The following is a 72,089-nucleotide window of genomic DNA, read 5'->3' on the forward strand; positions in this document are numbered from 1 at the left end:
GCGTTACTGGTCCGGAGGCTATCTCCGTACCATCCACCGTAGTAATGACGTCCTTTACAGCCTTTGGACAAAGAGTCAGATTCATCCTCAAAACCATTTCATGATCCACATAATTGCCGATGGCACCGCTGTCGACGTAAGCTTCAATCGCATGTAATCGATCCGGATGTTCAGGGCTAATGAGGACCATAGGTATCACGAAATGCGAGGTCACGGAACTGGTTTTAAGGCTCGGCAAGAGGACCTCTATTCTTGTCGGGCGAGGTTGTTTCCCTGCTCAGAGTTTGTGACCCTGGTAACTGCAGCTCCTACTGCCTTCTTGGCTGGTTTCACCGGACAGTCTCGAAGAAAGTGCTCCGAGTTTCCGCAATAGAGGCATAATTGCAGCTGTTTTCTCCTTTCCCGCTCCTTTTGTGTTAGTGGTCCTTTCAGGCCCCCTATTTGCATGGGTTCCCCGGAGTCTACTCCTTTGGTAGGAGTTGGTGGTTTGGAAAATACTCGAGCATCAAACTTGGAACGATCGGCCTTCCTGTTCTGCAGTCTGTGGTCAATTTGAACGACTAAGTCAATATAGTCTGAACAGTCTTGCGGGGGATTCACTACTTGGGCTAACACATCTTTGAGCTCTCCACGTAGACCTCTATAAAACAGCGTAATCCTTTTGTCCTCAGGCCATCGAGTTTCCACTATCAGTCTGTTGAAAGACGCAATATAAGCCAAAAGGTCTTGATTACCCTGTCGCAATGAAAGGAGCTCATTGTCCAAGAACTGCCCCTGTGAATGTCTTGCAAACAGTTTTTCCATACTGAGCTGAAAAGCTTGAAAATCATGGAGAACCGGATCATCTTGATTAACTAGAGGGATCGACCAGTCTGCCGCATTGCCACTAAGGTACGAAAGCACGAAAGCTACCTTAGCTTGATCAGTTGGAAAGGCTGTTGGCCGGCATAAGAAGTGCAACCGGCACTGATTAATAAATACTGCAAACCTCTTTGGGTCACTAGAAAATCGTTCGGGCGTAGCCAGAGGTACATTCCCAGGTAGGTTGATCTGCACTGGGTTCGTAGAGGATGTTGAAGGAAGATTTGCCCCTGATGCGGGTAACGGAGTTTGTCAGGCTTGTGACTGTAGCAATTGTCTAGCGAGATGGTCTGTTCGCTCCTTGGAAATAATCAGTTCCCTTCTTAGAGCATTCGTTTCCTGACGGGCTGCATGCACTTCTGCTCTTAGTTCCCCAAGTAACTGGGCTAGCTGGTCGGTATCCGAGGTTTCCATAGCGCCTGGGTGGGAGTTTTGCGGTAGGCTTTGTGTTCTGTAACGCTCACCTGATTCCCGCAGAGGCGCCGGTCTTGACTGGGTGAATGCCGTATCTTCAAAGGTGATGTGTAACACACGGTTGGCTCTTTGGGCTGGACCTCTGTGCGCTGTATGTCTGACTCGAAGAGTAAGATGTCTTAGGTAAGTGAACGCCGAGCTCTCCATCTGCCTCGGGGCAGGGTGCCGTAACCAGTTTCTTCACTGGATAAGGGTGCAGGCCTCTTGACCTCAGAGGACTGCTGTCCGTCGTTAACTGCACGAACGGTAAGTTCTGGGCACTTCAAATGTCTTAAAAGTCTTTTGTAATGATATCTCTTGTTTTGCAGGGTTCCGGCTATGGCGGATGGCGGGCTGATGAGAGTTGAGGATCGAACCCGCGTGAGGAATAGAAGCGCCTGGAAGCACGTAAGTAAGCGCTTGTAGCCTGCTTCACGATGCGCACTAACTGTCCCTTTTATCTTGCAGGTACAAGTTCGGAGCTTTAGAGAAGCTGAAGGGTGCTGGAATACCCACTGGATTCGGCGTGGGAAGGAGTAATGGCACGCGAGTAATAAAGTTGCCCAATGTCTTTAAACGCACCTTCTTTTGTCTTTCAGATGCGGGATGCAGCGCCGAAGGCCTCCGGAGCGTGCGAAGAGCTGGTAAGCTTTTGTCTTTCAGATGCCGGAATGCAGTGCGAAGACCTCCGGAGCATGCGAAGAGTAGGTAAGCCTTTGTCTTTCAGATGCCGGAATGCAGCGTGAGGCGTTGGTGACAGCCGATGGACCAGGTAAGAGATGCGCTGCCACTGAAGACCGTAGTGCTAACCTGTTCTTTCTTTGTCTTTACAGGTGCTGCTGAAGACTGGATTCCAGGATGGTAAGCCTTTGTTCCCTTAGGCCCAGGATCAGAAGCAGAAGACACGATGAGCGTTCTGCTGCAGAGAATGCAGAATAACACAAAGCAAGATTCATCCATCGGGTGTGGTTTAAATAGCCTCCTGTAGTGCTTAGGTGTCTCCTTCCACAGCCACGCCTAGGTAAGAAAAGAGTTCCTGCTTTCCAGAAGAGTTCCAGTGTTCTGAACCTAGGGAGTGGCTCCTGCCCCACCCAACAGGAAAAGTAGTCCCAAACAGAAGAGGATCAGGGGTTCAACTGGCAGGTAAGTAAGCAGCATGGTCTGCTGCAGGTAAGTCCACCCAAGCATTATGAGCCCGGCGCTTCCAGCGCTGGGACTGGGCATCTTTATGAGCCTGGTGCCACTGGCGCCAGGACAGGGTCCAAAAGGTCCCAATTGGGACTGGCTGGCACTCGGAACCGGGGTTATGGGTCTGCTTCCAAGGGAGTCGGGCAAGTCCTGATCTTTTGGAAGCAGAGATCATGACAGCCAGGTGGGCTTTAGCCACAAAGAGATAATCAATCCTGGTGTATAGGCCGTGTGGAGAGGAGAAATAAGAGTAACCTCTGTCATTAGGGTGCAATTCTCTCTTCACGTCCACCAAATCTAGGCTCTTGAGCAGCAAGTTTAGCGCTCCTGTTGCAGTCTCAGATCGGGTTGCTGGCAGGCTGGATCTATCCAGGTCCAAATCCCTCACACAGTTAAAGTCGCCACCCCAGATGATAAAGCATTCCCGGTGTGGGGTTATTTTAGCACAAAGTGTGTTGAGGTGTGTAGGGATTCTGTGGTTGGGAAAGCAGGAGTTGACTATGCATATTTCTATCTGTTCTATGTAGCCCTTCAATATCAGATACCTCCCTTCCGGGTCTTCCTCCATCCCCATTAGTCGGAAAGGGACCGTAGCACTCATCCATGTGAAAACGCCATGTGCGTATTTAGAGTAAGCCGCTCCGTATCCCTGCCCTCCCCATGTTTTTTGACCGTGACCAAAGTACTTTGTGTTAAATGGGTTTCTTGTAATAGTGCAATAGACACCTTCTTCCTATTGAGGAAGGATTTTACGCGGTTCCTGCGCAGGTATGTGCCTTGTCCCCGAACGTTCCATGTCAGTACCTTGATGTCAGCAGACATGGTAGTATTGGGTTGTACTACAGTGTCCTCCCACATTCACCCCTTGTTCCCCCAACATGCATCCTTCCACCTTCCTTCCATTCCTGGGCAACCTCCTCCCCCTGCCATGCCCCCGTTGCCTCAAGTGCACACATTGCCCCATATGACATTTTCGTGAAGAATTCAGAACGTTCCAAACAACAAATTGAACCCAAACAGTAACAAAAACTAAACATTTGCTCCCAGCTGCTGCTTCCATCTCGCAGAGCTCAGGTGCCCCTGCACCGTCTTGACCCATCCCGGCCTTCTTGTGTGAGTCGAATTGCATCGGCAACTGGCCGATGCTAACCTTAGGGTGGGTTAGACCTGTGAGCCCTAGGCCAGTGGCCAGTCATCACCCCCGTCAAATATTGATGTTCAACAATACTTTGGGCATGTGCCCCTATAACTTTAGCACATAGTAACAAGCATAAATCAAATAATGTATTTCCCTTACTTCCGCCACCCCTCGAGTGCTTAATACCGTTCACATGGCAGGTTCTTCTCCGCCGTCCAGGTGGTTGTGTTCCAACCACATGGTGGCCGCTGCTGGGGTTTCTAGAAAAATAGATCGACCCTCATGGATCACTTTTAATCTGGATGGGTACATTAGCATATATTTCATGTTTAACTGTCTAAGTCTGGCTTTAATTGGTACGAAGGAGTTCCTGGCTCTTTGGACAGCAGGCATGTAGTCGGAATAGATGACTATTGTGGAGTTATCTCTCCGTATCACACCCCCTTCTCTCAAGTACTTCAGTATGACTTCCCTTTCCTAGAAGTTCAGGATCCTTACGATCATAGGCCGAGGGTGTGACCCCGGTGGAGGCCGTTTCTGCAGGGAACTGTGTGCCCTTTCCACCACGAAGCCCTGTGTAAGTTTGCCAACCCCGATTTCCTGTTGTAGCAGAGTCTCCACGAATACGGTAGGGTTTGGGCCTTCAAGTCCTTCAGGAATTCGTAGCAGCCGTACGTTGTTGCATCAGGCCCTCCCTTCTGCATCCTCGGCTCGCGACTCCAGCTGGGCATTCATCCTTTCCAGCTCATTCATCCTCTTCTCCAGGTCCTGTGTTGTGTTGCTGGTTTCTTTCAGGTCAGACTCTATTGACGTTATTCTCTCCGTCAGGTCCCGCACGCCTTGCCTCATCAGCTGCATATCCTCCTTGACCTCGTCTATTTTTGTGTCAATAAATGACTGCAGTGCCGCAATAGTGCCTAGCACCTGACCGTCTCTGCTGCTTTTGTTAGGCGCTTTCGTTGTATCTGATCCCGTGGCACGCCACTGTGCCATCTTGTGGGATTTGGCAGCGTTGTTGAAAAAATCCATGATCGTTGAGTTCTTCCCCTTGGGTGGGGACATGCCCTTGTGTTTGCTGCTTATCTCTTTCCCTTTGCCGCCTTTGTGGAGACGCAGCAGTGTGGCTGTGCATCTGGTGGTGCTGTTGGCAGTTGTGGGACAGCCTCTCATCTCTGGCACTGAGGGCACAGATCCAGATGTTGGTCTTAGGCCGCTCGCAGTCTGCCCTTCTCTCAGTGCCAAGTATGTTCAGCGTCACGTTTCTCTTGAGCTATAGGTGCGCTTGTCTCGTCTGTATTCCCTCAGTGGGCCTCCGGTTTATTCAGCTGCTCAAGTGTTTTTTTTTACTGTGCAGCTTGTGCTGGGGAACCTCACTGGGTGATTGATTAGTGTCTTTGATGATTATTCACCCCCCCATGGTGTTGGAGGGCTTGTGTAGCATCGTATGTAGTGTCCCCCCGAGCCTGTGCTTACTTGCCAGCAGGGTATCTTGCATTAGTGCATATTGCTGGTGTTAGGGGTGCACGTACGGCTGTACAGCGAAGGCCCAACCACTTCACTTCGCCAGCTGTGATGCATGTGTCCCAATATGCTCTGCTCTGTTCTCCGGATACTCCCACCTGCCACGTTCTTTCTGCCGCATAGTGTGTTGGTTCACAGCCTAGCTTGCTGTGGTCCTGCGCTTCCCCGGCAGGTGTTTGTGGGCGCTCGCTATTGTGGATCACTGTGTCGGTGGCCTATTGTGCCTCTGTCGTTACCTCCTGCAGCTTCCCTGTAGGCGCCAGCTCTCAGTCTATGCTGTTTTGCAGTCCCAGCAGTCCCAGCAGGGCCAGGGCCAGCGGTCCCAATTGCCGTTACCTGAACCGGGGAGGGAGGTAACAATCATTGATAGCGCAACTCTTTCCTTGCTGGCTATCTTAGTGTGGTGAATGGCGCTGCGCATCTGTTCTTGATCATGTCGCCCACACTAGAGCGTCCCTGTTTCCTTGCCTCTGCAGCTCAGGTTGCGTAGCCGGTGCGTTTTAGCTCAATTGGCTTCTCTGCATGCTCCACGTTTAACGACCTCAGGGTTTCTTAGTGTCCTCGAGCTTCCTGGTCAACGTCGTTAGGAGCCCCTCAGTACGGCTCGCTTCAGAGTTGTACGCGCGGGACCATCCCTGTTTGCTTCTGCGGTAACGGATCTGCCTCCCGCTCATAAACTTCCCCGCGCTGGGTCTCTGTTTAAAGGCACTGGTGGGTGCCCATCTCGAGTGGAGTCACTTTATCACCCTATTCCCTCCGGGAATGCATGCGGGGCACAGTGATGGGTTCCTGCACCTCTGACCGCAGCTCTATCGCACTTCTTCCTGTTGCAGCACCGCGCCACTCCGTTCAGTTTTCGGGCAGTGCGTGTCAGTCCGGTGTTCCTCTCACAATGCCACAATCATGCGCTAGTAAGGGCGCCCCTCGGTTCAGAGACTTCCGCACCCTCCGCTCGCCCGCTGATGCCATTATTCTCTGCCGCCATTTTGCCGTCGCAGGAGGTCCAGTTCAAAACCGCTGTATCCAGCTCAGGGAGCTCCGATTTTCAGCAGAGTTTTTGTGCGGGGCTCGGGAAACATTTCCCTCGTTTGAATATGTGCACTGTTAATCCCAATTCAGGGCGAAAAGTTGTGTTCTAGGATCATATAGAGGATCTTGACGGGAGCTCAGTTCAGGCACTCCCTCACTACATGGGTTCAGGCCAGGCCCCCCCCCCGAGCCACCCTCTAAATGTTCTGCAGGGAGACCACCCGGGCATCCTCCCAGGATGTCTGGTCATGCCTCTGGTCGACCGACCCGCAGAGGAAGTGACACCCCCTCCACCTTGTATGCTATGCAGATAATTTTTCTAAACCAGCGACTGATGGGAACCTCCGTGGCCACATAAGTGATGAACAAATTGTCCGCCTTCCAAAAACCAGCAGTCTGTGCAATGTATTGAAGCACTACCCTGCAGACATGCAGAGCATGCCGCCTCTTCTTCAGGATTCGACTGAGAAACCGTCAGCACAGTGTCCTGAGACCTGTGAATTTTTGATACCCTTTTTGATAGAAATCCAGGATCACATCGAAGAACAAATACGATGGGGAGAATTCTCAATAATGTCTCTTTCCATTAATATTGCGCCAATCGCTCCCAACCTGCCTGCCGAGCCATAAGAAAATAGTCTTGCAATAACAGTTTCAAGTCAATGGGCCTCATTACAAGAGTGGCGGAATGGGTTAACGGGTGCCACAAAAGGATGCAGACCCGTTAACACCATTCCACCACATTACGAGGTCCTCTTGCGGGACACGCTCTGCCCGTCTGGTTTCACCAGACGGGCAGAGCGGGTCCCGTGAGGGGAAGATGTAGCTTGCAACGGGCCGGTCGTAATCGGCCCGTTGTTAGCTCCCTCCCCCATTCCCATTTCAGCCGTATGGGGGCTGAAATGGGAATGGGGAAGGTCTGGGCCCAGGTTCCTGGAGGGAGGAATTACCGGGCCCTCCGAACAAGCAATGGCCCGGTAATTCCCCATTCTGGGAACCCGGACCTGATTTTGACGGCTGCCATGCCGCCAATAGCGGCATGGCTACCACCAAAATCGTAATGAGGCCCAATATCTTCCACTGGCTCAAAACGGGGATACTAGAGAAATTTCAAAACCAGTGTAGGATCCTAAGGAGGAGCCTCTGAGTAATCCATAGGCCTGGAAAGGGACTAGCGCTTCAACATATGCCCCAGAAGAGACTCCTCTTCAGACATGGCCCCAAGGCTCTTGAAATGCCTTCCCTGCTGCCTATTGAGCTATGCAAGTAGACACAGCAAGGCCCTTCTTAAAACCCACAGACATGAATTGCAGTATAGATGTAATGCTACAGAACAAGGCCTGAATCCCATTCTGAACACACCAGGAGACAAAATGGCTGCAGTGCCCATGTAGCACTTCAGAGTCGCTGGCCTCTGCAGGGAACAATCCACTTGCAGAGAAAATCTTAGATCTTGCCAGCCCCTCCTCTCAATTTCCATAGCAACAATCTCATCAGAGACATTCCCTGCCTGCCACTCGACATCAATGGGGATGGGTACAGTGGCAGCACCCACACCAGAGCTACCGCCAGACTCATCAGCAGAAGAAACCATGATCGAAATGTTCAAAAGGGAATCACAAAGATTACCTCCGCCTTGCAGTCTCGAAGTCTGCCCAACATCCCAAGAATCACAGGTTGGGAGGAAATGCATATAGAAGTCCCTCCAGCCACTGCAAGACCATTGCATCCACTCCCAAGGCCCCCTTGTTCGGAAACCTGGAGCAGAACATTGGAAGCAGAGCATTTTCTGTAGCGATAAAGGGGTCCAGATTGGGAAACACAAACCATGCTCCAATCTACCAGAACAGTGCGTCTCCTGGGAGCCAGACTCTGCCCAGGTACATCCGAAATTGTGCCACAATGAACGTCAATTCTTTTGACACTCTAGATGGGATTTACCCCAATTGATCCAGAATCCCAGACAAGCCAACCAGATGCGAGCGTATAGTCTGCACCCCTTCCTCCAACATAGCCCTCAAAGGGAGCCTTCACCATCCAGTCGTCCAGGTAGGGTAATACCTGACACACCTCCCGAAGCAGAACAGCCACCACCATAGCCATATCCTTGGTGAACATCTTCTGGGCCGATTGCAGAGCAAATGGGATAGCCCGGAACTGGAAATTATGTCTTGCCACAGCAAATTGCAAGTACTGCTGATGCCACTTCAGTATAAGGGTGGAAGTATGAATCCTTCTGGTCTATGGAGGCCAAGAAGTCCCCTCTCCTCAGGGATAATTCTTTGAATTGTCTCCATCTAGAAAGGAAGCTTGGACACAAACTTCTTGAGCCTCCTCAGATCCATCACAAGCAGAATCTTGCAGAACTTTCAGGACCAGAAAAATATTCCAGTAGAATCCTTGGCTCATACAGGAATTGAGCACCCCTGGTTGGCCGTTCTAACAATTCATGGCTCCCTTCCTGCAATGCCAGTCTCTTGGGTCCGTGCCAAGGCCAGGGCATAAGAACAGACCCTGAGTGCTGGGGAGGGCCCATAAAGTCGATTTTGTAGCCCAGTCTCACCACACGATTGACCCAGACTTCAGACAACCATATTTCCCATATGCCGCAGAAATAACCCAGCAACCCCATACAGGCCTATGCTCACTGTCAGCCCTTCTTGCGGAGGGTAGAACTTGGAGGACCACTGATAAACTTTCCCCTTCCTTTTCCACCGCTGGAAGGAAGACCCCAGCCTAACAGAACTGCAAAAACCGGGCCTTTGGGAACGTCATGGCTTGATTTTATGCCTGACCTTATTGGTTTTATTAAACCCCCTGTGAATCTTCTCTTCCACCCAAACAACTTACCCCCTTCCAAAAGAAGTTTTAAAGCTGTTGCTTTCTCTGAACCCTCCGAGTGCCAGTCTCTGTGGTGTAGGTGGCATCAGCCAGATGTAGCAGCCCAGAGATTCCGACCTCCAAAGTCAAAGTCCGACAAGAATTGAACCTCAAAAATGGGTGCACAATCAGCCCCCTTCATAATTTCCGAGCCATTCTCTCAACAACAAAAAAACCACACTAGGCAGTATAGGAAGCATATGTATTGGTACTTAGAGCCAGATGCACACTAGCATAGTTTTTTTTAAAGCTGCATTCGCCTTCTCATCAACTGGATCATGCACTGCAGCCTTAGAGGATCGACACACCAATCGGGCCATAATGGGATTAAAAAATATATATATTTTTATTTGTGGTTTGGTTTGTGCAAACCCTTCACAGTTATTGCATACAAGACAATCCATACAACAACAATATATTATAATTAAGGCTTCCGGTTTTATGGTATTTATTTGTCAGCCATTTCCGTCTGTATTTATCCATATTTATTTTTGTGCCTTTTCTTCTATATGTATCCACATTTATTTTTTGTCATATAAAAAGATAATTCACAACCAGTATTTTTCTGCATTCATTCTAATAAAAAAGAATTTATTAAAGCACACATGCAGCCACACAGGAAAGAAATGCTAGTCCCATTTTTTGCCATAACAACAAACGGTTGCTCCTGTGACTGCTGCTTCCTTAAGATATATGCTGTCAGCATAATGAAGAACTTTAATGCTATTTTTATACAAACTTTACACTCTCCATGATGCCCACCTGCAATGTGTTTGTCCTGCGGTGTATGAGTGGCATCATAGAGAACCAGAAAGAAAGACCTGTTTTTCGTTTTTTTCCATTTTTATAAATAAATACAGACAGAAATCAGATTGATTTCTGTTTGTTTGTATGTGTAAAAATCAGTCAAAACGGAAACATTGAATCCTTAATTATATTATACTACAAACAAAATGTAAAATACAAGTTTAAACAAGAATTGATTTTACAAATGCTAAAAGAAGATATTGACAGAAAAGTCTGGTGAGCCCCAAGGATTCTATACCAGAACTGATGGTTTACAAGCTTGTCTCATTATATACAAATGTGCTCAGCAGAGCTTCCGTGTTGGCAGTAAAACATCACACTCTATAAGTAAACGTCTTAGGGTCTCAATGTACAGTTTAGAAAATAGAAATAATCGATCCTTTCTTGCAATCTTATTTCTAGCACTGGTAATTTCATTTGTTAAAAATAAATTCAGTATTAATCTAATAAATTAATTTCTAAAATCACAAGATGTATATCGAAGATGTTATGTTATTTTAAAGGTATTTGTACCGTGCACCGTCACCACCGGTAGTGGTCCCCAGGCGCTCTGGCGGATCTGAAAAAGGAGGAGTGAGGGTTAATAGGGTGTAGTGGGAGTAGGATAGTGAGAGCTGTGATGTCCTGTTGGCAGCTTCAGTTCGGTTTTCACTGTGGGTTGAGCTTGAGTGCTGTTATCGGATCAGTAAGAGTTCCCATGTGCTGTTGAAACGGGTTATGTGTTGTTTGTCTGTTGAGGAGTGGTGAAATACATGTGGATTGCTGTGCCGAGAAGTGGTTTTGTGGGTTTCCGTGTTAGAAGTATATGGGGAAAGTTGAGGTTTTTCTAGTTTTGGATTAGATAGTTTTTATTTTTAATTACCTCATTAATCTTTGCGTTTCAGTTCTTTTTACCACATGTAACGTATGATGGGCGGTAGTTTTCCTCTGTGTTGCTTTATTGGTTTGTGTACCTGGTACACAAAGCCGGCATGTTCCCACAATCTGGTTTTGGGATGTATATTTTACAGGATTCAGCTCCAGTCCTGTCTATTTCTGTGTTGGTGGTCCTTACCTGCCTATGATTCCTGTAGACTAGCGGTATGTGGATATGCCATACTCTCTCTGCCCTCAGGTCCCTCCTTACCTGTTCCCAAGCGGGATCCTAGCCTACCTATGTTTCTGCTTTGACATAATGGTATGCGTTAGTTGCACCCCCCCCACCCGCCCTCTGGTTAGGGAAGATAAGTTAGCAGGTTATAGATGATGGGTTCCCTCTCTGGGGTTCTTGTTTCCCGGTGCATATGTGCTTTCTAATTGTTTCTTCTTGTTCCGGGTTAAAGAAACAAGTTTTGAGTAGTTTTCTGAATTGAAGATGATCTCTTGTGTAAAGTATGTTTTTTGGTAGCTCATTCGAGGTTATTGGTGCCAGGTGAGAGAAAGACGGCCCTCCAAATGTTCTTTTATTGTATGGTTTTGGATCTAGGCGGATGTCATTGCTTGATCTGAGTGGTCTTGTTGGGTGGTAGATGGTTATTTTCTCTCTTAGGAACTCTGCTCCTTGACCATGGATTGCTCTATGCATTACGCAAATTGATTTGAACTTTATTAGTTGTTTTATTGATAGCCATTGTAGTATTTTCAGTGCTGGTGTAATGTGTTCTCTTCGTGGTAGTTTGAGCAGGAGTCTGGTCGCAGCGTTTTGGATGCGTTCTAACATTCCTAGGTGTAAGCTGTTGGCGTAGTCTACTCTGGACATGATGAGAGCGATGATGGTGAGCGTTTTGTGGGTGAAAGAGAGGAATGGTAGGATCCTTTTTACTGTGCATTTGAGGAAGAATCATTTCTTAATTACAGCATTTACTTGTGGCTCTAGCGTTAGTTCGTTGTCCATCAAAACCCCCAGGTTCTTTACTATCGTCAATGGAGCTGCCGCTGTACCAAGTTCCATTGGCCATGGGATGTAATAATAATAATAATAATTTTACATTTATATAGCGCTATGAACCCTCAGGTATCTGAGCGCTGCTTATTATTACCCACGGTGTATCGCTGCTTATTATTACCCACGGTGTGTGGTGCTCATTTATCGACCTCGGAAGGATGTAAGGCTGAGTTTGGACCTGCTGGGATTCAAACCTGTGTTAGCAAGCTCTGCACGGATGTCAAAGCGAGCGCTCTACTCGCTGTGCCACTTGACCGACTTTGTAGCAAACATCAATGTAGTGATTGTTTTCTCCGCTTTTAGATATGTTCATTATTTCTGTTTTGCCCGTGTTGAGTTTGAGGTTGTTTGAGTTAATCCATTCGTAGAGCTCTTTGAGGCAGCCCTCCAGTGTTGTGTTTTCTTCCTGTGTGTCTTGTATTTTGTAGACTGTGGGGGTCATTCCGAGCATGGAGGTAAGCTAAAAACCATGCCGGTAATGATTTACCGGCATTGTTTACCGCTACATGCTATTCTGACCCCTCAGACCGCTAATTACGGCACCGTAAACTACAATGCCATAATTATCGGTCTTGGGTCTTGCCCACGCCCTACCATGCCGAAATTAGCGGCATGGCGTAAACCGGAGCTGATCGCAAGTAAGGAGCACACATAAATAACGGCCTCCTCAAGCCCGTAAAGTACCTTACCGTCATGGAGTACATACAGGCATCTCAGAGAAGGAGAAAAGAACCCTGAGCCGTGGTTCCCAGAGCCACAGGTGCACACAATCAGCACAGGTGGAGGCAATGGAGTCTGCCACAGCAGAAAAGGAACACACCCACACACCACACCCCCTCCCACACCAAGATGACACCAATAGAACCAGCAAGGGCAAAGCCACAAAAACATCAGCAACAACACCAGGCCCCCCCTTTGAGGAGACGCAGTGGGAGAAGGAGGGGGAGACAGGCCCTGCATGCAGCACCAGTGCAGCCTCTGACACCACCCCAGCAGCCCCCATGCACACGCAGCATGTCCGGCCACTCAAGGAAAACCCTTAGCAGATAGACACCCCTGACCACCTTGACTGTGACACCGTCACCACCATATTTGGCCTGAGACATAACGAGATAAGCGAGCAGCATACAAATATACACTGCTAACCTGGCACAAGTGACAGTGTTGCCTGTGACCCACATCCATGCCACAGGCACCTACCAGCACACAGTGGTGCCCATGCATGGCATGTCACAACCGTCCATTACACGGACACATAAACAAGTGCTATTTCACCTCCCCAACCACACAAGGGCCTACCAATCCCTAACATGGACCACCCAGGAGATACACAACAGTAAAGCTGGACCTCATGCATATGGAGGCATGCCAAATGACATTGGTGCCCCTGACAGCACCCACGTGTCGTATGTGGACCAGCATGGAATGCAGGTGGCGGACAGCAACTGCAAACAATACCACTCCCCCTACGTGCAGATGGAATGCAACGCAACCAAGAACCGCACACATGGGTGGGCCCGACATCAAAGAACTACACATGACTCAAAGGGCCAGCAGTTCACCACGCTACCGTGCCACATGGTGCAACATGCAGGATGACGTGCCTGGCTGCCTGTTGAGTCGTCTGACTGTGTCATGCAAGTACATTGGTGCCATGAGGTGGGTGCCTGCATGAACCAACTGGGTTGAAATGATGAAGCCATCGTACGATGTTCACCCCAACAACCAACCTGCCACAGAACCAGTGCAACGGCACATGAGAACAGATTACCACATCGATTGAATAAGACACTCACAATACACTACATCTCCACCATCTGACAAGGACTAATCCCACTACACTTGCACCACTCATTGGCGGCCACCACAACTGTAAGCGCATATAGGAAGACACACTGCATATGCACAATGTGGCTGCCCCCAGCATGGCACCACATCGGAGACCCATCCCTGGGAGTGGATTGAACTGAGGGCAGCAGGGATATCACACCACGTCACCGGCATGGCACACCCATAGGAGTGTTGGGATTCACCATAGTATGTATCAGAGCAGGATGATGACCATGAGCCACTGACTACAGCCATCACACCCAAATATGATTCTACACAGTACACAGCACCACATGGATCTAACATCAGGACAGCAGCATGCATCAACGGAACATGTACCACGAGATGTCCATGCCATCGTTCACAGACCATCTTGAAGACGCAACCCCCCACAGCATTCCATTGTATTGGACACATATTGTGTCCATGAATGTGCGGAATGCATCCATGGACATGTGCATATGGCCATCAGTGAAACCCTGCCATGTCAGCCAAGTTCAGTTCTCCACCATGACAGTTCAAACACTCACCTTATTTGGCTAGACATGCAGCTGTTGGTGGCTGTCCCTTGACACCATGGTACATGACCCCTGTCAGTAACCCACAGAACAGGCCCAGGGCGCCCTAAAACACTGGCCATACCCGTGCATGCGTGTAGATGAAGCAGTCACCTGGCTTGCGTAAGGCACATAAGAGTTGGCGAAGCAGGACTGGTGGGTGACCCATCCACTGCTATTCTGTGTCCAAAAACCCCATGTCATATGTGTAGCTGAACAAAATGTGCATCCCTACAATTGCGTCTCTCTCCCCTGACATGGTACTGCTACTACCACATGACGATGTGGTGAAGGTGGAGGAGGAAGTGGCAAGAAAGCATCATGGAGGCAGTGCACTTGAGGGACATGTTATGCGCCAAAAAAAGAGTGGACAAGATGTCCAGAACACAAGTCAGCAGAGGGTGACATAACATGGGCACACAGGGCACTGGATGTGTGTATACTTGTACACCATGCACTGTTAGATGTCATTATACACATGCTCAATGATGAATGTCCACAACGGTTGAACTTTGCAACACCAATAGTGTATTGTGAAAAAGGTATTAGTGAGAACATTATCTGCAGCCCCCCCCCCGTCCCCTCCAACCCCACAACAAACCATCACCACCCTAAATCCCAACACCACAACAAACCCCCACCCCCACCCCTCTCCCCCCCAACTCCACAGCAGTGGTCCCATGTAGGACGTAAAGGCCACATGTGGCAGCAATGACTATTGTTTCTTGCTCCCCTGGAGGCATATCCCTGCGCCCCATGGAACTCCGAGTGCGTCTTGCTGGGCTTCCTTGTGTGGCCTCACTGGATGCAGGCGTGTCCGCCTGCTCTGGTTGGGCATTAGAATGGCCCGCCTCAAGGGCATTGTCTATCCGGCCAAGGATGTGACACAGACGGGTTGTGCTGTCAGTGACAGTGTCACACAACCGGTTGGTGCAGTTGGTGAGTGCCTGCCGCATTTCCCTTACTCCATCATGCCATTGAACTCTGGCCTGGCGGTTGTCCTCCATGAACTCTGTTATGAGGTCTGCCAGCTGTTTCACTCGACGTGTGCCAAATGATGGAAAACCATCGCTGAAACCACTTGCCCCTGCATGCTCGGGTGAGGGCTGTACCGTGGACTTGGGACATCATCATCATACCCCCGCGGGTCTATTTGAGGACTACGGACAGGTGTTGGTTCATCTCCACAGTCACTACATGAGGCCAGGGGTACAATGCAGGGCTCCGGGGGGTGGACTGTGTGTTGGCCCTCCTCCTCGGACGCCCCACAGATGGGTGACGGGCTGTCCACACACTCGTCAGGGCCGGTAGCAGCAGCCTCCCCAGAGATGCTCGAATGTGCCGATGTTGTGGTTGGCATTGTGGCTGGCGCCAATGCTGGGATGGATTGTGGTGGGGCATCCAGTGGCCTTTCCTGAGCCGGGGGGCTGTTCTATTTGGTGCAGGGATTCGCCTGACCCTGCCACTACCCATGGAGGTGCTTGGCCCGCTTGATTGTGGCTTGGCGCTGTCATGGTCAGTGCCTGGGGGGTAGAAGAGAGGGACAACATGAGTGATTGTAAGATGTCCTATTTGCATACATGGCTGCATTCACATTTCAGTCAATTGCGGTTTGTGGCCTTTTGGGTGTAGCTACGGCAGTGGTACATGTGCATGAGTATGTCATGTACGCATGTTTGGGAGTGACTCATCGTAGCCTGGTTATGTGCAGTTTGGCTGGCACAATGCCAAGCCGGCTGCACAGTGTGCATGATGGGATGTGCAAGTTAATGCACTATAGTTGATGTGCGTTATGTACTCGCACTTGGCCCTTGATTGCGTGGGACTTGCCTCTGCATTAGTTGGATGGGGGGATGAGTTGGATGGGGGGAGGGCAACACGAAAAGGTGCCTTCGATGGCCCTTGAGGCAATTTGAATCATGCAATGGACATTGGCAGTGTACACTGTGGACACTCACCTCCTTCGGCAGAAGTAATTGCCCCGCACTCCATGTTCCCCACGCCCTTGATCGATTCTGTGCCAATCAGAGTACACATATCTCCTCCCACGGCTCTAGTTGCACAGGGGTACTTGGACCGCCTCCCGTCTGCATGGCCTGACTCCGGTTGCTGGAGAGGAGGCCCCGCACCCTCAGGTCATCCCACCGCTTGCGGCAGTCTCTGCGGGTGCGGGGGGTGTTGTCTACAGCGCTCACCCTCTGGGCAAGTTCAGCCTAGATGTTCTTTTTGCGGAGGATAGACTCCCTCCACATGTCGTTGCTGAAAACAACATCTGCATGCTCAGCCAGGAAGTCCACCATGGCATGGAGTTCCTCTGGGCTGAATCTCCTCTTGCGGATGCGGTCCGCAGCCTTCTTTGGAGCTTTCGACATGTTGGTAGTCGTCTGGTCCTTTTCCGAACTTTAGTTTGCTCCCACGGGTGCTGGTGGATGAGGATGGCAATGGATTGTGTTTTTAAAGATGGCCGCCGCTCTCCTTCCCGTTCCTGTGTGATGATGTAATTTTCGGTTCCTTTTTTTGCGGTGACGGTAATTTACGGTATCCGTAAATTACGGTCACCGTTATGTACTGACGCTACTGCTTCTAAGGCGGTGTTGTTATTTACGTGTCGCAGCATGCAGGTAGGGGGTTTGCGGGTCGTTCAGCGGCAGGCCGATGGGTTCTTTTCCGGCATGGCGAAAAGCGCGTGTCCGCGAGGTCGGAATGGGCCGCAATTAGCGGTCTGACGCCAGGGCGGTGTTGTAGTTTACGCCATGCCGGAAAATACCGGTACTTACCTCCGATCTCGGAATGAGGGCCTGCGTGTTGTCAGCGTAGATGTAGCATGTGAGGCTGTGTCTTTTAATGAGCCTGAGTAGTGGAGCAAGGTATATGTTGAAGAGCTTTAATGCCTGGACACCCACCATTTGGAACTCACTTCTATTGAAGCTACGAGTATGTGACTCAATGGCCCTCATTCTGAGTTAGGCAAAGGGATACCGGGCACCGTTAAGGACATCGGTGCCGGTAATCCCTTTGCGCCCTATTCCGAGGTTCCTTAGCGGGTCCCTTCCTTAACGCAGGCTTTTACCAGGCATTATGGACGGGGCCCCTTAAGGGACTTCAGAGCTAAAAACGGTACCGCAATTTGCGGTACCGTTATTAGCGCCTTCACCCTTCCCATTGAGCCCAATGGGGGCTGAAATGGGAATGGGGAATGGCTTTTTCAATGGGGACTTACCGGTCCCCGCAAAGGTCGGAATAGACTGGTAAGTCCCCATTGAACCAGGGCGGACTCGGTATTGGTATTGGAGGTAGTCATGGCGCAAATAGCGCCATGATTACATCCAAACTCGGAATGAGGGCCAATGACTCGGTTTAAGAAACAACTAAAAACAATTGTTTGACAGGGGGATAGATTAATGTAATCACATAATTCTAATGCTCAACTTTACTTATTTCCTTCTGCTCCTCTTGTTTTTGTTTTCCGTTGTCTGTCATGTGAGCGCTCTGAGGCCTTCGGGCGTGTGGCGCGATATAAGAAAAATACAGATAGATGGAGATAGATAGCAATGGGGAGAAGGATGATCCTTGTGTTGCTCCGCATTTGTGGATTCTCTTGAGGTGGATTTGAAAAGTTCGATCCATGTGGTGTCTGTTCTGTTTGTTAGGAAGGATTTAATCCATAGTAGAGCTAGGTCGGTGATTCCTATTTCTTCCAATCTCCCGATGAGGATGTCATGGTTGACTGTGTGTATCAGCGCTGTTCTTCTGTCTGAGTCTGCATCCTCAAAGAGACTATTTCCAGGTGGAACTAAAACCTTATAAAATAATTGAATCTTTTTCCACTATACTACAGAATATATTGATAAAAGGGCAAGTTTTTGCCTTATCACAATAGTAGGCCCCCCATCTGGAGGCGCTATGGATCTCCGCCATAACACAGCCTCTAACTTTCCCTATTCTACACATGGGTGCTGAGATTCAGCGCCATAGGATAACCTAGGCAGTATCTTTAGATTATAAAATCTCAGCAATGGAAGAATAGAAATGCGCCCAACGTGCTTTTTCTTCATCTTTCATTTGGATAGCATTGGGCGATTGTAAAGATTTGTTAAATGTTTGTTTATCCCCTATCTTGGATACAAAGGTAACACTCAGATACTTAGATTTTTCAACAACTTACATTTTCTTATTCTCTAAATTCCAATTATATCTTTTGGTATCACGTAATATTATCCCCAACAAAAATATCGCTGTATATATGGTCGTCAGGAACGGCCACAGGCGATATTTTAATATATGGCGATATTTTTGTATGGCAATATTTTTGTATGACGATATTTTTGCGGGGATATTAACACATGGAACCTATCTTTTTTAGGTGACCCGGTTTCAAAATCAAGATTTTAGTTTTAGAAACATTAATCTCTAGATCCAGCCACATCATTTAAAGACCTTTGCAGCCCAATAAATGTCTGGTCAAGCCAGACCAAATTGTCATCATATGCCACGTACTGACTTCTTAATGTACCCAATTGAGCAGGGCAAGCTTTGTCTGTAGTCAATGAGCACTTCACATCGCTTATGTAAAGATTACATTAAAATGGCGCTAGAGCACAGCCTTGGCGAAGCCTCCGATATATCAGTATAAAACATGAGTAATTGCCTCGTTAATCAAATCAGACTCTCACCCTTGTGTCAGTATTAAGGGCTACTAAGATGTTCAATAGGTTACAAGGGCAACCATATTGTTGCAATGCACTCCAAAGTTTATGTCTGTTTACCCGATCGAGTGTTTGAGTTAAATCCCCAAAAGCACCATAGATTGGTTGTTTTATTAACTTTACATGGATTGAAAGCAGCGGTAGTATAAAGCAATTCAACGATGTAACCATCTTTTTTAAAAAACATGTTTTATTTAAAATTATATAGTTTAGTTTCTAAACTTTTCATTTACTCTTACAAAATTCCCAATTCACATAAGTGCACAGTTTAGTTAACATTTATATTCAAATTTTAAGAAACATTTCTCATAACATCATCCCAAAATTGGATAATGGTAAATACCATTTTCTTGTTATTACCCCGCAAGATTTGTGCCCAGCGGTCTTTCGGGTCCTTCTGTATATTATCTTTCACAAACATTTGTCTAAATAGCTTACGTTTTTCAGCTAGTGCAGAGCATTTCATTATGACATGGAATATAGTTTCTACAGATTCGGTTTGTTGACAAAATCTGCAGAACTTTAGCGAATTAGAAATATGCTTGGTATTCCCGTGTAGGAAATAGGTTCAAACGTAATCTCAAAAAGCTATCACAGATCCGTTGTTCCAGAAAAAGTACCAGGTATGTAGGCAATTGATTAATGGCTCTTATACCATATTCGCATTTGAGGTCTATTTGATACTTAGCTTTAAGATGTAAGGTAGTTATCTAATCATTTAGAAGGATTCTTTTTTTTTTTGCATGCTGTGGGCGCTGCAGCAACATTTCCGCTGACATTTCTGCTGCTTGAATTATTGATTTTATTGCATTTTTTCCAGTGATTTAGCACCTTGTCATTATGTGATTTTTCCTTATAATACAATGGGCCTCATTCCGAGGTTGGAGGTAAGTACCGGTCGTTTCCGGCATGACGTAAAGTACGACTCCGCCAAGGTTACAGACCGCTAATTGCGTCCCATTCCGACCTCTCGGACACGCGCTTTTCGCCATGCCGGAAAAGTACCTAGCGGCATGCCGCAAAACCCCCCGAAAAACCCCTACCGGCCTGCTGCGACACGTACATTACAACACCACCATGGAAGCAGCAGCGACAGTAAATAACGGGGACCGTAATTTACGGATCCCGTAAATTACGGTCACCGCAAAACAATGGAACCGGAAATTACGTCATCGCACAGGAACGGGAAGGAGCGCGGCGGCCATCTATAAAAACACAATCCATAGCCATCCTCATCAGGCAGCACCCTCGGGAGCAATCCGAAGTTGGGGAAAGCATCAGGAAGCCAGGAACTATGCCTAAAGCACCTAAGAAGTCTGCGGACCGGCTCCGCAAGAAGCGATTCTGCCCTGATGAGCTCCAGGTCATGGTGGACCACCTGGCAGAACACGCTGACGTGGTGTTCAGCCCAGACATGCGGAGGGACTCCACCATCCGCAAAAAGAACATCTGGGCAGAAACCGCCCAAAGGGTGAGCGCTGTAGGCTCCACCCCTCGCACCCCCAAGGACTGCCGCAAGCGGTGGGATGACTTGCGGGTGCGGGGACTCCTCACTGCCAACAGGAGTCAGGCCATGCAGACTGGAGGGGGCCCAAGTTCCCCTGTGCAACTTGAGGCATGGGAGGAGACATGCGCCGCAATGATTGGCACGCAATGCATAGAGGGCATCGGTGAAATGGACTGCGGGGCAACGTCGTCTGCCGATGGAGGTGAGTGTCCAAAGTCAACACTGCCAATGGCAATTGCATGATGTAGACTCCCCCAAAGGCACCTTGTCATGTAGCCACCCCCCCATCCAACTAATGCAGAGTCAACTGCAACGCAATCAAGGGCCAACTGCAAGTACATAACACACATCAGCCATAGTGCAGTAACTTGCACATTCCATCATGCACGTTGTGCATCAGGTTCGGCAGTGTGTGTGCCAGACTGCACATTACTATGGCAGGATGAGTCACTCCGACACATGCGTACACATGCGTACACATGCGTACATTCAATTCACATTCATATGTACTAGTACTGTTGCAACGCCCATAGGGCCACAAACTCCAAATTACAGAAATGTTAATGCAGCGATCTATGCAATTAGCGCATCATACAATCACTCATGTTGTCCCTTTCCTCTACCCCCACAGGCACCGATCATGACAGCGGGGATACCCAGACGACCCGTCCATCCACCTCCACGTGCAGAGGCCGGTCCCGGAGCATTCCCGCACGGAATAAGAAAACCACCCAGGCACCACAAACGCCAGTGGAGGAGGCACCACCACAATCCCTCCCTGCCTCGGCACCTGCCACATTAGACACCCCAAGGTCGGCCGAATCAAGCATTGCTGGGGAGTTGGCAGCTACGGCCACCCAGGAGAATGTGGACAGCCCCTTATCGATCTGTGGTGCCACTGAGGAGGACTTTTACCCCACAGTCCACACCCCGGAGCCCACCAATGTCCCCCTGCCATCAAGCAGTGACTCTGTGGAGCAGGAAACACCTGGACGTAGTGCTCCGGCAGATCCTGGACCTATTCCACAAGTTGAGTCCATGCCAGGGCAGGTAGGCCCAAGACCCGCCAGGAATGTACCTACATACATTGATGAACCACGTGCACATCAGCTGACGGACCTCATCAATGCCTTCATGGAGGACACCCGCCAGGGCAGGGTGGAGTGGGTGGATGAGCTAAGGCAGATGCGTCAGGCGGTCACTGACAGCAGCAATAGGTTGTGTGCGGTCCTGGGACGCATCACGGATGCCCTGGAGGCTGCACCTCCCACACGACAGCCCCAGCGGGAGGACACACCGTCACAGTGCTCCTCCACCCAGACCAGCCCGCTCCGACGCTCAATGCGTACATTGCGCCGGCCCAACATGGATCCCCCTGGCTCTGGGGGCACGCCTTGAACATGCTGGCACACACATGTGGCCTATGTTGGCCTTATGGCACTATTCTGGGGTTGTTGTGGATGAGGGGGAGGGGAATGAGGGTGTGTTTGGGAGTTGGGGGGAGGGGGAGGGGAGTGAGGGTGTGTTTGGGAGTTGGGGGGAGGGGGAGGGTGGTGGAGGTTTTGTTGTACACGTTTCTTGTCAATTATTCAATACACTGGTTGTTCATAATGTAAAACGGAGTGGACATTGATCATTGCGCAGGTGTCATTTGATGTCTCACAGTGCATGGAAGGCAACATTTGCTTCCTGGGGAGTCCGTGGTAGGTATATGTAGTCCCTTGTGTGCTTGAGGAGGGCATCCAGCTCTTGGTTCAGTATCCGGGTAAATAAGGGTTGTGATATACCATGCATGTGCCCCACTGTGTGCTGGTAGGTGCCTGTGGCAAGGAACTGGAGCACAGTCACTACCTTCAGTGGAGGGGGGATGGCAGAGCTTTATTCAATGAAACTCACTATGTCGTCATGTATCAGGTCCACTATGGTGGTGATGGTGTCATGGTCAAGCCGGTACAGGGTGTGGATCTGATGTGGTGTTAGGTTGAAGGAGGTGGCTCAGATGCGAGGGATTGGGGGCTGCCGGCGTGGTAACGGTGGATGCACTGGTGGTGCATGCTGGGCCTGTCTCACCCTCCGTCTCCTCCTGTGCGTCCTCTGTGGTTGGGGCTGTGGTTGTTGTTGTTACTGCCTTGCAAGCAAGGCCTCCTGCTCCAGTTGTGCCACTACTATTGGTATCATCTTGGTGTGGGAGAGGGTGTGGTGTGTGGGTATGCTCATTTTGTGCTTTTCCAGACTCCATTGGCTACACCTGTGCTGATTGTGTGCACCTGTGGCTGTGGAAACCACTGCTCTGTGTTCTTAACTCCTTCTCTGAGATGCCTGTATGTACTCCATGCCGGTAAGGTACTTTACGGCCTTAAGGAGACCGTTATTTACGTGTGCTCCTTACTTGCGATCAGCTCCGGTTTACGCCATGGCGTTAATTACGCCATGGTGGTGTGCGCGCGCGACCCAAGACCGTAAATTACGGCATTGTTGTTTACGGTGCAGTAATTTACGGTCTGAAGGGTCGGAATGGCATGGAGCGGAAATCCATGCCGGTAAATCATTACCGGCATGGTTTGTACCTTACCTCCAACCTCGGAATGAGGCCCATTATGTCAAATGCCAATTACTGATTTTCAATCAGTATTTTCCGATAAAGATCCACAGGGTAATTCATAGAAATTCGCACAAAAGTGGCGCACGCGACTGGCGCATAGCATGCCCGTGCGAATGTCTGCGCCAGCCGTGTGCGCTAAAATCGATTTCCGCGCACAGCGTATTCATGGATTTTCGCATCCAAAACCAGCCGTGGCGCAGCGTGGCGCAGCGACCCTGCAGCAGCGCCAGTTACGCCCCCAAGAACGCCCTCGCGCAAGGAAAAGCCTTCAAAATCCCCAAATAATCGCAAAGGGCTGCGCTAACCCTGGACCATTTCACAGGGCTGGCAAACAGCAAACGCCAAGCGGGGAACGTGTATTTCAGTGGTTCGTGGGAAGTTCCACACGCGATTGTCCTGTGTACGTGTGCATCAGGGGTGTGCGGGAAGTTCCACACCAAAATCAGCAGGGTACGTGTATTACAGGGGTGCGCGAGAAGTTCCACACGCGATTTCAGCAGGGTACGTGTATTTCTGGGGTGCGCCGGAAGTTCCACACGCGATTCCATCAGGGTACGTGTATTTCAGGGGTTCTGGGGAGTTCTACACGTGAATTGGCCGTGTGGGTGCTACCAGGTGTTCGCTCTACAACCTCCACGGCCCCTGCAGGCAGCCCACACCATGGGGGACTACCCTGCACCCCTGCTCATGTCCCGCAGGCAGCCCATCCACCATGGGCATGCCCCCCAGCCAACCCACATGTCACCTTGCACTACTGATCAACAATGCATGTCTCCCACCACCCCCACCCCCCAGCAGTGCAGGGGCAGCCTCCACCAGGCCCCCACCCATGTCTACCACCAACCCCACCCCCCAGCCACCAGGGGCAGCCTCCACCAGGCCCCCACTCATGTCTCCCACCACCCCCACCCCTCAGCAGTGCAGGGGCAGCCTCCACCAGGCCCCCAACCATGCCCCCTGCACCCCCACCCCCCAGCAGTGCAGGGGCAGCCTCCACCAGGCCCCCACCCATGTCTCCCACCACCCCCTACCCCCAGCAGTCAGGGGCACCCTCCACCAGGCCCCCACTCATGTCCCCCTGCACCCCCACCCCCCAGCAGTGCAGGGGCAGCCTCCACCAGGCCCCCACCCATGTCTCCCACCACCCCCTACCCCCCAGCAGTCAGGGGCACCCTCCACCAGGCCCCCACTCATGTCTACCACCACCCTCATCCCCCAGACACCAGGGGCAGATTCCACCAGGCCCCCACTCATGTCTCCCACCACCCCCACCCCCCAGCAGTGCAGGGGCAGCCTCCACCAGGCCCCCACTCATGTCCCCCTGCACCCCCACACCCCTGCACTGCTGGGGGGTAGGGGTGGTGGGAGACATGTGTTGGTGATCACTAGTGCAAGGTGACATGTGGGTTGGCTGGTGGGCATGGCCATGGTGGATGGGTTGCCTGTGGGACATGAGCAGGGGTGCAGGGTAGTACCCTGTGGTGTGGGCTGCCTGCAGGGGCCGTGGAGGGTGTAGAGGGAACACCTGGGGGGACCCACATGGCCAAATCACATGTAGCATTCTCCGGCACCACCGAAATACACGTACCCTGCAGAAATCGCGTGTGAATCTTCCGCGCACATCGGAATACACGTACCCAGGCCAATCGCGTGTGGAACTTCCCGCGCACCCCCACCTAGCCAGGCCAATCGCGTGTGGAACTTCCCGCGCACCCCAGTACACGTACCCAGGCCAATCGCCTCTGGAACTTCCCACGCACCCCCACCTACCCAGGCCAATCGCGTGTGGAACTTCCCGCGCACCCCGAAGTACACGTACCCAGGCTAATCGCGTGTGGAACTTCCCGCGCACCCAGGAACATGCGCACACGCTATTTTTCACACAGCGGGTGTCGGTGTTTGTCGGGCCCCTTTGCACCTCATTTGTCCTAGAGGGCCACTGTATGGGCCATTCGTCATGGCTGTATATGGGTGCTTTTTGTTAGGGCACATTTTGGCGCACATTTTTTTCAGTCGCAGCGGTGCTACCGCCTGCTTTCTTGTGGCGTACTTGTTTGGCCCTGTGCGCGTCTTTGACCGTGCGCTGGTTTGCCCTATTCGATTCCATGAATACGGGTTGTAGGCGAGCGTGTGGGCGTTCCGCGCACTTGCCTCCTGTACTTCCCCCGTGACGCCCATATTTTCACGCGTTGTTCCCCATTCCGAGTGTTACGCCCCGTGTTCCGCCTACTTTTGTGATGTGCGCCGCGCTATGTGCGATTTCGCAGTGGCCGTGGCGCACGCTGTTGGATGACCTGTGCGCCGGCGTGCACAGCGCACTTTTTCAGCGCACATCCAATGTTTTTCTCCCGCACGGACTTCCATGAATCGCTGTGCGCTGGTTTTCCTGCGATTTTCGCACTTTTCCTGCGATTTGCACGTTTTGGCACCTCTGCGCAGGAATTTTCGGCGCACATTAATTCCATGAATCGACCCACTAGTTTTTTCCAAGTCATTATGGAGTATAATGATTGGGTGGCAATTTCATATCGTATACGAGGCATCGGATACGATGGTGGTAAAGAAAGTACTTTTTGCCAAATAATTGCTTCCAGCTGTTGCCAGATATCGGGATCAAGATTAATCAGAGTCTCGCTTCCATCTAGGAGTATTGCTATCACCTTTTGCCTAAAAAAGGCTAATACAGGTTTCAAGGAGAATGTCCTGTATTTTTGGTGTACAAATGCTCCTTGTCTGGCAAGCGATAAAGCCTTTGATTTCAAATCAACTTCCCAGTCCTTCTGTGATTTCGATTGATTGATCCAAATTCCAAGATATTTAATTGTTGGTACTTGCAATAATTTTTCCTTTTGTAGGAACCAACTGGGTTTTGGAGCTCGTGTTGATCGATTCTGATGTGTTGATTTTTAATTCATTCGAGTTCATATAGAAGTCCAGTGGTTGAGACTTATCTTTAGGCCTCTTGGTGTTTTATCGAAGATGACGATGTCATCAGCATACATCATTAATGGCAATTGATCCGTGTTAAGTTTAGGGGGATTAGTTGCAGGATTTCTCATATTTTCTTCAAAGTCTGAAGTGTATAAATTGAAAAGGGTGGCTGCTAACGGACACCCTTGTTTCAGACCATTCCACGTTTTGATAGACGTCGTCACCACTCCGTCCGAGGTCATATGAATTTGAATGGATGTATTAGTGTATAATTGCTTTATGGGTTCTAAAATGTCATTAGGACATTTCCAATGCCTCAATTTGTCCCACAAAATCTGTCTGTTAACAAGATCAAAAGCAAGTTGAAGGTCAACAAATGCAGCATAGATTCAAGTTCTAGTTCTTATAGATTCTTGTTTAAGCAAGTTCAGCAAAAACAGGTTAAGATTGGTCCCGACATTTTTGATAAAACCTGTTTGGCGTACCGCTTGGTTGTTGTTATTGGCTGCCCATGTTGTTAGTTTTTTTAAAAGCTATGAAGCGAAGATTTTTCCTAACAGATCCAGCAGGGCGATAGGGCGGTAATTGCCCAGATTTTTCCTCTCCCCCTAATTGTAGATTGGTATGACGATTGCTGATTGCCAAGTCTTTGGTATTTCGTTTGTTTCGGCTATCAGGGCAAAGATCTGCACACATAGAGAGACCGTATGGCCCCGGTGCGTGGGACGTATTCAAGTTTTTAATCAGCTTCGAGACATCTTCAGTATCGAACGCCACTGTCCATTTCTGTATTTGAACAGGATGCTGAATCCTCAATGGTTTTATTCTTTCTTTATATAGTTCAATGAAGTATTTTATCCAATCATGTTCTGAAACATCAGGGTTCATTTTACTTTGCATATTTGAACGTTGATTAAGCAACGACCATACATTTCTAGAGTTTGACCATACATTTCTAGAGTTTCTGTTCTTCAAAGACTCTAGAATCATTTCCGCATCACGCTGTTTGGTTAAGTGCCTGGTAGTTTTTAACCAATTTCTATATTTCTGCTTCACTTTTTTGATCAGACTATATTTATTTTCATCTGGATTTTTCCACAATGCTGTTATCTTTTTTTGCATTTCTGTTTTCTTTTCTTTTACCGACGGATGGAATGTATGTAGATGTTGGGCCTCATTCCGAGTACGGCGCTAACCAATGGCGCTATTAACGCCTTGGTTGACGCCGTACCCGGACCGGCAGCGCCTTGGTGGATGGCGGAATTACCGCCCCATTCCAAGGTTGGCGGGGCGGTAATTCCCCAATCCCCATTTACCCTTCCCCATTCCCATTCTTGCCCCATAGGGCATAATGGGAGTGGGGAAGGCGTTAATTACGCCACCGTATATTACGGTGGCGTAATTAACATCAAGGTCCCTTAGCGCCATGGTTTTTAACACCTGCTAAAAGCAGGTGTTAAAACCTCCATGGCGCAAAGGGAACTCGGAGTATGGCGGTAAGGGATTACCGCCACCGCTCTCGTTAGCGGTGGCCGCTATCCCTTACCGCCATACTCGGAATGAGGCCCGTTGTCTTTTTTCTTTCCCATTGCTCCTTTGAGTCAAGAATAGCCTAAGATGCCATTCATAGTTCAGTTTTGCAACACCTTTCTGACTAGATTGGTCGAATTTCTTTGGTAGCAGTTATATTTGCAATTGGGTCAGACAAGGGCCTCATTACACGGAAGGCGCTAAGGGTTAACGGTCACCGGTAAGGGTACCGGCGACTGTTAACCCTTACCGCCTTACTACGAGGTCCCTTTGCGGGACCCGACCTTGACGCCTGGTGTAGACCAGGCGTTAAAGTTGGGTCCCGCAAAGGGATCTTGCTGCTAATTACGGTACCGCAATTTGCGGTACCGTAATTAGCTACTTCCCCATTTCCATTATGCCCTATGGGGCAAAAATGGGAATGGGGAAGGGCCATGGAGAAAGGGGGAATTACCGCCCCGCCAACCTTGGAATGGGGTGGTAATTCCCCTTTTCTCCATGGTGGTACCGGTATGGTACCGGCGGCAACCATGGTGCTAATAGCACCATGGTTTACCGCCTTCCGTGTAATGAGGCCCAAAGTCTGTTTAATCTGTTATTAGTTTCTAATGGTGGAAGGTAAACTTTGGGTTTCGGTAATCCCCACATAGACCATGTAATAGTCAACATATGATGGTCACTTTTATCTGAATGACTGTTTCCAGTGTCATGTAGTTTTGCTTTTATTCCGTGTGAAATATATCTATCGTAGCATCGGAGGTTCATCGTGACCATGTTGGACGGGCGTTACCAATCACCTCACTGAGGAATAGTTTGCGTTCTTCGATTTCTTTGGACCATTTTTTTGCTCTTGGGGACAAATCAGCAAGTTTGTGTTTGTTTTGCTCCTTTTGATGTATATAGATGGATGTTCAGGTCCCCACAGATTACAAGGTCCAGATGTGGGAATTGGACCGTTAGTAGATCAATCGCTGTAAAGACAGTATCAATGAAATTCTCATCGCTAATTGCAACTGGGTTTCGATATAAATTTAAAATCCCCTAAAAATATCTTATTTTGTTATTAGGTGGATTGCCCTTACGTTGTGCTGCTTCTTGGGAATAGTGTAAAATAGTCAGTTGTGCCCAGTGGTTTAAGTTTTTAGATTCCACAAATTCAAAATTTGCATCAATCTTAATCAAGGTTAAGAGGCCCGAGGAGGGTCGCCCTTTGCTATTCTGTGTTACCACATTTGCAAAAGTAAGATATCCCTCACACACTGGGGGTTGGAGCAGCCAAGTTTCCTGAAAGCACAGGATCTGAAATTTTGCAAGGTCTGAGCTAATCTGTTGGAAAATATGTTTATGTCCTTGTGTATTCCATGAGCATAATGATGTTACTGCATTTATGTACGATGTTTGTTGTTACAAATGCTCCTGGTTATATTGAGACATATGATCATCTGTATATTCTGTGTCTCTCCATATCAGATGTTTGGTATAGTTCGTTAGGGATCTATCTGGAATCCCTCATCTTCATTCCTCCTTGCCTTAGTCCATCTCTCAACATCTATGGGTTTGATTGTAAAGTTATCTGCTCCCTTGTCTCGGTTAAGCTGCTTCCTTTCGTATTTCTGTTCACTTTTCACTTTTCGATTGAAGCAAGCATTCTGTTCTTTTGGGCAATCGGCTTCTTTGCACACAAATCCTAGTTGTTCTAGATGTTTTTCATGCTTCAATATATAGTCCATGGTCGCTTTCGAATGAAGATCAATAAAAACGGAGTCTAACCTTTGATCATTTGTTAATTGTACAAGCTTCAGATCATCGGTGCGCAAAATATCGAGCTGGGGCACTACTTGCATCAAACATAAAATATGGGCTCTAGTTAGGATTAGGCCATCTTTCAGCTTCTCTTTTCATTCCAGTAGGAATCGATATACAGAACTTTGTCTTCTTGGATCAAGAAAAATTGGAAGTTTCAGTTCTGGTTTATTCGCTAAATTAGCCATTGGGCTTCATCACGACTTCGGCGGTAACCCTTAAATCCGCCGGTAGCTCTATTACCGCCGGATTTAAGGGTCTGCCAAATCAGGGCTTCGGCGGATTTCGCCCCAGCTCTGAGCTGGGGGGAAATCCGCCGAAAATTCGCGCTATTACCGCCGGCAGGAAATCCGCCGGCGGTATTAGCGGGAAGATTCCCCATTGAGCCCAATGGGGAATGGGGCATTCCCGAATGGGCTCAGTGGGGAATGGGGACTTACATTACCGCCGAATTCGTGATCCGGCGCTATTAGCGCCGGGGAGTTCAGCGGTAGGGCTAATACCGCCCGCGCTAATAGCGTTACTGTTACCGCCCAAGTCGTGATGAGGCCCATTGTCTGTGCTTTTCCAATTACTGTCTTGACTAGTGGGTTTTGTTGTAAAAGTGTTCTCATCCTCATCTTCCGAAATTAGGTCTATGATCTCCCTATCATCATAGACTGAAGAAACTAGATTGCTATCCGAAACATCCTCACAAGTCAATTCGATATCTTGGGTATCATCTACACATCCTCCATCACCCTTTTCGATAGTGATTATCAAAGTGTTGGTCTCTTTAATATTGCTGTCAATCTCCGAATCTAAATCGTCATCAGAGATATCCTCCGAGGTTAGGTCCACATATATAGTATCAACCAAACAGCCTCCATCATATTGATCGATGATGAAAAGTGAAACATCTCCTTCATTAATATCGCAGCTGATCTCCTCGTCTAGCTCCACATCAGGATATATAGACAGATGAAGTAATATTTCCATCTGTTCTTGCTCATGCCGTGGTGTTTCTTCATTCTGTTGGTTTATCATCGCATCAGCTTCATTAATAACTGTAGGAGCTTGTAATATTTTGTCTGATTTCTTCATACTATCTTTTTTATTGGAATGTTTGTCGACATCAATCTGTGGCAAAGTAACATTTCTTAAAAAGGCTCTAGAGCCTTTCCGATTTGTTTTCATTTTTTTTTGCCACCTCCAGTTTGTGTTGTGACTTATTCTTCATGTTCTTTGGCGCAAAAATGTCAAAGATTTCTTTCAAATTTTGAGGTTTCTCATTAGCCAGACTCTTTCCGTTGGTTAATGTCTGTCCTGCCTTCTGACCTGTGTTCCTGTTATTAACAGCAGAGTTTTGTTCAATAGCTGTTCTTGATGTTATTACAATGGTTTGTACTGGCAAATTGGTTTTCTGTTTATTTAGTATTGTAAGATGTAGATAATGCGAGCTCAAAACATGTTCATTATCCATCTTTCCCACCGTAGTATCCAAAGAATTTATATTGGACTTTGTGGTTGTGTTTGCCACGTGACACTAGCCCCCACCTCTGTATTGAGCCGTTCTTGAATATTATTCATAAATGCTTCTGCATAGATTTGTTTAGTGTGAATGAGCGCCAGAAGTGTCGCCTGATCTTTCATGGCTTCTATTTTGGCCTCCTGTAAATTCAAGAATGGTATCATTGCCTGTGAGGTAGTAGCAATCAACAGGTTTTGGAGATCAACCATTGTCGTAGGAATGGATACTTGTGGGGACCCACTCGCAGACTTACAATGACATTTGTTGGACAATTTTCCATCACTTCTTAGTGTCATATTGTAATGGAAGATGGATCTATCCATATTCATTGAGTCAGTTGATGCAGGTTTATCATTCTGTGATTCAACCGGTGAGTACAAGCACTTCTTGAGCTGCGCCGGTAGGTTAGTCATGGTTGGAGTTGAAGTAGTAAGCGTAGCCATATTCTTTGTGTCGCCAATCTATCCAAAAACTTGCTTCCTCTTCTCATGGCTGCTCATGAGCAGTTCTATTTCTGTAATATCTAAGGAGAGACATGACGGACGAATAAAAGGAGTCTGTTTCTTTACAGGTTTGTGTCCTTCTGAATTTTTCTTTTCTGCCTGTAGCTTTTTCCAACACTGTTTGACAAGGATGGCTTTGGGTTTTTGCGTCATCTCTTGTTTATTCATTAAAAGGAGATCACTGACTTCCATACCTTCTTCAGCCTCACAAGGGTGCTGTATAGCCACTGTTCCGTTTAATTGCAGCAGTATATTAACACGATTGTGTTGTTGCTTTTTATTAAGTTGCGGTTGAAGAAACCTGGTACTGTTTGATGTGAACTGATGCCGCAGAGGTTGATCCGATGTCAAACGTGTTCCACCCGAGGGGGGAAGCCAAACTCATTGATTGCAGCATTCCTTTTTCTGTGCCGTTGTTTATCAGCAATGGATCTTTTAAGAGGTAATGGAATGCTCTTATCGGACCCTGAGTGAATTATCTTTGGTGGGGAGGACGTAGTCTCAGCGACAAAAGGTTGATTCTTCTTGGCACTGGGGAATCGAGAGCTCCTTTTAGAAATGGAGAATTGAATTGCGGAGCTTCGGATTTCTTCGCTATCAGCATCTCCTCATTTTGGCACTCGTAGCATTCCTCCCAGCACACTGCATCTTTCTGTGTTTGTTCAGCCAAAAGACCCACAGGGACGAGCTTGTACTCCTTCACCCGCCGTGCCCCAGATAAGTCGTGTGGGGTCTCACCAATCGTCGTTAGGAGTAGAGACTGTGACAGGGTATCGTCCATTGTTAGCAATGTTTTAGAATGCTGACGGGTCAAAGGACCCGCAGAGGCTGCCATATTAATTAGTGTGCGTACACACAATCACACAGAACATTCACGGTTTATAGGGATACTGAGACAGTACTTACCCTATTTGTTTCCGACACAGAGTACAAATGCACTTTTGTCTTTACAGTGCTGGAAATAACTTTCCAAACGTCCATCCGCCATCAGAGCCCTAAGACCACAAGACTCTTCGGCCGCATCCCAGCCTATTCAGGAGAGAGAGTCAGCCTTCTCGTTTCATACTTCAGGTCGGAATGTGACTGTGAAATCGTATTCTGTAAAAAACTGAGCCCACCTCAGTTGGATGAGGAGATTGAACTTTGGCTGCTCGTAGGTATTGTAGATTGCGATGATCAGTAAGCACTGTTACTGAATTACATGCTCCAAGGAGATGATACTGCCACTCCTTAAAGGCTGCTTTGATGGCTAGTAACTCCTTGCCAGTCACAGCATAATTCAGTTCGGCCGGCGCAAACCTCTTGGACCAGAATGCCACGGGATGTAGTTGGTTGGTTTTTGGATCTCGATGAGACAATACTGCTCCCATCCTGACACTAGACGCATCGGTTTCCACCAGGAACAGGAGTTCAGGGTCTGGGTGCCGAAGTACCGGTGGTGTGGTGAACTGAGGTTTGAGCTGAGTAAAGGCTTCCCAGGAATCTGAAGTCCACGCAAAGGTAATGTTTTTGTGAAGCAGCGAAGTGATTGGATGTACTATATTCGAAAAGTCAGAAATACATTTTGATAAAAATTGGCGAAACCCAAAAAGCTTTGAACTACTTTAACAGAGGTAGGTGATGGCCACTGGAGAATTGCTTCCACCTCACGGTTGTCTATTCAAATCCCTTGTGGAGTTAGGATGAAGCCCACAAATTCTACCTCGGTCACATGAAAGGAGCACTTTTCCAATTTAGCATACAATCAATGTGGTTGCTGGACGGCCGTCATGTATTGCACATGATCCTCCAGGGTCGGAGAGTAGATTAAAATATCGTCTATATATACCATTTCACAAACGTCCAGAAGCTCCCTCAGGACATCATTCATGAAGAATTGAAAGGCTGCTGGCGCATTGCATAAGCCAAAGGGCATTACGGAATACTGGAACAACCCAAACTTCATACAGAAGGCCGTCTTCCACTCGTCACCGGCTTTTACGCGCACCAAGTGGTACGCTCCCCTAAGATCCAGCTTGGTATAGATGTTGGCGCTTTTAACTTGATCTAGGAGTCCTGGGATTAACAGCAGAGGGTACCAGTTTTTAATCGTGATCTTTAAGTCCTCTGTAGTATATACAGGTTCTGCTGTCCCCCTCCTTCTTGGGAACAAAGAAGAGGGGCGAAGGAAGATGCAGGCGACTTGGAAGGTCGAATAAACCCATTTGGTAAGTATTGGTCAAGGTAGCTGTAAAGGTGTTGGTTTTCCTTGTCTGTTAGCGTGTTAATACAACTGCATGGCACCTGGCACCATGGGATCAAGTCTATGTGACAGTCGTAGGGCCTGTGCAGTGGCAAGGTGTTGGCGTGCTCCTTCTGGAAAATATCTTGATATGCCTCATATTCATGGGGTAACCTTCCTGTGATGCCTTTTACACTGTGTTCCTTATTTTGTGTTACTGCACCTGGAGATTGGATAGCAACGGGCGTGGTTGGATAACAGATCTGAAAGCATTCGGCGGAGAAGGCCAATGTGTGGGTCCACCAAAAGACAACGGACTAACACCAGAGCCGTCTTCTAACATGTCCCAATACGAGGGTCAGGCAAAGTCAGGCAATTGACCAGAACCATGCACACCAGCGGCCCTTTCCTTTCCCCACAGGGATAAAAGGTGGAGCACAAGAGCACACTACGGGCAAGGCAGACCGCCCGAAGAGACAACTAGTCCAGCACGGCAATACAAGAGGAGGAGAAAGGCGGCGAGCACCGAAGGAGCAACAAGGAGAGAAGCGACCTTGATCTTTCTGATCCAGACCTGCGAAGCCTCCCTGAAAGGAACAGTAAGACCACAAACAATAGCTTACGTGTGTTGCGGCAGATCTACGGTACACGGAACATGCCTACGCAGATAAGCAGGACAGAGAGAGATGCCTGCTACCGTGGTACTGTCCTTGACTCCGGATGCCAAAGAAGCCAATCAGTTCATCATAGTCGGTGAGTTTAGGGGAGAGCCGATAAGAAACCAAACTGTTTTGAATGAAAGTTGCAAAGTGGCTAAAGCAGGGAAGTTCAAAGAACATTTAACGTTAAGGGAAAACCAGCTGCAGAGGGGTCTGGCACCACGTCGGTGCTCACTCGAGAGACTCTGGTGAATCCCGCATTTTTGGAACTACAGATACCAGAAGGCCTTAGGAAGGCTTTAACCAGAAGATCAAAGTGGTCATACAGTGGTCTTGCCAAAATCCTCCGTACAGTCAAAGGTCTTTGACCGAAACACTAGTGAAACACTAAGGGAAAGATATCCCACTTAGTAAGAAAGGAGGAAGACACTGTGGGGGCAAGAGTGAACCCGACGGAGGGACGTCCAATGGTGTGTTGTTTAAAAAGACATTAAGACCTGCAAAGTCCAACAGGTGAAGGTGTTTGTGGAAGGCCATAGTGAACCCAAAAGAGGGAGGTAAACAGTCAAGAGGGATCTGAGCCAGAAAGAGGGGGATCCTAGGGTGAAAAGCCATCACCCAAAGACTGGTGACTATAAAGAGGAGAAAGCATATGAACAAGAGCCATAGTGAACCCGACGGAGGCCGGCTGAGAATCGAGAGGGGTCTGTGCCCGGAAGAGGGGGACCCAGGGGTGAACCACCATCACTCTAAGTGCCAGAGGAAAGGGAACTTTCTTTTTGTTATATTGAATACATCAGGTCCTTGAGGGAAAGAGACTTTTTGCTAAAAACAGATTTAACCATCGAAGAACCTGATAGCTGAAAACAGAACTGTCAGCTCGTGCTGAGAAAACTCAAGTGTGTGCTGTGCTCAGAAGTACCACCTTATCCCGTGCTCAAAATGTAGGGAAGGGAGACCCATGGCTAACACATCCTGAATTATTATTTGTGAACACTTCTTTCTTTCTATATTAGTTGTAAGGACGGCCAATAGTTTCTTTTTTAGTATAGGCCCTTTTACTTTTACCAGAGACCACAAGGACTGCCTTATTTTTCATTTCATGGTCAAAGCTTGCTCCCATCTTAGATTTAGGTTAGATTAGGCATTTTTCCAACCTTCATATTGTTTAAATAAAAACCCTTTAATCGTGATCACTTGTGTCTGTCTTTACTGTTGTCACCATGAATTCCCTACACAATGCACGTTCATGCGGGCAGCACGGCCCGGTGAATGCCGCTAATCATATGGGACTAGTGTGGACCTGGCCCTGCCATCTCGGTCCAATCAGAGATTGGAAGTGCCCAACACCGGCCCAGTCTTTTTTAACCTCACTCAACTGGGAGTCCGGGAAGGGTCAACATCCAACCTCAACCAGGCCCCTTAACCAAACAGGGAGCTCAGGAAGTACATGCATGCTGTTTTTCTCTCCCCTCACACATATGCAGAGGAGGGGGCGCACACATTGCCACAAACTGTTGCCCCTCAAAGCTAAGCAGCAAGAGGCTTAAGGTCCCGCTCCGCAGGACAGGAAAACATTAATTGAGGGGAAATGGTAACAGGAGATATTATGTGTCCTGACGAGGGGCGGAACAATTCTAATTGGAAAAGGGCTCCTGCCAGTGGAGGCTGGGCCTCAAAAGTAAGCACTGTGACGAGGAAGAGGGGCATGGAGGCAATGTACATTTAAAACATGTAGTCATTACATGAAATGGAAATGTATGTGGATTGTGTTTCATGCATACTTGCTAACCCCACAGATTTAGGTGGTAGGCTCTGCTTTGTAAGTAGTCCTACTACCTACATATTTTAATAAGAAAGTAACATATTCTACACGTTTAAGAATAGAAAAGGTTTGCTCTGAAGTTGTTACATTTGTACTCCAGACTCTTCTTTGAATGATCTGTGGGATGTATGATTGGCATGCTGACTTGTAGGCAGATGAGAAAGGTTGATGCAGGAATTACATATTCCCTGAAAAATGCTTTACACCAATCTTCTCCCAGTTCCCTGCCTACTCTAATAGCAGTTTTCTTGATTGTCACAATACATTAGTCTACTTTCGGATTTTGATACCGACTTTGTGTTTCAGTTGCTTCTCTAAAAAAGGTTTTTCTATATTTCCTGATTCTATGTCAAGACTGGAGGCTTCTTATTATGCATTATTCTTTTTTATCTACTTGTCCAGCCGCAAATGAAAATACACTTTAAGAAAATGTTTTAAAAGAAACAAAATGCAACAGCCATCACAGATTATTACATGGCGCTTCTAATGAGCTGGGCCCATGACCCCTGTAACAGGCAGTCACAGCTGGTCATGTCATACTGCATAAAAGCCCATACAAAAATGCTTTATTATGTTCTTTTAAGTAGCTTATAGGAACTTGTGGTAAACTAGTGGGACTTTAGGACCAATAATAAGAACTTATATGACACTGAAATACTTACCGAGTTTTTCTAACATCTTATAGGTTTGAAGTAGGATTTTTGTAAGGTTTTATTAGATTCTGAAAAGATCCTTGTAAGAAAATCAATAAGAAATGGTTGAATGGGAGGCTGTGTAATACTGATTTTTCCATACTATCATTATAGAAAGTAAAGATTCTATTAAAGACACAGAGATGAAGGATTATGTTTTCTTCATTTACTTCAAACTCGAGCAGCATTATAACCATTACAATATATAAAAATGAACACAATAAAAACTACATTTCCCAAGAAATAGTCTTTTTTTGTAGTCGAATTTCTTTCATATGATAACTTGAAACATGTGACATCCTTAACCAATCTCTCTCTGCTAGTCCATAACCTCTCAATTCTCTTGTCCTTCCTCTTTCTTTGTCTGTCTCGAATGTTAAGTCATGCACACCAGCTGGGAGACGCTGAAACATAAGTGTGTCCTCCTCCTGTTTGTCTCAGGATCCGGCTGTCTTCGATTCTGTTTCTGCTAAATAATCAAATAAACAAAGCTTAGGCTAGCTACAATAGGGTGGGAAATCGTTAAAATACAATTTCTGATAACAATATTATTCCATATGCATTACATCTGAATTTCAATTAGCTCATACAATGATTGAATCGGTGGGATAATCCTTTGCCTCTGTGTCTTTAATAGATTCTTGACTTTCTATAACGATAGTATGGAAAATCAGTATTCTATATCAAGACCGGAGGCTTGGATTATGCTTGTTCAAAGCTTACTCACCACCAACGTAGACATTTGATCTATCGGTCTAAAGTAAAAACCTTTGAACGTTGACTCTTTTGACCAGTCCACTGCTTTTAAGATGTATTCTAAGCTAGCCCCTGCGTTATGTGCTTTAGACGCCATAGCTCTTCCAATTGAATGGGCCCCATAAATTCCAATGTCAGTGTCCGCTTGTAGCATACATCATTTGACCCATCTGGCTAACGTTGCCAACCCCACTGCTGTGAAAGGCTTCCTTAGTGTGATGAACAATTGGGTTACCCTTGCCAACCTAAGGGTATCTGTCATCTCCTCATAAGTCTTCAAACAACGAACCGGACATAGCTTGGGTTGGTCTGGGAAAGCTGAGTAAGTAACTGTTTTGATACCTGTCTTAGTCCTCTTGTTAACATATATAACCCCTGAAGGGTTAAAAGATTTTCAGTCCACTTCAAGTGCTTTCACGTCAGACACTCTCTTACAACATATAAGGCAAAGCAGTGTAGTGAGCTTTGCTGATAATGCTATCCTCATCAGTTGTTCTAATTCAGGACTGTATTAACATCCCATGTCTGTGAGTATGCGGGCATCGGTGGTTTCAAGTCTCAACCCTCTCAGGAGACTGCATAGTAGAGGGTGTTCACCCACTCTCACATTCTCTATATTGGGATGGCTGACTTAAATGGCCGATCTACAAGTGTTCACTGCCCTGTATGCTTTGCCTTGAGCCTCCAAGGCTGCTAGAAAATTAACTATCTGAATTACATTTGATCTAGTGGAATGTATGTGTCATTCCACACACCAGCTGTTCCAACGTTCCTAAGCCACCCTGTAGTCCTTCCTGGTGCTCAAGCCTCCTCAATTAATTTCTCAGCGTCTCTCAAAAGTCCTGACTTCTGCCATGCTCCCCGGAAATCGTCCATGCTATCAGTCTCAAGTTGCCTTCCTGAATCAGGGGATGAATCTCTGCCACTGCATTCTGAATCAACTCTCTGAAATGGGGGTGTAACAGAGCTTTGTTGATTGATAATTCCAGAAGGATCGGGAACCACACCTGACTCCTCCAGTCTGGCGTCAATAGAATACGGTTGCGTGCTGTCTCCTGACCTGAGGTACCATTCTCAGGATCATTGCGAATGGAGGAAAAGTGTACTCCCTCTCCGGACCCCACTTCTGTAGAAAGGCATCTGTCGCTTCTGCTGCTTGGTCTGATCTCCAGCTGAAGAAACAAGTTAGCTGGGCAATCAACCTGGACGCAAAAAGGTCTGTCTTGCATGGTCCCCTCCTCTCCATTAGGGTTAGAAATACTGATCTGTCTAGTTGCCGATCACTGGCATCTCTCAAATGTCTCGAATTTCAGTCTGCCACTTCGTTTTGCAGACCTGGGAGCTATTCCGCTGTGATGCTGGTCTTGTTCTGTAGGGACATGTGGCAGAAATCCTTTGCTAGTTCCGTTAGCATCCTGAACTTCGTCCCGCCCAGCCTGGCTATGTAGCGTACTGCAGAGACGTTGTCCATTTTCAGTAATACACAACAGTTCACTTTGTCCTGGGTCCAACATCTTACTGCAAATGACCCTGCCATCAGCTCTAGAGAATTGATGTGGAGCTCTAGCTCCTTCCCTGACCACCTGCATCCTGCTGTCCTCTCTCCGCAACGGGCTCCCCAGCCCCAACGGCTGGCATGCGATTGGACTAGCAGAGAGGATTGGTTAAGGATGTCACATATTTCCGGTTATCATATCAAAAAAATGGACTACAAAAAAAGACTATGGGCCTCATTATGAGTGTGGCGGTAAGCTTACCGGCACCCTTGTTTCCATACCGCTACACTCTGACTCTGCCTGCCGGGGCCGCTGTGCCCGACAGGTCTGACCCTGGTGGGCTCAGCGGCCCCCATGGGCAGACTCATCATGGAAGCACTGGCACCATTAGTGACGGTGCCAGTGCTTCCGTGAACCCATTCCCATGGAGTCCTATCGGACTCCATGGGAATGGAGACTAACATTTTCTGGCACCTAGCTTCCCAGTCCGCCGGGACTTGTAATGTCCTGGGGGCACCGGGAAGCTAGGTGCCAGAAACCGTGTTACGTGGTCGGTGGCAACCCTGGTAAGCATCATCTAGTGCGCTGGCGCATAGTTGCATGGCTTTTCTTGGAGTATGCCCATGGGTAGATCTGTGCTTGGGCAGAGGAGCTCCATGCTTGGGAGCACTCTGTTTGGGGAGCACGTCTCCCTTTTTTTTCATGCACTCATGATGAAGGGCTGCTGTGGGACGGGCATCCAAGGACGCCCGTGCCTCCCCTTTCTTTAGAATAGGGCTTGGAAGTGGTTGCTGCACTTGATGCTTTTTAGAGCACACCACCCCCCCTCACAGCCGTGAAGGTCTGGGAGACAGCGCTCTGCATCAGCTTAGGAACTGATGCATTTGATCTTAAGGAAGCACAACACAATTTGCTATTTTGTCAATTCCTTTTATTTATTGTTTCGAACAAACGGTGTGTGCGCAGCCCACTTTAGGGCTACATCTGAGACCAAAGGTCAGGGCATCACTCTTAACTTGTCATACCTAAGCACTTATGCGTTTGTACTTGTTGCTGGCAAGTCTAAGAACTAATAATGGAAAACTGTTAAGGTCAAAGGAACATTGTGATAATCACTTCCCATCTTAAGACCTGCACAATGCTTGAGTGGCACACACAATCTGCTAGGACATTTTTGGCTCCATATATAAGGATACCATCTGTTAATTAAGAGAAACCTATGCTGAAGGGGATACATTCCAGCTCTGCAGAGGATTTAACATGACAATTAGAACATGACATATGAAGATGTCCCACAATTACATGTGTATTTACAATTAAAAGTAAATATTAGTTATGTTATGGGGATTCTAATTAAGCACAGCAGCCACTCAAAGGTGTCATGGTGATATGGATGAGATGGAGTATTGAGGGATTGGTGTACAGTAAGTGGGGTAGGGAGGATTTAAAAGGACGTTTTCCAAGTGCTTCCAAAAAAGTTAACAATTTGGATCTGCATAAGGATGATGGGAGAACGTTCCATTGTCTGGCTGCCTGGACTGTAAATGGTTTCTTTCTGATACAATTGAACAATGATCAGCCTTTGCGATTTGATTTTAACATGTGGTTTTTTGCAGTAAAGGGCTTAAGTTCAGTTGGGAAAGGAGAGATGTTTGGATGTTGTCAGCTTTTGAAAACTAGGCAAATACACTTGAAGATAACCTGTTTCTTTATTGGGAGCCAATGTAATGAACATAATGCTGGAGTGATGTGATCTTGTTTCCTTAATTTAAGCTGGGTTCTTTCCACTGCAGACCGGATCCTTTGCAATTGTCATAGTATGGAATTTGGAAGACCTGTTGTTAAAGTCCAAGCATGAGGCATTGAATTAATTTGTGGCTGTTACTTGATAAGTAAAGCACAGAAACAGAAGTAGATTTGTCTAATAAGAAAAAAGCTTGTCTTAGTAACTGCCACCACTTGGTTTTTTAGGGAAAATGTATTGTCAAAGATAATTCCCAGGTTTTTAACTTCCCATTTGAGCTCTGGGCATTGGCCAAATGTGTTTGCCCCGATGGCCAGATTCCAGTGGCTAGGATTCTCATTCCCAATTGTAATCTCAGTTTTGTATGGGTTAATCTTCAAGAACTTGGCAGCCATCCAATCCTTGATTGGGATCAAACAGGCTCTAAACTTAGCGGACATCGAGTCATCCGGCTGAGCTAGGTCTACAATCTGGGTATCCTCTGCATAGTTATCAAATACTAAACCAAAACGTTGAATTATATCCATCAAAGGATGAAGTTGGGAGTTAAAAAAGATTGGTGAAATTTCAGATCCCTGAGTGACCCCACAAGACAAGCGAGTAATTTGAGAGGCAACATGACCTAGACGAACCTGTTAAGAACGATCTGTTGGAAAAGAATGTATCCACTTAAGGGTAACACCTCGAAAGCAATATTCTTTGAGTCTAGAGTCGAGAATTTGGTGATCGACTGTGACGAATGTGGCAGACAGGTCCAGTAGGATCAGCACACCCCAGCCACCCTTATCAACCTTTTCTCATAAATGAACTAAGATGGATGTAGTAATAAGCTCTGTACTGAATAGAGGTCTAAACCGATATTGAGCCCCATCCAGTGGTCTGGAAACCTTCTACGAAAGCTTGAAATTGTGAAATTACCACTTGCTCTAGTTGCTTTGAAAGAATGGCAGCTGAGAAGGGGTTTGATAACTAAGCCTTTCCATGTTGCAAGGAAGATACTCATAGTGAGAAGTTGAATAGGATATCACTCTTGAGAAATGACGATAAGATACTATTGCAGCACGTGTGCAGTGAAAGTGTGCCTTAGCTGATGGGGACATTGTTAAGAGATTTTTAATACACAGTTTAAAGTGCACTTCTTTTATATCTAAGGACTCTATTTGTATATCTTTGGAGAGATTTGGGCCTCATTGCAAATTCAGCGGTGCAGAGAAAAAAGTGGCAGTAATTCCATCACGCCACTTCTTTTGCTGGTAACCGAATTAATGATATGTTTACTGCACTGCCAAATTCTGTGTTTTGAGAAAAAGTGGAGGGTCCATCTCCAGCAAAAAGCTGGTGCTGGATCCTCCACTTTTCCTCCAAAAATCGGTGGATTTACCGTAGCAGAATTAATGCTTGCAGTAAATCCACCAAAATTTCCTATGGGCTCTAGAAATGGGGAATTACACTGCCCCACCACCCCTCATAATCCTGTGGCAGGCTCACGGGTCTGAGCGGCAGTAACAGTAAACCATTGTGTCAATAATACAGCAGATTAACTGCCAAATTATTGCAAAAGTCGTAATGATGCCTTTTATTTTTTATATTTTTAAAACAACTATTCATATTTTTAAAGGACTCTTTTTAGTGTTAGGGTTTCTTTTCTTTTGTTTTTTACGAAGCTGCTTGGGTATAGTTGTATTTATTTATTTATTTATTGCATTTGTGTAGCGCCCAAACCCTAGGGTAACACAGCGCTTGTACATGAAGGTAATTAGCAAAAAATGGGGAGGGCAAAGAGTCAATGCTGGGTAACGGAAAGTTAGTTATATTTGTCAAACAGCCAGGTTTTAACTGATTTTCTAAAAGTTCTTTAGGAAGGTTAATTTTTGATGTTTTTCATTTGATTTTCCATCTAGGAGTTCACAGTTTAAGATTGACAGAGAAATAAAGTAGCCGTAGGTTGCGTTTATGGTTAGACAGTACTTGAGGTGGGAGAGGGCATCGTCATAGATGCATCAGTGGGTGATGGCCAGAGTTTTGAATTCTATACGTGCTTTGATGGGGAGCCAGTGGATGTCACATCTGTTTGAGGGGATTTGATCAGCATATCTAAGGCCCAGGGCAGCTCTGAGGACTGTGTCTTGCAAGTATTGGAGTTTGGATAGGTTTTTAGTGGACGTGCCAGAGAAAAGGATGTTGCAGTAGTCCAGTTTACTGCATATGATAGCTCTGGCCAGGGTTACACAGTTATCTGGTGAGAGGAATTGCCTGCTTAGTTAAATGAGTTTGGCAGTGTAGGCCGTGGTGAACACCAGAGCATTGATGGGTTTTGTCATGTTGAGCTCAGAGTCCAAGTAGACACCAAGGGTTTTTATGTGTTTCGATACTGGGATTGTGGTGTTATCGATGGTGAGGGAAGGCAAAGCTGGGGTCTACATTCTTGAGACTATGAGGGAATCCCACAGTGAGCAGCTCTGTTTTATGGCCATTGAGGCAGAGGTTGTAAGCAGCCATCCAGTTTTGAATGATGCTGAAGGTATGGTTAATGATGTCAGTGTCGTGGGCGTGGTTGCCTGTGTGGGGAGAAGGCTTTGTGCATCATCAGTGAAGTTAGTGTAAAGGATGTAGAGGGCATCCAAGTGATCGAAGAGTGGCTTGGTATAGATGTTGTAGAGAGTGGAGGATATGCTTGATCCTTGTGGAACACCAAGACTAAGATGCGGTCAGCAGCTTGGTCACCAGAGAAAACTCTAGATGTGCATTCGCTGAGGGAGGATTTGAGCCAAGAAGCAGCTTCATGCGAGAAATGGAATTTGCTGGAGAGATGTTTACACGGAATATCATGGTCAACTAGGTCGAAAGCCGCTGACCAGGTCCAGTAGCAATAAGATGGCTAGGTTGCCAGAATCGCGTATATTATCTAGCTGAATTTTGAGGTCAGGGAGGGCAGTTTCTGTGCTGTGCTTGGGGTGAAAGTCGCTTTGACGTGAACCAAGCAGATGGTGCTGTTCAAAGAAGGATTGGATCTGGGTGCAAGCGAGGCGGTCTACGATTTTGAGGAGGAAAGGGACAGTAGTGATGGGGCAATAGTGGGGAGGGAGGGATCAAGGGTGTTTTTTTTAGAAGAGGCATGGCCCATGCTGATTTGAGGCAAGCAGGGACTAAATTGGTGGTGAATGAGGCGTTGATGACATTGGTAATGGCGGGGCAAGCGTATTCGCACATAGTTTGACGAAATGGGCAGGACAAGCTTCTCCCTTACAATTGGAGAGCTTGAGGTTCTGAATAGTTGTGAGGACCTTTGCCAGGGTGACTCGGGTGAATTTGAATGGGAGGGGGGTGGGTTGCTCAGGGAAGGGTGGGTGAAGTGGTGCAGTAGAGGGGAAACCTTTAGAGCCTTTACAGGCGAGTTGGATCCTTTTAGCGCCTTTAAACACATTGTGTATAGGTGCATTATAAATCCCCAACAAATAAATAAATAAATACATTATTGGCAATTTTTTCTCTCAGCTTGTCCATTTTATTAGATAGAGCTGTTGGCACTGTCATGCCAATTAACAAGGGGGGGTCCTGGGAGTCCCTCTGCCAGACACTAGTCCTGGTTACGAGAGTCTTACCCAGAGTCTTTAGCTCACTATCTTTCACAGAGAAGAAATATACCAAACATATCAGTCTTAGTCCTGCCATGGGGCAGTCCAGCACCGAAATGCTAGGCAATTCTCCTCTGAACAAGAGTACCAACAGCATCCCCAGACACATGTTTCGGTCTGGTTGGACCTCATCAGTAGGGAGGAGCTGTGCCTCTCTAAGAATAGTGAGCAAGGGGTCCACGTCTGGATTCCCCTACTAACTTAGGGTGAGACCCAAAGTTACTTAAATATGCCAATTAACGAGGGGGGTCCTGGGAGTCCCTCTGCCAGACATTAGTCCTGGTTACGAGAGACTTACCCAGAGTCTTTAGCTCACTATCTTTCACAGAGAAGAAATATCCCAAACATATCAGTCTTTGTCCTGCCCTGGGGCAGTCCAGCACCGAAATGCTAGGCAATTCTCCTCTGAACAAGAGTACCAACAGCATCCCCAGACACGTGTTTCGGTCTGGTTGGGCCTCATCAGTAGGGAGGAGCTGTGCCTCTCTAAGAATAGTGAGCACCAGGATTTATCTTGGCAGACCTGAGAGGGGGGAGGAATGGGGTTCTCTAATTCATTGAGAATGGTGAAGAGTTCTTTAGTATTGGAGCAGGCTTCTGAGATTCTTTGTCCGATCCCTTGTCTACCTCCCCTTTCTCCTCACCTGTCTCCTCCGAGGTATATACACAAGGATCAGTCTCGACCTTGCTTGGCTTCTCCTTAGTCCTTGGAACCTTGCCTTTCTGGGTCCTGGTCTTCTTTTCGTGAAGATAAGGTCTGGCCCCTCCGGAGGCCACCTTGACAGAAGGTTGGACCTATCACCGGGGAACCCCAGGGGGCCAGCCTCAGTTCTAGGGAAAAAGCCCGAAGGCGGAAAAAACCCTAGTCCATAGATGGGTTCGGAAGGTAGGACTTAGCTGGTGTCAATCAATAATGGCAACTCCAAGATGTCAGAGTAGATGATGTTGTTGATGAATAAAGAATCCAAGAGACAAGAATATATTATACGGAGGAATAGGGTAGAGGACCCTGAAAATAGGGTAGGGAAAGGATGGTATAGATAAGAAAAGGGGTGCTGTAGGAAAAGTAATGGAGAAGGACTACTATACTCAACAACAGTGAGAAAGCAATTGAGCTGGCAATAGACTGCCTAAGTAGTCTAGAGCAGCACTAACCCACCACGGCGGAATGGAAACGGAACCACACGCCAGCAGGTATAACGCCGTAGGGAGAGAAAAGAAGGTAGAGAAGTAGGCTAACGAAACGCTGATGATTTTAGCACAGCGCCTTCGTGAGAGAGGAATAATGAAACAACCAGTCAGAAGGGCTGAAGGGACAGCCGATAGTAAGGTAAGTAGGAAGCTCCTGTTCCCGGACGCGGAACACAGTGTGCGAGCACCCTCGCGGCCGGGGAGCCAGGTTGAAAGGAAATGTACAAGTTTTAAGCAAGAAAGAAATAAAGAAGCGGAAAGGTACCGCAGCAGATATTACAGCGGAACTCGTGTGCGCAGAGCAGAACTGTAGCGAACACGGAATAGTAGAAATGAATGACAATAAGGAACAAAGGAAGGAACAAGGGGAAAAGAGAACGATAAGGTAAACACAGGATGGCAATAATCCACAGACAGAGCGTTGAGAGAGAGTGAAACAACAGATACAACGCGCCGAAAAGTGGGCGGAGCCAGATTATATAAGCTCCAGCGTCCTGTCGGGCGCCATGTTAGGTGAGGACTAGACCGGTCATCGTCGGAATCGCCATCGATACCAATGTTTCCAATCTTGGTTCCTGACAGTATACCCCTCTCCTCTCGGTGAACCTCCCGGCTTGCCCGGGTGAAGGCGATGAAATTTTCTCAAGAGCCTAGGAGCATGAATATGGCTTACTGGTTCCCAAGACCTCTCTTCCACTGGATAGCGTTTCCAGTGAACCAGGTATTGGAGTCGACCTAAGTGGTATCTGGAGTCCACTAGGTACGCTACTTCATATTCTTCTGGAATGGAACGTACCTGGGCTCGACTCTTATTGATGGGTCTGAGGAACGGGTCTACCTTGTACTCTTTGAGCAAAGAGACATGAAACACCGGGTGAACCCTTTTGAGATAGTCAGGAAGTTTGAGTCGAAAAGCAACCGGGTTGACCTGTTGGAGAATGGGAAATGGTCCAAGATAACGGGGAGAGAATTTTCCAGCATGAACCCATCGAGGAAGAAAAGTAGTTGATAACCAGACCAGTTGTCCTGGTTTCCATGAAGGGTTGGAAGCTCTGCTCCTATCTGCCCATCTCTTCTGCGATTGTTGACTGAGTTGGTGTGCCTTCTTGGCGAGATCATGAATCTCCTGAAGATCCTGTATGACGCTCTCCAGAGTTGGAATCTTAGTGGCTAGGGAGCCAAACCCTGGCAGATGTTTGGGATGAAATCCATACGTACACAAAAAAGGGCTCATTTGGATAGTGGTATGCAGGGTATTATTATAGGCGAACTCTGCTTGAGAAAGGAAATTATACCATCTCTCCTGCTGGTTGCTGCAGAAACACCTTAGATACTGTTCCAGGGTTGCATTTAACCTTTCGGTTTGTCCGTTACTCTGGGGGTGGTATCCCGAAGAAAGGGCTCTGTGGATACCCAAGACCTGACAAAGCGAAGCCCAGAATTTGGAAGTAAACTGAGGTCCTCGGTCAGATACAATGGTCTGTGGTAAGCCGTGTAGACGGACTATATCTCTGAGGAAGATAATAGCTGTCTCAGACGCAGAAGGGATTTGTTTGAAGGCTGAAAAATGGGCCAGTTTGCTAAATGAATCTATTGTGACCATAATCACCGTCATACCCTCAGAAGGGGGGAGATCAACGATGAAATCTGTAGAGATATGTTCCCATGGACGTGATGGTAAGGTATGTTGTTGTAAGAGTCCGAGTGGTTTACCGGTTCGATATTTGTTAGAGGCACAGATTGAGCATGAGGTAACATACTGATATACATCAGTCTTTAATCCTGGCCACCAAAATCCTCTTTGTAAGAGTTCATAGGTCTTTCTGATGCCTGGGTGACCCGATAAGGGGTTATCATGACACCACGAAAGAACGAGCTTCTGGAGATTTTTGTTGGGAATGAACAGAGCGTGACCACGATAGTACAGTCCATCCTTGCCTGGGATGACTGTGGCGGGTAGTCTTGCACCGGACTGATAATGAGGTATCAGATCTTGAAAAAATGAGACAGTGGAAGCCAAGACCTTGAGATTAGGGAAAAGGTGCTCATGTTCATTGTAGGTCCCTGAACTGTCTCCGATACTTCTTGATAAGGCATCTGCCTTCTTGTTTTCTGTGCCCGGGATATAGGTTATTAGGAAATCGAACTGTAGGAAGAAATATGCCCATCGGGCATGTCGGGCATTGGTGCACTCCATTTGTTGTAGAACTCGGAGATTGCGGTGGTCAGTTCTGATCACGAAAGGATGGGCAGCGCCTTGTAATAGATGTCGCCATTCTTGACAGGCTAGCTTGATGGCTAGAAGTTCTCTCTCCAAGACAGAATAGTTCCGTTCACTACTGGTAAGGGTCTTCGAGAAATATGCCACCGGATGTTCATGGTCATCGGCTGTCTTCTGTAATAAGATGGCACCTACCGCTCCTATCGAGGCATCCGTCTCTAGGATATATGGTATGGTCTGATCAGGCTGTATCAAAATGGGAGCGGACGAAAAACATTCCTTAAGGGTCTGAATTGCTCTCCTTTGTTCATCTCTCAAGGCAAACTTGACTCCTTTTTTGAGCAGAGATGTGAGAGGAAGCACTAGGTTGGAGAAGGTTGGTATAAATCTTCTATAAAAGTTGGCCAACCCTAGGAAACTTTGTAGTTCCTTGATAGTGCTGGGTTCTCTCCACTCCATAATAGCCTTAACCTTGGCTGGGTCCATCTCTATACCTTCCCCTGACAAAACGAATCCCAGGTAGGATACGGAAGTAGTCTCGAACTTGCATTTTTCCGGTTTCACCAAAAGTTGGTGTTCAAGAAGACGTTGGAGTACCCTTCTCACCTGTGACCTGTGTTCGTTTAGTGATCGAGAGAAAACTAGGATATCGTCCAGATACACCACCACCGAGACAAACAACATATCTGCAAACACCTTATCCATATACCTCTGAAAGACAGCGGGGGCGTTGACCAGGCCGAATGGCATCACCCGGTATTCGAATAATCCGAAAGGAGTGCGAAACGCGGTCTTCCACTCGTCGCCTTTTCTTATTCTTAGGAGATGGTAGGCGCCTCGTAGATCCAGTTTGGTAAAATAGACAGCTCCTTGCACCGCCTCCAAGATGTCTCGGATTAATGGCATAGGATATCGGTCTCTGATTGTCACCTTGTTGAGCCCTCTATAGTCAATACATGGACGTAGTTCGGAACTGTCTTTCTTTGGTATAAAGAATAAGGAGGCTCCACAGGCAGATTTCGACTCTTGAATAAGCCCATTTTGGAGATTAGAGTCCAAATATTCTCGTAGGACCTTCCTTTCTGGGAGTGACAGAGGGTACATTCGCCCGAAAGGAATCACGGCATCCGGTGTTAGATCTATGCCGCAATCTTCTGGTCTGTGAGGGGGAAGATCACGAGGTTGGATGTCTATGAATACCTCAGAGAATTCGTGGTATTGAGGCGGAACTGAGGCTATGATTGTGGAGCTGGGGGTAGGAAGTGGTTCTGCTTCAGGATGGGTGGAGGAATCCAGGTAACCCATACAAGTTGACTTACAAAAGAGTGAGTTGAAGCTCACTCTATTAGCCTTCCAGTCAATGTGGGGATTGTGTTTCCTTAGCCATGGAATACCGATGACCAGAGGGAAATGGGCAGCTCTGATCTGATCAAAGATCAGGTATTCCGAGTGATGACTCATCTCCATTCTTAGTGGTATTGTTTCTGTGGTAATGGGACCGGATGATAGTGGTCGACCGTCTACACCCTCTACCGGAATGGGAGTTATCTTAGGTTTGGTGGCTATGTGATGTTCTATAGCCCAGTTAGCATCCATGAAGTTACCTGCAGCTCCACAGTCCAACATCGCAAGTACTTCAATGGAACTCGAAGGAGACAACCATAACTTAACTTGGAACACCATCAGGTTATTTTCCTCAGAATTGTTCATGGCTCTTGAGTGGTTGCAAGGGTACTTGGCACTTCCCCCGAGACTTCCCTTGCTGTAGATCGGGGGTTGAAGTTTTCCTTCTTTCGGGGTGGCACTTCCGGACAATTTCTCAATAAGTGTTTGGCGGAACCACAATACATACATAATCCGGTGTCTCTTCTTCGTTTACGCTCTCCTGGTGTAAGAGGTCCCCGGGTAGTTCCAACTTGCATGGGTTCTTCCGAAGGGGCGTTGGTCCGGGTTGCTGGAGAAGGGTTCGGTAGACTGGGAGAATGAGGATTGTTCCTGTATCGTCTTCTTTCTTGCCTTCTTTCCGTTAATCGGAATTCAATCTGTAATGCTAGGGTCATCAATTCTTGACAAGATACTGGCCGGGCTACGCGAGCTAACTCATCCTTGAGCTCGTCGTGGAGCCCTCTCCGAAATATAGTTTGTTGGGCTGAATCTGGCCAGTCAGCCTTCGCTGCTAGTCTCTGAAATCGGGCGATATACGTCTGGACATCTGTGTTCCCTTGTTCGACATCTAGAATAGCTTCTAGGGAGGAATATAGTACCTCTGGTCTGTCAAATCGTTCCTTGAATCCTTCTATAAAACGATCATAATCAATCAAAGCGGGATCGTTTCTGGCAACAAGAGGAGTGGCCCAAGCCAGGGCATTTCCTGTGAGATTGGCGATGATGAAACCAACCCTAGATCTTGCCGATTCATAGGCATGGGTACGGAAGGCAAAATACACCCCACAGGCATCAAGGAATTCTTTCATTCCTCCCGGGTAACCATTGTACTTGCCAAAGGAAAGGGGCATCGCAGGTAGATCTCCACGGTCATCTCTATGCAGGATTACCTGCTGTCGGAGTGATATGTTCTCTGTCCTCAAGGCTTGGACTTCAACCGTGAGATTTTGCATTGCGGCTACCAGTTCTTGGTATTGTTCCAAGGAAGCCATGTTAGGATTCAGGCGTTGTATTCTGTCCGATCCCTTGTCTACCTCCCCTTTCTCCTCACCTGTCTCCTCCGAGGTATATACACAAGGATCAGTCTCGACCTTGCTTGGCTTCTCCTTAGTCCTTGGAACCTTGCCTTTCTGGGTCCTGGTCTTCTTTTCGTGAAGATAAGGTCTGGCCCCTCCGGAGGCCACCTTGACAGAAGGTTGGACCTATCACCGGGGAACCCCAGGGGGCCAGCCTCAGTTCTAGGGAAAAAGCCCGAAGGCGGAAAAAACCCTAGTCCATAGATGGGTTCGGAAGGTAGGACTTAGCTGGTGTCAATCAATAATGGCAACTCCAAGATGTCAGAGTAGATGATGTTGTTGATGAATAAAGAATCCAAGAGACAAGAATATATTATACGGAGGAATAGGGTAGAGGACCCTGAAAATAGGGTAGGGAAAGGATGGTATAGATAAGAAAAGGGGTGCTGTAGGAAAAGTAATGGAGAAGGACTACTATACTCAACAACAGTGAGAAAGCAATTGAGCTGGCAATAGACTGCCTAAGTAGTCTAGAGCAGCACTAACCCACCACGGCGGAATGGAAACGGAACCACACGCCAGCAGGTATAACGCCGTAGGGAGAGAAAAGAAGGTAGAGAAGTAGGATAACGAAACGCTGATGATTTTAGCACAGCGCCTTCGTGAGAGAGGAATAATGAAACAACCAGTCAGAAGGGCTGAAGGGACAGCCGATAGTAAGGTAAGTAGGAAGCTCCTGTTCCCGGACGCGGAACACAGTGTGCGAGCACCCTCGCGGCCGGGGAGCCAGGTTGAAAGGAAATGTACAAGTTTTAAGCAAGAAAGAAATAAAGAAGCGGAAAGGTACCGCAGCAGATATTACAGCGGAACTCGTGTGCGCAGAGCAGAACTGTAGCGAACACGGAATAGTAGAAATGAATGACAATAAGGAACAAAGGAAGGAACAAGGGGAAAAGAGAACGATAAGGTAAACACAGGATGGCAATAATCCACAGACGGAGCGTTGAGAGAGAGTGAAACAACAGATACAACGCGCCGAAAAGTGGGCGGAGCCAGATTATATAAGCTCCAGCGTCCTGTCGGGCGCCATGTTAGGTGAGGACTAGACCGGTCATCGTCGGAATCGCCATCGATACCAATGTTTCCAATCTTGGTTCCTGACATTCTTGTATTAAAGAAGTTAGCTTTGGTAACTATAAATGTGTTTTTGTAAATTTTGGCTGAGGTGGAGAAAGCTTTGGGGTTGGCCAGGTGGGGTGTTTTCACCAAATGTGCTCTAAAGCTCATTTGTATCTGCAGAGGGAGATGAGGTTGTCAGAGAACCAGGCATTGGCATGCCTTTGTGGGTTGGAAGATTTGGGTTTAGTGGGGGCCTGGTTGTAGTGCACGACTACGACCTGGGGATCGTTACTATTACGGTTGAAAGAGGTGAGTGTCTGAAGCAGGGTAGGTGCCAATAATTCTTCTGTGAGCTTTCTGGTGTTGCAGACTAAGATGGGTGGTGGTTGGATAGTTGGGGCTGCGGGGGTGTAGGAATGAGACACCTGGAATTCGATCAGAAAGTGGTCGGTCCAAGGTAGCGGACTGAGGGCGGTGACATTGAGGTCAGTGTTGAGCGTGAGGATCCATTCAAGGGTTCGACCTTTGGAGTGGGTAGTTAGGGAGCAATGTTGCTTATGTTAATCTCTGAGAGGGATGTAGTGAGGCCTAAGGCTTTGGCATCAGCAGGGTCGTTGTAGCCTAGGTTGAAGTCACCTAGAAGGATGATCTTAGTGGTTGGTTTGATGATGGGTGTGAGGAGTAAGGAGAAGTCATTCCCAGGTGAGATGTGAGAGTTGGGTTGTCGGTATAGTAAGAAGAAGTTGATGGTGGTTTGGGGGTTGAGCATTAGCTTGGTGAGTAGCATTTCATAACCTGAGAGAGCTGCGGTAGGAATTTCGCGGAGGCATAGGGAAGATTTGGCGATGATAGCCATACCGCCCTCAGGTTTGGAGGGTAGTCAGATCTGAGGACAGTATAGCCAAGAGGGATGGCGAGGGAGAGTGTAGGACCCGCAGCAGTGTGGAGCCAAGATTCGGTTATTGCGAGTAGATCAAGGTGATTTTCAGTTATGAGGTTGTGTACATCAGTGGCATTTGTGCAGAGTGAGCGTGCATTAATCAAGGCACATTTAATTTGGGAGATGAGTAGGGGTTTGGTGATGTTCTTAGGATCAGTTTAGTTTGACGTGGATCGGTTGGCGGTGAGATGGTGGCAGGGAACGGGGACGGTACGTGTGGATAGTGTGAGGGGTCAGCAATGCAAGGCAGACAGCTGCCATATGTTTGTTCAACATTTGCCATTTTTTAAAATTAAAAAAATCATTAAACGCCTCACTATCCCGACTCTACCGAGGATTTCCCTTCCTAACTAAGCTAAGGGGAAACACTTTAACACAGGATGTCTGGCCCTCACACTTAAACATCAAACACAAAGAAAATATATGGCATTTCAAATAACATTAATAAAAGTTTGTACAGTTCCTGGATGACCTCTTTGTAACGCGGGTGAACTCCCTTCACCAGGATTCCAAGAAACTTCAGCTTCAATGTTCAGTAAAAAAAAACAAGGATCCTCCTGTAGATAGAACAGTCTCAGTTCAGGTCTTGATGTTGCAATGTCAAAATGAAGTTGTGTTAACCAAAGTTCCAACAACGACAAAGCGTCTCCTCTTGGGGATAAGACTTGCCACTTCACCACAACAGCATCAACATTGTTCAGAGCCACGATGCTTTTCCAGAAGTTCATGTTGTTCAAGAAGAATGATCACAATTCCGAAGTCACACAGCTTCTGCAAATGTCAGTGAAACGCAATTCTTGGATAACAATTATAATGTCTCTTTTCCACAAAATTATGATTTTCAATAGATATCTTTTTAATGATGACTTTACAGTGCTGCTACTTCAGCTTCATCAACTTCACTTCTACCACAGTTTACCATGAGAACGTTCTTCTTTGTCTAATAGTACTCTACTCCACTTATGCTACTGAATCTTTGCCTCTACTGACAACCAAATATACCAATACAGCTTTGGTACTTTGTGATACAACAACAGCTTCACTCTTAACATGTCATACCTAAGCCTGTGTATGCATTTGTACTTGTTGCTGGCAAGTCTAAGAACTAATAATGGAAAACTCTTTTAAGGACAAAGGAACATTGTGGTAAGCACTTCCCAGCTTAAGACCTGCTCAACGCTTGAGTGGCACACACAATCTGCTAGGATGTTTTTTGGCTGAAAATATAAGGGTGCCATCTGTTTATGAAAAGAAACCTATGCTGAAGGGTATACATTCCAGACTTTGGTGCCCACCTCCGGCATTAGCTCTGTAGAGGATATAACAAGACATAGGGCCTCATTACGAGTTTGGAGGCAGCCATGGTGCTAATAGCCCCATGGCTGCCTCCAAACTGGGCTCCATTACCCGGTTCCTGCAATGGGAACTTACCGGGTAATTCCGACATAGGAGGACCCGGTAATTCCTCCTTGCAGGAACCATTCCACATTCCCATTCCCATTTGAGCCCCCATAGGGCTCAATGGGAATGGGGAGGGAGGTAACAACGGGCACATTACAAGTTTCCCGTTCTTACCTCCCTCTTCCCCTCGCAGGACCCGGAAAAGACGTCTGGTTTTACCTGACCGGGTCCTGCAAAGGGGAACTCGTAATAGGCGCTCCCGTAATGAAGGGGGCCGGTCCTGTACCGGCCCCCTTCATTACGGGAGCGCCAGGGTTGTAATGAGGCCCATATCCAATGTAACATAATGAAGATGTCCTACAATTCATGTGTATTTACAATTAAAAGTAAATATTAGTTATGTTATGGGGATTCTAACTAAGCACAGCGGTCACTCAAAGGTATCATGGTGATACAGATGAGATGCAGTATTGAAGGATTGGTGTAAACCAAGTGGCGTAGGGATGATTTAAAAGGACATTTTCCAAGTGCTTCCCAAAAGTCAACAATTTGGATCTGCATAAGGATGATGGGAGAATGTTCCATTGTCTGGCTGCCTTGACTGTAAATGGTTTCTTTGCGATACAATGGAACAATGATCAGCCTTTGTGATTTGATTTTAACAGGTGGTTTGCGGTATAGGGCCTAAGTTAAGTTGGGAAAGGAGAGATGTTTGGATGTTGTCAGCTTTTGAAAACTAGGCACATACACTTGAAGATAACCTGTTTCTTTATTGGGAGACAATGTAAGGAACGTAATGCTGGAGAGATGTGATCTTGTTTTGCTTAATTTAAGCAGATGTTCTTTCCACTACAGTGTGGATCCATTGCAATTGTGATAGTAAAGAATTTGGAAGACCTAAGTAGATGCTGTTGTTAAAGTCCAAGCATGAGGCATTGAATTCATTCATGGCTGTTACTTGATGAGTAAAGCACAGAAAAGAAGTAGATTTCTCTAATAAGAAAAATGCTTGTCTTAGTAACTGCCACAACTTGGCGTTTTAGGGGGAATGGATTGTCAAAGATAATGCCCAGCCTTTTCACTTCCCATTTGGGCTCTGGGCATTGGCCAAATGTGTTTGACTTGATGGCTAGAGTCCAGTGGCTAGGATGCTCATTCACAATTGTGATCTCAGTTTTGTATGGGTTAATCTTCAAGAAGTTGGCAGCCATCCAGTCCTTGATTGGGATCAAACAGTCTCTAAAATTAGCGGACATCGAGTCATCCGGCTGAGCTAGGCCTACAATCTGGGTATCGTCCGTATAGTTATCAAATACTGAACCAAAACATTGAATTATATCCGTCAAAGGACGAAGTTGGGGGTTAAAAAAGATTGGTGACATTCCAGATCCCTAAAGGACCCCACAAGACAAGCGAGTAATTTGAGAGGCAACATGACCTAGACGAACCTGTTAAGAACGATCTGTTGGAAAAGAATGTAACCACTTAAGGGTAACACCTCGAAAGCAATATTCTTTGAGTCTAGAGTCGAGAATTTGGTGATCGACTGTGACGAATGTGGCAGACAGGTCCAGTAGGATCAGGACACCCCAGCCACCCTTATCAACCTTTTCTCGTAAATGGACTAAGATGGATGTAGTAATAAGCTCTGTACTGAATAGAGGTCTAAACCGATATTGAGCCCCATCCAGTAGTCTGGAAACCTTCTAAGAAAGCTTTCAATTGTGAAACTACCACTCGCTCCAGTTGTTTTGAAAGAATGGCAGCTGAGAAGGGGTTTGATAACTGAGCCTTTCCATGTTGCAAGGAAGTTACTCATAGTGAGAAGTTGAATAGGATATCACTCTAGAGAAATGCTGAAAAGATGCTATTGCAGCACTTGTGCAGTAAAAGGTCGCTATAGCTGATGGGGACATTGTTAAGAAGTTTTTAATACATAGTTTAAAGTTCACTTTACAATAACTCTTTATTTTTATTTTTTATTTATTTTTATTGTTTATTAATAAGTTGTTTTAATCAAGATAAATCTTAACTTTTCAACAAAATATATAAAAAAAAGAATAAAACACATAATACAGAAAACAGAATATACAATTCATCATATACAACACATATAAAATATATTAAAATACAACTTAAGATTCATATCAAAAAGATTAAATAAAATAATCCATATTATTCACAATAAGTGCTCAGAAAAGATGTCTCTAGAATTCTTCGCTCAAATTTATAATTTACTTGTTACTGCTACCTTATCTAACACTTTCAATCTGTACAAGAAATTAAGAGTTGCATACCTAACCTTTTTTCTAAAAGAGTGAAATAACAATTCCCAAAAGCGGGCCTTCGTTAGATCATTATGATCTTCAAATAATGTTTTGAAATAGAAAATGTGCAATGTTAATAATGCAGGACATTCCGTGCATAAGTGCTTTAATGTTTCTGGCACTAAATGAAAATGTCGACAACAGGCTTCCGCTGGAGTGATTAGTTTACGTGTAAGCAGGACCTCACGCGTAGGCCAAATGTTAAGCCTAAATCGCAAGTAATCAGCTCTTTGGCGGGCAGTTGGAAATTTGATAAGATCATTTTCCACAATACCTTATTTTTTTAGTGCAAACGGATTCATTCCAAATTTTTGAATTTTAAAACAGGCAGCTCTGGTCTTTATCCAGTCGTACTCCCGAATTAACTTCTTTGCTTTATCCGGATTCTCTAGTAATAATTTAAGTGAGAATCCTGTCTTATTAAGGATTCCTAATACTTGCTTACGCCAAGTTTTAGGGAATGCTTCCAGAGAATTTAACAAATAATTGGCTGTAAGACCTAATAGACCCGCTTTCTGAATTGCAACACACATTTACGATAAAAGGTCCATAGTTTCTATTTGTGCACCGCATAGAGAGATAATATACCTAGCTCGTGTCTTATCAAACACATCGATTCAGAAAATGGTAAAGTAAGTGCATGTTTCCAGTAGCTCCCTTCCAATCTTAACCTATAGCTATATGGCTTATGAATTGATGCTTCTGACCTATACAATACTACTGGAGTCACTTTTTGCTTGTAATATGTAAGGATTGGAATGATAGAAAATGTGTAAAATTTAGCTTTAATTAACCGGGTTTGAGAGATAGCTGTCAACAATTTCTGATTTACGTACATATCATGAGAGGCTGGACTGGATTGATTCATTACTAGAGCACCCAAATAGACATAGGAAGATATAGGCGATAAACAGACCTGCTGAAGAGGCCATCTATGGTTCATGGAACGTTGTTTTAAGTTTCCAAATTGAATGACTTTCGTCTTCAACACATTAATAGTAATACAGTTACGCTGGGTATATCTGCTCAAGGCTCCCAGTAACGATCTCAAACCATCAGGAGTCTTAGCAAATAGCACCATGTCATCTGCGTATAAAAGATATCTAATTAGGAGTCCATTAATCTTTGGTGAATCAGAGATTATATCTTGAAAGCAACAGCCAACATCTGAAATGAAGAAATTAAACATTGCGGACGCTAGGAGACATCCCTGTTTGAGTCCTCGTTCAGTAAGTATGGGATCCGATAACAGTCCATCCGTGGATAATTTGACATGAATGGTTGTATTAGTATGAAGGTCAATTACCCATTTTAAAATAAACCATGGACACCCTTTGACCATTAACTTTGTATACAATAATTTGCGAGGGACTGCATCAAAAGCCATACAAAAGTCTACAAAAGCAACATAGAGAGCTTGATGACTTTTCTGTGCTTGTGACAGAATGCTATTAAAGGTTATGATATTGACCATTGTGCCTGCTCCAGGTAAAAATCCTGTTTGAAAAGTGTCCCGATGATTATTTTGATCTAACCACATGGTAAATTGGTTGAGAACAAGTTGGGCAAATATTTTTCCAGGGCAATCTAACAAGGCAATTGGACGAAAATGACTTTGGATCAGCCCTATTGCCCTTTTTGAAAATTGGAAGAATTATAGATTGCTGCCACGTCTTGGGAATATGACCCAGGGTAAAGATATGCTTAAAAATTTGATAAAGTATGTTTGTCCATTCATAGGGATGATCTTTCAATATACAGTTATGAAGACCATCTGGCCCGGCATCACGGGATCTACTTAGGTTTTTAATACATTGTAATATATCTTCTCTCTTTAGAGGAAATTTGGGAGTTACATTTTGTTCTAACTTCTTCCAATCAAGACTGCCAAATGGAGAACTGTAAAGCTCCTGGAAATAGGTTGACCAGGTTTCATTCAAGATTGCAGTGATTTGCACTGCCCCTTGAGTCTTGCCAGTAGCGTTGTTAAGGCATGCCCATATTCCGCAAGTAGATTTACTAAGAATTTGAGTAAACATATATTTGTTATCTCGTTGGTGCTGTAGATATTTTGGCTCTTTTAGCCAGGCTTTATGAGCTGATTTGATTGCTTTTTCTTTAGCGTGTCTAGCAGAGATTGGTATGTCTTTTAATTTGCGGAGGTTTTGCCTCAGTAAGGATTTGTGCTGTTGCACTTCCACATCAAATGCATGACGATGGGTGGATTTTATAGTAGTATCTGGTAAAACACTTTCTTTAAATAATTGTATAAGATGTATATAACAATCAGTCCCATCTATCGATGGATTAGCAAGAGAATTACCAATTTGAGTTTGGAGTTGTCTGAATTTATGTGGATTCCACCTCAACCGATTACCACCATTATTCACAGTAATATAAGCCAGATTGGAATTAGTGATACACGCCTTTGATGTGGTTGGGAACTTACAATGTACATGTATCATATTGTGATCACTTAGGTGTGAGGATACAACTTTCATAGAGAGAACATGTTTTAAAGAGCTGGTATTCACATATATATAGTCCAAAATGGATTGTTGGAAACCTCTATACCATGTGGGCTGAGGTTGAGCATCACCCATTACTGTTCCATTTAACATGACAAATTCTCGTTCCTTCATTATGGTGGACCAAATTTGTTCATCGTGAGCCAGTTCGGCACCATCACTTCTCAACAGATGTAGGTTCAAATCCCCCATAATGAAGGTATGGAGCAAAGCAAGATCTAACAACAAGGTATCCAATATAATCCGCAAATATTCAAAAAACAGATTTGCAGATAAGGTGAATTTGCTCCAGTAAATATTCACCACTGCAAAAGTTACTGTGCCTCTCGTGATCCTCACTATTTGAAAGCAAGAGGATGGGGAGGGGCAACTGATGATAGTTAGGCCAGTGGCCTTTTTGACTGCTAACACTAAACCTCCCATTGGACGCCCCAGTAATTTCTTGGTTGCTAAAGTCGTGACAATGTTATGGGAGGCCCATATTGGAGCCTCCATAAGCCAAGTTTCCTGGAAGGCTATGATGTCAAAAGTTCCCAAATTATTTTCCCAGGAATTAATGAAGTGTGAATGACCTCTTGTGTTCCAAGATAATATACTGTTTGTGGCATCCAACTCGGATTATGAACTTGTGACATGTGGATGAAATACTGTAGGTCCTATTGGACACTGCTGAGCTGTGTCGATTGTTGTTCGTCGAATGGGATTGAATATGTTAATTACTGACTTCTGAATTGATTGACTTAAATTATTAGAAACTTGAGATAACACAAATCCTAGATCAAACAAAGCCATCCTGGCTTCCCACATAATATTAGCAACCAATCCAGAACACATATAAATCTTGGCCTCTGACAGATCCTGAGTATTACTAAATTCTATCAGATCTAGATCTGAAGTTACCAAGTGTTTCAAAGTGGAAATTTCCGCATAAATGTTCAAAATACTTGCTCTATTGAGAACATACTGGGCATCTGGCAGGCTCGACATTTCTGCATGAGGCAATGATGGTTTTGTTGAGTCAGGGGGCCCAATTGATTCCCACCCATTGGGAGCCTCAAAGAGATTACATGTGGCAACTTGGGCTTTTTAAACGTTGGAATCAGGCCCTTGAGCAGAGTGGTTATGTCTGGGAAGGGTGTCTGTGAAGAATCACACTCAACTCTTCTTTTCCCCTGCATATCTGTGAGATACGAATCAATACTGGTCTTTATAAATTCTCTCATGGTCTGACTTTGCAACATCTCAGCCTCATCTGGAATGGGTGGAGGCAGATGGACTGCAATAGGCTTAAGAACATTGCTTGACATGAGTGTTACAGAGTTATTGGGAGGCTGTAAAACATGATTAGTTAGATTAACTAAATCCTGGCACCGGGCCGGGTTGGATGGAGTCACTGAAGAATCCTTGGGGAGAGTTGACCATGGTTTTGGAAATTCAGTAATAGCTTCTGAGTGATTAACACCACTCTGTGGTAATTTAGCTGGCTCTTTCTCCACTGTTTTTTGTGAGATGTAGGCTTCTTTAGAAGCTCGAATTTCTTCTCTAAGTATATCAATGTGTGTGCTCGCCCGAGAGGGAACAATCATGGAGGATGTAATCGCTGGAGTGTCCACATGAATGATTGAAGACAACTCCATTCTTGGAGTCTTAGTATTAGAAGAAATTTGGTTGAGCAAAGATGTTTTATTGCTAGATATACCCTGAGTAGATAAGGCCAGTAAATCATCTAAGGGTTTGTATGTCATGTGTTTTGCTATGAAATTTGTACTGGTATTGATAGATGGTGTAGAAGGCCCTATTTCTCGGGGGAGTGCCAGGCGATTTACAGCTTTAATCCCTCTCCTTGGCTTCCTCTTATATTGTACTCGTTGCGCTCTTTGTGTCACCCTCTGAAGCCGCTTAGAAACAGGTCCTAAAGAACGTGTTTGTAAATCTCGCTCTTGAGATTTCTTAGTTGGTGCAAACATATCAAAAGTATTACCAATGATTCCACTGTTTCCTGTGGATCATTTCCTCGGGTGTCTTGCGTATTATTATCCTGACTATGCAAATCTGATGGGACGTCCTTCGTAGCTGTATTGAAACACTCGCTAGGCAGCGACAGGACGCCTTGCATGGCTATAGTAGGACACTCAGTGGGCAGCAACAATGAGCCTGAGGTCTTTGTGGTTAATGGTTGAGAATTAATACATACATTTGAATCATGATCTTTAAGTATAACTACTGGCACAGGCAAGAACAAGGCTCATCTGGGCAATCTTGTGATGGAAGTGTAATTATTGCGCCTTTGGTGATACACACTGACTCAATATTATCTACACTTTTAATCAGGTGCTCTAATAGCATCGATTGATTGCCTATTTTGCCTTCTAATATTTCATAAAGTTTTGCTACCGCTAAGAGCGCTGTATTCATTGCACTTAAGGTGTTGTTAAGTGCAGGGGCTTCAGGGAAGGAAAAACACGTTGATTGGTTTTTATGTATAAAAAATTCTGAGTCTTGGGCTATCTCCTGAAATCTAGAGCGCCTCGGAGTCGGGTGTTATTGTTTTTTCTGAACTTGATACTCCGCATTGGGCAGAGTTTAATGGGTCATGTTCCTGAGATGTGGAACTATTTGCTTGTGAGAGATCTTAATGCAATTGAATTAGATCTCTAGTATTGGAACAGATGTACAAAATCTCTTGCCAGGTTCATTGGGTGCTGGACATGGCAGTGCTTTTGGAGACTACACATGGGGATATTGTCATAGACCTCTATACTGAGGAGAGACCCCGAGAGTAACGGCTTTTCACATATATAGGCAATATAAATGCCTTACCTTGGTGTCTTTACCTGTCTGAAAGAGCACTTGTGAAGCGAGCTACATCCCACAGAAGCTGCTCTCTCTCTGCCGGCATTGTGAGCTGCCTGAGGCTCTTGCCGTGAATCAAACACCAACGCGCTTCCTGGAGGAGGCGTGGTCACAGCGGCACGTGATCTCATCACGTGATTTTGGAACCCTTGAAAGGACAGAGGCTACCACCATTGCGGCGTTAAGCCCGTCGGAGTCAAGCCCACCGGCTGTTGTGCGGCTGTTTGGCGCGACCAGCAGACGGGAGACTGCGGAGGTGTTTCCTCTTTGATCTCACCCCGACACAAAGTAGAACAACAGGCATTTCTTCAACTCGCGTCTGCACAAGGACCAAGTACAAACCAATAGCTCTAACCTGTGAACCAAACTGCGGCGACGAGTGGCACCGTAATGAAGATATCTGTGCTTGCTCACAAGTCCCGGAACTATCCGATGCTGGACCACAAACAAGGGGCAAGACCTTACAACAAAGGCGAATACTAAACCCCTGGACACTGGCTAAATGTGCAGGAAGAAGTGCAAAGGCACCCCAACAACTCAAGAGTGAAGACATCACCCAGATAGAGAATGAACCATTAAAAAAGCGGCAAAAAACAGAAGTATCTCCGGTAAATGGGAGAAAATTACAACTGACAACTCAGATACCCTCCCTCTACACCTTAGCAGCCAAGGCAGCGGGCTTATGCGAAAACAAGGTAAAACGTCCAGGACGAGCAAACCTGAAACGAGCATGTAAACTACTTACCTTACCATCACAGATTGGAACCTTAGCATCAGACTTCTGCACATCAGTACTCTCTCCACTCAATATAGATGCAGTAGAAATAAACACAGCTCTGTTCCATTCTCCATTTGAAGTAACGGACTTAGAACTTTTAAACGCAACCAGTCAAACCAGCAAACTATCTGGCGCTAATACTACCATAGACAATGCCCCAGCAACCACTGAGATCCAGTGTATCGAAGACAGGAACAGCTCTATGATCGCAGACTCAGTACCTTCCAACGAAGAGTCCCTTGAAAAAATCAAATCAGAGACCAGTGCGCGAAACATAAAGGACCTAACAAAACAGCCAAATCAACCGAAGCTCTGCAATACTCAACTTCAAACAGAAGACAAAAAGCAAAGTGCTCCCCCTGATCCGGTCAAAGAAAAAGACTGTCTACAAAAATCTGAATCACAGCGGCAGCTTGCCAATGAGGCCCGAGACACACGGCTGACGGAAAAACTAAAATCTGATTACCTTGATGTCGAAGCCAAACTGACAGCAAGCTTCCAAAAGAGAGCAAATATAAACAACGAAGAAAAACGGTCATCTGACTTGATCAATCGCTTCACAACCCAGAAGCTCGACACCAAGCCACTACCAGCACACCAATAACAAAAACTCTCGATCTGAAAAAGAATGAATCAAGGTCCATAGAACACTGCGACGCCACGCTAAACCTTTCAACTGTACCGACTAAATCACATTATGTCGATAATGACACCAAACACGGCCAAAACAGAAGAAAAACATATGAAAATTAAAGCCAAAATAACCACGAGGCTGGAGTCAAACCCAACCTCTCAACTGCAGCAGCAATGCAAATTCACAATAACGTTTTGGCAGCGACAACATTGGCGTTATGCCCATTCATTAATCTCTACCAGACTCTTCACGAAACTATGAACAAACAAACTATTCTGATGACAAATTTTACTTCGAAAATAACAGCAATTGACGAATTCACACAACTCCTACACCTGCAAAATCGTTAAGGAGACAGAACAATCAACACAGTGGCAAACAATCCAGAAAGAACAGATACTAAAAGACCAATCTTCTAAAGATGACCTAATGGCGGCCTTACTTGAATCCATCAAATGGATGCATCAAAACGAAATTAGAAAAGACCCCCAAACCGAATCCTACAGCCATAGCTGTGCCCATAAAGAACAATTCCCAAAACCTAAACCTGATGCTGCCCCAAATGAAAAGGCGGAACCAATCCAGAGAGCGTCAGCCGGGCTTTTTCCGACTGTCACGATAGCACTGAAACCTCTAAATAACACCGACCAGAACCCATCCAATAGTTGCTCTCAAAGTAACACAGCGACCACATCAGAAATAACTGTTTTAGCAAATTTTCAAAACTGCCAAAAACCACCAACCCCTCACTCACAGGAAATATCTCAAGAAAACCACACGGAAGAGTTTGAGGGGCGGTTAAAAGACGGTAGTTCAACCTTACCGAAAATAAAAACAAATGAGATTGCTATCCAAACAGATACTTCTGAAAAAAACAACTCATCTTCATTTGGAATCTTTTCGGACCCAGCAAAAAAAGGATATTGGAATGTAAAAGGACTAACAAGTGAGACCGTAATTCCAACCACGAAGCCACCAACGAACGCGCATAAAATCAATCCAAGGAAACCTTTGCGTCAAGCAGCCAAATCTTTCATCCGTGATCTAACCACACCAAAGAAGACAGCTCTATTTGAACGAACAAAGCCCCAAGAAAAAGCTCCAACCTGCCCAAAAGCAGCTGAAATCACAGGAAAGATCCCCGCCATTGCAATTGTAACTAAAAACATCAACCAAAAAAACCGTCGGTGACTTGATTCTGAAAGTCAGGAAAGTCTCTCCTCCTCTGCCTTGTCTATTGATCTTTGCGATCTCTCCACATACTCAAATGATCAGATTACTGAAGGAACAAGTATGTGCGGACTTGATCACAATCTAACTCTAAAAGACATAAAAACAAAGGAAGACATTGCGGAAAAAACTAAAATGGAAGAAGAAAAAAAAAACCTCTCAAGGACCAACCCCACTGTTAGACACGAAAAAAGTCAAACTACTACCAAATCAGAATGAAAGTGCATTTAACAGGAATGCAAATTAAACCCTAAATTAACACAAACACAGCAACAGAAAGACTCTATTCAAAAACCAAACTCATTTTATAGGAAAGAGCATTCAAAAAACTGCACACAAATAAAACTACGACTGTAGAACATCCACGCAGACGATGAGGAAGTGAACTTAAACCGCAGCAACATCATGAAACTACTTAAATGCATTCCCGCGCTGCGCACAGTAACCTCTGAGGATATATCGATCATGGAATACGCAACAGAAAGAACCTCGGACCAGGTACTGCTCCACATCAACTCTCTGGCCGTAAGAAGAACGCTACTGGATGTAAAAGACGATCTCCTACAATTCGGATTCGATCTCTCTATCAAACCCCAGGAATACACCAAACTCGACCATGCACATAAAAGAAATCTTGCCCCAGAGACTTGAATGGAACAAAGAAAACAACAACTAAGGGATCATCTATCCAAGTCAAGCCTAGAGAAAGACAAACAGCATCTAGAACAGCAAAATTCAAGACGAAAATATCATACAATCGCCCGTAATTAGCTAGATACCGAATGTCTTACTCAGGATCAGACTTTAATATCCTGGAACACAAGGATTTGTACACCTGTTAAACACTTTCCCAGTAAATCTTGATGGAAACTTTGCTACATGTCTACAAGAAACATGGTTGCGAGAACCTCCCACCAGAGACGGCTATACAATTTTATTAAACCCAGCTGGAAAAAACAAGAAAGGAAGACCCTTCTCTGGATTACTAACGATGATCAACACTCTGCACACTGGCAAGTGAAAGAAACCTTTAACCCAAACTTGTTTGTGCAAGGAACACTACTCGAACAGCATAACAATTCACCCGATAAAAAAACACGGATGCTGCTCATAAACATTTACTGGAACTCGGCAATGATCACCTTTGCTGAATTCATTCATTCTGTAACAACAATAATAGACACTCACCAAACCCTTGAAAATAATCTCGAAATTATGATATGTGGCGACCTAAACAATACGTGGTTTGAGATGGATGACCAAACATCAAAACAAAAGCGCAAAACATTCGAAAAATTATCAGCAGCGGCCAAATTATGGCAGACGGCCATGAAGACTCGAAACTGCACACTGCTGAATGGACAGGCGCAAGGAGATTCACCGGCCAGTACAACCTGGCAGAAAAATCAAACAAAGAAAACATTAGACTACATCTGGATCTCTCATAACCTACTAGAAAAAGTCACACAACTAAAGGTGACTCAAACCCTTGACAGCGATCACTCTCCATTGAAGATGACATGGCAAATGAGCAAGCACCCTTCATCGACCAAATACGACAACGAGGTCTGGACAAACGCAACTGTAACTCGGCTCCGGATCAATGGGCAGCAGATTTCTCAGTTTACCGCCAGGTTTGATCAACTTACAGTCGGAAAAGTATGTACCACTATTAAGCAAATTCATGGTGAAAACAACCTCAAAAGGGACAGCCGACCATTATCACCTACATTAAATTAGTAATCAGTTATTAAAAGAAAAAAAAACATTTCTACAAGACATCAGAAAAATAAAGAAAGCAAATCATCCTAACCAAGACGAGCAGTTGCGCCATCGACGACAACGCTATCGAAACTGGGTCAAATCATTCTCCACCCAAAGGGACCAAGAACGAGCAGAAACAATGCTAGAACTATTCCAAAAACATAACTCGAGGGAAATTTGGGCAATTCTGAACGCTGGCAACACCAAGACCAATCAAGCCGTGATTAACGAAGTATCCCCCCAGCTTTGGGAATCATACTTCTTCGATCTATTTAACGATGGTGATAACAAAAAGGAAACTATGCAAGGAACACCCACAGAACGATGGAATGTAGCAGAGTCTCGTATTAACATCACGAATGCAATCAAGCTATTAAAGAATTCAAGAGCCCCGGGCCCTGATAACATCTCAAACATGATGCTCAAAAAAGAACCAGAGCGATGGGCACAGTTTATCGAAATACTATTTGAAAAAATAGAAACCAACCAAGCAATACCTGCTTCTTGGCGAACAGTCGTGGTAGTGCCAATTTACAAAAAGGGACCAAGAGCCGACCCTGCAAACTATCGACCGATAGCTTTGCTAGATACAATCGGGAAATTATTCGCCTCATTTTTACAAAAAAAACTGTCAGCTTGGGCAAAACAAAAAAATATAGAAGACTGTCGACAAACAGGCTTTACTAAAGGCGTGGGCATTGAAGTAAATCTACTACTACTAAACCTGCTAAAACTTGGCTCGTTAAAAGGCAAGAAACCCCTCTTCTTAGCATTTGTAGACATGCAGCAAGCTTTTGACAAAATCAATCGAAACCTCCTTTGGCAAAAACGTACACAATGAAAATGCCCTCCACACATACTGAACCCGATAAGAGCACTACATGAAGAAACCTCGGTTCGTATTCGAACCAACCAGAATGGAGACCTAACACACTCAATCCCAACATTCAAGGGCGTCAAACAAGGATGTCCGCTGGTTGCACTGCTATTTAAACTATTCATTTCCGACTTACCCATCGACCTGAAAGAAGTAAGGTGCTTCCCTCCAAGAATTAATGGTCAAGATCTAAATTGTATTCTATACGCAGACGATATTGTTCTGGCTGACCAGACAGTAATAGGATTACAGCGTTTATTGACCAAACTAAACACCTATCTCACAAGAAACATGCTTGAGATCAACAGAGCCAAAACCAAAATCATAAAAATGAATAACACGATGGCCAGAAATCAAACCAATTTAAATGGCATGTGACAAACGAGGAAATCGAAACAACAACGTCAATACGCTACCTCAGAATCATTTTCAGCACGTCCATCAGAGAGTGGCCATGGTATCAAGATCTGCGAAACAGAATGAAAACATATGCTCTACAAGGGCTGAAATAACATAACGAATACGGAAAATTCTCAGCCCGCCCACTACTAACATTCTATCAAAACAAAGTACTCCCAGCAATTACATTTGGAGCAGAATGTGCATGGAACCTAAACTCCAAAGTATGGGACGTTCTAGAAGGGCTGTTCTGGCGTAAAGCCCTACGACTACCAAGATATGTCTCGATGACGAGCCTAAGATATGAACTAGGGATAAATTCTCTATACGATTCAACACTCTGGAAAGCAACCGCACTCCTCTGCAAAATAAGAGAACAACCGGGAGAACCAGCCTACAGAATACTTCACCCAGTGTCATGACCACTGCTTCCAAAGAGTCAGGACCTACCCAACATCCTTGGAAGCAGGCTCATAACATATACTATCGGCACCAGCAAGTCCCAATAGGGACCTTTTGGACCTTGTCCTGGCACCAGTGGTGCCAGGCTCATAGCATGGACCCGTCCCGGCACAGGAAGCGCCGGGCTCATAACAAGTGTGAGAGTGCTTGGGTGGACCTACCTGCAGCAGACCATGCTGCTTACTTACCAGCAAGATGATGTTTCACTTTCTTCTGGCAGGGACTACTTTTCCTTCTGGGTGGGGCAGGCACCACTCCCTGGATCATTGATGCTGGACCTCTTCTGGAAGCAGGAACTCTTTTGTCTGGGCGAGGCTGTGGAAGAAGACACCTAAGCACTCCTATGGACTATTTAAACCACACCCGATTGATGCAAGGTGCTTCGCGTTATTCTGCATCTGCAGCAGGACGCTCACCGTGTCAGCTCCAGTGAATCTTCAGTTCCGGATCCTGTGAATACGAAAATTACCTGCTGGGAACCAATCCTCAGTCTTCAGCAGCTCCTGCAAAACAAAAGGCACAGGTTAGGCAAAGGCAAAGTTAGCGGTTCAACTTACCCGATCCATCGGCAGCATTCAAGGCGTTTTTTCTGCATATCTCGTACGGCATCGGGCCTGCAAAGACAAAGAACATTGGTTAGTAACGCTTAGTTACAAAACTGCTTACCTGTGTTACGCTCCAACTCTGCTCGCGCTGCATTCCGGCACCTGTAAAGACAAAAGAGACATTAAGGTGCATTCTACAGCCCTAGAGCAGCCTTTCTACTTACGTGCCTTCGTAAGCACCATCTTCTTGTTACGCTCTCTGCCACGAACCTGGGGGGGAGCATCTTCTTCGGCACGACAGCATCTGAAAGGAAAAAGACAGACATTAAGGAGATAAGACATTAGAAGAGAGCAATCTAAAGGGAACTTTTATACTTACAAGTCACGCTCGTGCAGCACACGGCGGCATCGCTCTCAACTTACCCTCTGCAATTAAGAGGCTGAACTGATATCCAGTGAAGTAACTAGATCCAGCGCCCCTGCATGAGACGCAGGATGGAGAGCCCAGCATTCACCTATTTAAGACACCTCACCCTTCAGGTCAAACTTTCGGTGAGAAAGGGGCCGAATCCGGGAGCCAAACGAATCCTACGCCTGACATTGAAGACGGTTTCACCGCCCAGTCAAGACCCGCGCCTCCGAGGGAACCAGGTGAGCGTTACAGAACGCGAAGCCTTACCACATATTTCCCGCCCAGGCGCAATGGAAACTTCAGACACGGACCAATTGGCCCAGTTGCTCGGGGAGTTGAGAGCAGAAGTACACGCAGCGCGCCAGGAAACAAATGCCCTAAGGAGGGAGTTAGTGGTTTCTAAGGAACGAACAGATGATTTGGCTAGACAATTGTTGCAAGCCCAAGCGGGACAAACTCCTCTGCCTACCCCTGGGGGGAGCCATGCTCCAACGACTTCCTCTAATCCGGTGCAAATTAATCTACCAGGAAATGTACCTCTGGCCCCGCCCGAACGCTTTTCAGGTGATCCGAAAAGATATGCTGTGTTCATCAATCAGTGTCGTTTGCACTTTTTGTGTAGACCTGCCGCTTTCCCAACGGACCAGGCTAAGGTGGCCTTCGTGCTCTCATATCTTAGTGGCAGTGCAGCAGATTGCTCTATTCCTTTAGTGACTCAGGATAACCCAATTCTTTACCATTTCCAGGACTTCCAAGCTAGTATGGAAAGATTGTTCGCAAGACATTCTCAGGGACAGGCCCTGGACAATGAACTTCTTTCACTACGACAGGGCAATCAAGATCTTCTGGCCTACATTGCATCATTCAACAGACTAGTGGTTGAAACTGGATGGCCTGAGGATAAGAGGATCACCCTTTTCTACAGAGGCCTGCGTGGAGAACTCAAAGACGTTCTGGCTCAGGTGGTGAATCCTCCACAAGACTGTTCCGAATACATCAATCTGGTGGTTCAATTGGATCATAGAATACAAAATCGAAAAGCCGATCGTTCCAGAATTGAGACTCAAACTTTTTCAAGACCACAGAGTTCCGCTAAAGGAAATGATACCGTGGAACCCATGCAGATTGGGGTTGTGAAAGGACCTCTAACCCAAAAGGAAAGGGAAAGGAGAAGACAACTGCAATTGTGCCTCTATTGTGGAAACTCAGGGCATTTCCTTCAAGATTGCCCCGTGAAACCAAGGAAGAAGATAGTAGAAGCTTCCGATAAAGGTGCCAAAGGTTCAGAGTCGGAAAACGACCTCGCCCGACAAGTGTAGAGGTCCGCTTGCCGAGCGTTAAAACCAGTTCTTTGACCTCGCATTTCATCATGCCCATGGTCCTCGTGTGTCCAGAGCAACCCAATCGTATGCATGCCATTAAAGCATACATTGATAGTGGCGCAATCGGCAATTACGTGGACTGTGAATTGGCCGCCAGGATGAATCTATCTCTTTGTCCTAAGACGGTGAAAGACGTCATCACCACCGTGGACGGTACGGAAATAGCTTCCGGACCAGTAACTCACACCACCATGGAAGTGACGTTGGTAAGCCAAGATGGACATCAAGAGAAGATCGTGTTTGATGTGATCAAGGCTCCGCAGTTTCAAGTTATCCTGGGAATCCCTTGGTTGGAGAAACACAATCCCCAAATCGATTGGCGAGCAAAGACAATCCGGTTTCCAGAATGCGCTCCTACCTGTTATCCTCAGCCTACCACTAAGCTAGTAGCAACTACTTCTGAGAGTCATCATCTGCCTCCTGAATACCGGGAATTTCAGGATGTCTTTCGAAAAGATCAAGCTAATTCGCTGCCTCCTCACAGATCATACGACTGCCAGATAGACTTGGTTCCGGGATCCACTCCTCCGTGCAGTCGAATTTATGCCCTCACAGAACCTGAAAATCTTCACCTGAGGCAGTATTTGGACCAGTACCTGGCTAATGTTTTTATCCGTCCTTCGAAGTCCCCAGCCTCTTCAGCTTTGCGCTTCGTTCCAAAAAAGGAAGGAGACCTGAGAACATGTATAGATTACCGTGCCCTGAACCAGATTACGATTAAGAACAGATATCCGTTACCATTGATCCCTGAACTTCTTGACCAAGTTAAAAGTGCCTGTATCTACACAAAGCTGGACCTCAGAGGAGCTTACCATTTAGTACGAATAAAAGAGGGCGACGAATGGAAGACGGCCTTTCGTACTAAATATGGACTGTTCGAGTATCAAGTAATGCCCTTTGGGTTATGCAACGCACCGGCTGCTTTTCAGTATTTTTATGAATGACGTCCTCAGAGAGCTCGTCGACGTATGTGTAGTTGTCTATATTGATGACATTCTGGTCTACTCGTCCTCTGAGGCGGATCATCGAAAACACGTCACAGCAGTACTGGAGAGGCTCCGAAAACACAGACTTTTTGCAAAACTGGAGAAATGCGTTTTTTTTGTCACAGAGGTCGAATTTTTGGGATTTATTTTGTCACCTAATGGAGTCCACATGGACTCAAGAAAAGTGGACGCTATCATTAAGTGGCCCTCACCAACGTCTGTGAAAGGAGTTCAAAGTATGTTGGGCTTCGCCAACTTTTATCGTAGATTTATTCCTGATTTTTCTCAAGTAGTCCAACCCATTACTGCCCTTCTCAGAAAGAATAAACGTTTCGAGTGGTCTACGGAGGCGGAACAAGCTTTTCAGGAACTAAAAACAAAATTCACCTCGGCTCCAGTTTTAAAACATCCTCGCCCGGAACTTCCCTATATCGTGGAGACTGATGCTTCCAGTCTCGCAATGGGAGCAGTGCTCTCGCAAAGAGACCCAGAAACAAACCAGTTACACCCAGTAGCATTCTGGTCCCGCAAATTTTCGGCTCCCGAAATCAACTACACTATTACAGATAAGGAACTTTTGGCTATTAAGTCCGCCTTTAAAGCCTGGCGGCATTATCTCCTGGGAGCCCGACACACAGTCACCGTCATCACGGATCATCGTAATTTACAGTACCTTAAATCAGCCAAAGCTCAATCATCTAGACAACTTCGCTGGGCATTATTTTTTGCCGAATTCGACTTTGTGATAATTTACCGACCAGGCAACAAGAATGGTAAAGCAGATGCTCTCTCCCGAATTGGAGTAGGTGAACTCACGACCAATCCTGAACCAGTACCCATAATTCCGGAACAGAGAATCCTGGGTTTGATAAGTGCACAAACCATTGAAGACCTTGAAGCTAAAGTTAAAGAACTTCTGACTCCAGCAGAAGTGCAAGACTAGCAACTCAAGGGAAAAGATTTCACAATGGATAAGAACTTACTATACTTTCGAGGAAGATTATATCTACCATGCACCGATTTACAAAGACAGGTGATCTCTTGTTACCAT

The sequence above is a fragment of the Ambystoma mexicanum genome, chromosome 7p (genome assembly GCF_040938575.1).
Source record: "Ambystoma mexicanum isolate Mex_15411 chromosome 7p, UKY_AmexF1_1, whole genome shotgun sequence".
In the NCBI taxonomy this organism is placed as follows: domain Eukaryota; kingdom Metazoa; phylum Chordata; class Amphibia; order Caudata; family Ambystomatidae; genus Ambystoma; species Ambystoma mexicanum.